Source organism: Gasterosteus aculeatus, chromosome 16 (assembly GCF_964276395.1).
Source record: "Gasterosteus aculeatus chromosome 16, fGasAcu3.hap1.1, whole genome shotgun sequence".
NCBI classification, from domain to species: Eukaryota; Metazoa; Chordata; class Actinopteri; order Perciformes; family Gasterosteidae; genus Gasterosteus; species Gasterosteus aculeatus.
The window spans coordinates 5159961-5215762 of NC_135704.1; the positions used below are offsets into that span (position 1 = coordinate 5159961).

Sequence of the window (55802 nt, forward strand, 5' to 3'; positions counted from 1 at the left end):
GGTCTCCAATCACAACGCTAGTAGAACTACCTACAGCATCGCGGAAGCTCAGCGAGTTGTTGAAGTTTGCAGCATTTGTGCTAAATGCTAATGGCCTGGATTAAAACACTTGCTGTTCTCATCATTTGCTTCGGTCATGTCTGATGGTGGCTAGTCGGACTTCTAATATCACTCGTTTTCGTCTTCTTTAGGAAGCGTTGTGTTCTTTAATTCTCTGATTGGTTGGTTTTGTGGCACAAATGTAACGCTGCTGCAAGTCGAGCGAGCGCAGCGTGAAGAGGTGGAGAGAGCGCAGCAACCGCTGCCTGCGCGCAGAAAACCAGTTTGTGGAGAGGGCACCTGAGTAAACTGCGCGCACGGAATGTTTTTCTTTGCTACAACATAGTTCTCTGTGCTCAAAACTTACAATTACACGCTCAGGATTGTGGCACAAATATAACGCCATAGGGCCAGACCATTATGGCCGACGGGGGGGATGACACTGACGGTCCGACCGGCGAACGGAACGGTCGGCGCTGGGGTGGAGGTTGTAAGTGGCTGCTAACAGCGACGTTGCTACAATATAGAACTCGCGGGCCGCACTAACATTACACTTTCATATGAAGGCGGGGGCCATAAAATATCGTCCCGAGGTCCGCAATTGGCCCGCGGGCCGCGAGTTTGAGACCCCTGCTCTAAAGCATGTTGGTCCGACAGGAACCAGGTTTCAGTATCTCAAGTGTAACAATGACCTTAATTGATTTTCTGAACCAGGGGTAGAGAAAACAAAAATAAGGGAGTTCAAGCCAGAGCTCTGTTTGTGCCATGCGCCGCGCATACATTGAATTTGGTTGTGTGTGATGCTGCTAAGAGATCTGTTGATGCTATCAGTTACTTTGGTGTCCCACAAAAGCTATACACATTATTTTTAGGCTCCACCCAAAGATGGGCCATACTGAAGAAGCATGTGAGCATCACTTTAAAGATGTGGGCAGAAACAAGGTGGGAGAGCAGGTCAAAAGTGTTGAGCCCATGAGGTACCACGGAGCTGCCGTGAGAGAGGCTTTAATTGAGGTGAGAAACCACACCAAAGATCCCACTGTAAAGGCTGAGGCCCAGTCTTTGTCTGAGGAGGTGGGGTCATACCGTTTCAGCATTTGCACAGTTGTTTGGTATGACATGCTATCTTCGATATAGCATGCCAGCAAACTCATGCAGTCTCCTGATATGCATGTGGACCTGGCTGTGAGTCTTTTGAAGAAGACTGAGCAAGGTCTCCAGAGCTACAGGGCAAGTGGCTTTGTGACTGCACAGATGGCGGCACAAGACATTTGTCAAGAAATTAATGTGGAAGCTGTTTTAAAACAAAAAAGGATGAGGTCTACAAAGTGCCACTTCTCATATGAATCACATGATGAGCCTATCAGCGATGCACTTAAGAAGTTGGACGTTGGATTCTTCAATGTTGTCGTTGATGCAGCCACATCAGCCATCAAGGAGAGATTTTCCACATTAGAAAATGTCGGAAATAAATTCAGGGTGTTGACACATTTCCCAAGTCTTGCAGATGAAGAGCTGGCAGAGCGATGCAAGGCACTAGGCACCACACTGCACTTTAAGGGGCACTCTGATTTGGACAGTAGAAAGCTTGTGCAGGAAATTAAGAAATTCCCTGACCTGCCATCAAAGACCATGAGCCTCCTTGAGCCAATCACTTTTGTGCATGACAAGGATCTATCAGAGATCTACCCCAACTTTTGGACTGCTCTCAGGATTGCACTTACTCTGCCAGTCACAGTGGCTCAAGCAGAGAGGAGCTTTTCCAAACTGAAGTTGATCAAGTCATACCTTAGCTCAACCATGTCCCAGAAACGGCTCACTGGCCTTGGTGTCATCAGCATCAATCATTCAATAGGGGAGCAGATTTCATACAAAGACATTATTGATGATTTTGCATCAAGGAAGGCCAGAAATGTCAGGTTTCAGATTTAGTTTGTGTTTTCTGTTCTTAGTGCAATAGTGAAACAGTTTGATTGTATTTAGTGTGTTTCCACATTTGTGTAATGAAGAATATGTGCTATTTACAATATTTATTCTATATTTTATTTGTATATTGTTCTTTTGTATTGTATATTTTGTGCAAATGTGTGTTTCCTGTTGTAAGAGTAACTGGATTCTGTTAATTGTGTTTTTCTAATGTAATTCTCTCACTTATGTTAAAATAAAAAAAATATAACTGCAGAATTTTGTGAACTTTTTTTTGGGGGGGGGGGGGGGGGGTGGTCTCATTCAATGCAGAACCGCCCCTGTCAACATCGAAATAGATCATAGTCTCCAGCGGGAAGGAAGATAAGCACTATTGTTCTTCAATCTCCATGGAGAAAGAAACAACAGCAGAGGTGATGAAGCAGGAGGGGTGGACCCAAAGTAAAGAGACAAATCAGTTGTAAGACAAGAAGCTTTGGCCAGTCAGCTGAAGCTGTTCTGCAGCTTCTCCTCTCCGGTGATGGAATCGGTGGGAACTGAACTTTGCTTTCCACAACTCATCAACACCTCCTGCAGAAAGACAATTCGTCCTCACTTAGAAGCAATGTTGATTTACATGTTGTTGTCCTCCATCTCTCTGTTCACTGTAGCTCTCAACCTGCTGGTCATCATCTCCATCTCCCACTTCAAGTAGAGACAGATTTCATTTATTTGTGAAAGTGGTAGATGGAAACCAGTGTTATAAATTTGTAGATTTTGCTAATTCATTATTCTTGTATTGTTTAATTATATCTGATAGATCCCATAATTCCATAATTATTGATGCAAATATCAATATTTGTTTCCCTCCAGGCAGCTCCACACCCCCACCAACCTCCTCCTCCTCTCTCTGGCCGTCTCAGATTTCTTCATGGGCCTTAACATGATCTTTCAAATAAGGATGATAGACGGCTGCTGGTTGCTCGGTGATCTCATGTGTTCTCTTTCGTTGATTCTAGCATCCATTATTTTTTTGGCCTCAGTAGGAACCATGGTGCTCATATCAGTGGATCGATATGTGGCTATTTGTTATCCTCTGCATTACTTCACCAAAATCAAAACAAAAAGAGTTCAACTCTGTGTTTGTCTGTGTTGGATGTTTGCTGCTTTAATTTACAGTCTGTTGCTGAAGAATAACCTGCAACATCCAGGCAGGTATAACTCCTGCATAGGAGAGTGTGTTATTGACATAAACTATATTGCTAGTCTTCTTGATCTAATTGTTACATTCATTGTTCCCATTACTGTTATTGTCATTCTATATATTAGAATATTTGTGGTGGCTGTGTATCAGGCTCGTGCCATGCGGTCTCACATTGCAGTTGTGACAATGAAAGCAACCGTTAAAAAGCCTGAAATGAAAGCAGCCAGGAATCTTGGTGTTGTTGTAGTTGTGTTTCTGATATGTGTTTGCCCATATTATTGTTTTGTTCTAACATCCCAAAATAACGTGTACACAACCTCATCTGTAACCATTTTAATATGGCTGTTAAATTGTAACTCCTGTCTCAACCCTCTGATCTATGCCACTCTCTACCCCTGGTTCAGAAAATCAATTAAGGTCATTGTTACACTTGAGATACTGAAGCCTGGTTCCTGTCGGACCAACATGCTTTAGAGACATGCTGCATGGGTCTAAATTTAGACCTTTAGGCTGAACAACAATATGAAGAATTTTATCCATGGTGCAAAATAATCAGGATTTCCCTTTTCACCTCAACTTATTGGGCCAAAGCAAATTTGTTTCCCCCGGGCAGACCTACAATAACCTGGTACAGCTGTATTGTACATCACTATCCCTCTGATACTTTTCCTTGTTACCCTGCCGCTTCTATCTTTTATTATGAACTGATTCAATGTAGAAAGTGCAAGCACATGTACAGTTTAAAAACAAGGCAAGCATCTTCAAAATGTGAAAGAAAAACATGAAAATTGAATAGATTGTGCTTTCCAATTATCTGACTAAATGTCAATAAAAACATTTAAAACAGAATATATATATTGAATCCATAAACAACAATATCATCTTTTATTACTTAAACTATTTTAATTGAAAAGAAGGTAATCAGGATTAGCTGATTTCATTTAAGTAAGGTACAGTAGAAGTGAGTCAATATATCGGCCCGAAAAGGGCATTCATTTCATCGTGGGTGTTTCAATATATCTTAAATGTGAACCATGAATTAATTACATTACAGTATGAAAATCTTAGTGTGAGAAAACTTTAGTGCTGATTGCTATTGGCTTATATTCAGTAGAAAAATATGCAACACGGTATTGATGCTTTCAAGTTGATATTGATAGATTGTAGACAAAACATCTGTACTTCATAAATATATAAATAAAATATACATGATATTATAATCTTCTTAAAAAAATACATTTGTGTGCAGTGCCTCACTTTATATCCATGCTCGTTGTAAACTCTTATTTTAACTCAATTCTCATCTCTATTAACATCACATGAAGCAAATTAATGTGATTTTGATCAAACTGGGTTCTTGCTTTACATTTCTGCTTTTAATCATTGAAAAGCTGTACCAGTTAAACCAGAAGTAGAATTTTATAGTTTGATTCTGGGTCTAGGTCCGAAGCTCATCTACAACTCATACAGCAGCAGTATTATTCACAGTAATATGTCAGCTCTCCTCAGAACTGTAAAGAAATCCCCAGCAACAATAGTTTGCAATCTGGCATTACAAACTGTACGGGGAGCACCAGTGAGACTGTACAGGAACAGTGGTGGTTCTTGACCATTTGAAAAGGGGGGCCCGGCTGCGCCCACACATGATTTCATGGGTACCACGTGTATTAAGCTAATCATATTTATTTTATTGGCACTGCTGGCAGGGTCTGGAGGAATCCTGCGATGTGCAATGAGCAGAAAGCAGGCAGGTGGCAGGCCGATCCGTGGTTGGTTGGGCTCATACAGTCCTATGGCAGCCAGAGAGACACCTTTTTTTTTACAAAGCATTTGATGTATTGATTTTTTCCACCTTTGCTTGAAGTGAGTCGATTCAGCAGTTTTTATCATAATCATTGATCTAATTTACAGTAGTTTTTTAAATCATATTATCAGGGTGCTAGTCTTTTTTCTTAGAATGCAGAAGATCTTAAAGCAATCCGCCTTTCGGCTGTCTTAGAAAGGTCCTTTCTGTGTTCGTCATCTGCCAAAAGAATAAATAGATCATTTTTAACAAGTCCTCTTGAGAAGATACCTGTAGGTTCCTCTTTCTAAACAGGGAAAAGAGAGTTCCAGTACAGTATGTTTTTAGTAATCAGGTTTATTGGAATCTAAAAAAGGCCACATCCACTCAAAAAGGCAATTAGAGTCTCCATACGGATATTCCGGCAAGCCGAAGACTAAAACCTGGCCCCTCTTACTTTGAGGTGATACGTTAGCCACCAAACCAACATGCTGCCACGTTATACACAACTGATTCTTCAATGTATTTGATATATGTTTGCATATCAGGAGTCACACAACCGACTTTCTAGAGTGGCGGGAGCAGTTTTATTTGACCAAGTTCCTTTAGTGTTGCACTGAAAAAGTATAATATGTAAACACATCTTAATGATTGGCATGTAACAGAATTTACATAAAAAGTTGCTGAATCAACACTTTTACATCTGTTATTTAATTTCTCACCAGTAAGAAAGGTCTAATATCCACCACTGTGCAGTGTCTCTCTACAGAATGTTGGTCTCACATGAGCCAGGCTGCAGTATTCTTGGTAAAACACAGTTGAAATAAAACAGAACGGTTTTATTCTTTATAAATTAGGCCGAATTAGACAGATGCATGAAACAAGGGCCCCGTTCCTCGTACTTGGCTAACTGAGTTAGCCGGATAACTTACTCACCATAAGATGACGTAGATCAGGTTTTTCAGTTCCCTGATGCAAGTTTGGTTTAACCGGGGGTTTCGACCACCGGCAGGGTGACGTGCTCCGCGGCTGCAGGGAGAGCTAACAATCGGCTGGCCCGGGAAGAACACAGGACGGCGTTCCACCTGTAGTAGTTCAGGTTGAAAGACTGGCCGGATCGTTGTTGTTTTAGGTGAGATTTTAGCTTAGTTGGGTTCACTGCTTCTCAGCAAATTATTGCACGTGATTTCAGATAGTGTGCGAAATGTCATTTTATCGCAAATTAGTAAGAACTGATATCGTCGTCAAAACACAGCAGAGGTGTTGTCCGACCGGACAAACACCTGCTTTCCCTCCCGGTATAGCGGGAGAGCGCTAGCTCTTGAACATTGGCAGGCCCCTGTGGTCCAGAGCAAAGTCCTGTTCTACACCATTGTGCATCACCTCTGGAGGCAGGCATCGGCTGTGACAGGAAAAATGCCACAGGGGCTCCCTGTGGATAAAGTGAGTAGGCAGCGTTTTGATCCGACTATTGCCCTGAGACTCTGCATACAGAGTGATAGTGAGGTTGTGCAGCCGGGTGAAAAAACCAAGGGAACAACAGCTGAGGCTGTTGTCAGTCCAACTAATAGGTGGAGGGGGAGGCAACAGTTTACCTCTTTAGAAGGAGAGATGCTGTGGGCAAGTCATTCACATGCGCTGGGGCAACGGAGAGCCCCACAGGGCCACACTAACAGTGGTAATGTTCTGAGAAGGGCCAAGGCAGCTCCACCCTCTAGCCCTGGTGGAACCTTAGCCAACTGTCTAAGTGCAGCAGTATCTTTCGCCCTGCAGTAAAACATCCGGTAAGTACTCATGGAGAGGGTCTGAATGTAAGCCCTCTGGGCAGTAAATAAAGGGGCTGGCTGTGGTGACGCACCCTGGAACATGAGAATAGGTTGATAGACGTGAATCACTCTCCCTTGGAGACAGAACGCAAGACGTCTGCTGTGCTCTACATACGCAATGGCAACACTGCGGTATTTAGACTTAAGGTCGATGTCTGTACATAGCCCAAAACCTCTCTTTCGAGAAGGTAGGCTCAAGTATTACCCCCACGGGTTGTGACAGGGGGTCCAGCCTCAATAGTTCACTCAGCCAACTCCTGGCTCAGGGCTAGGTATTTCGCCGGTATGGTGTTCTTGGCCATCGCAACCTGGCTTGAGGCTGGCATCGGAATTACTACCCTTGGGATAAAAAGGCTGGCCCAGAGATCTCATTTCTTGGCCACCCTGCTTCTGGAGGCTTTTGGCAGCGGGTTAGGCCCCAGGTTCGGCGGTTGCCAGCGAGAACATATGGTAGAGTTGCATGGGCAGTGAGCCGGCCGCTAGGCGGCCTCTGGCAGTTACTGGGGTTAGCTATGGGCTGAGGAGGGCCTTGGGAGAGTGGGGCAAAGTGGAACCCCCTAGGTATGGGTTAGTGCCGGCTTTCCACTGTGTTAGCCCAAGTGAGGACAAAGGGTCAGCCATGACTACTGCTAGTTTTTCAGTGACACCTGCTAAATGTGTTAGCTGTAAAGTCCCTTCAGAAATGTAGCCAGTGCTAGTGACAGGGGTTTTTCAAGAAATCTTGGAGTGACATTTTGTTGGGGGTGGACGCTACGGCCGACAGGGGGAAGGGGACCGGAGTCTGATTTTTTTTCTTTTTTTTGGGCGTGAGGAATTGGATGTGTGGCGGGAGTGTGTGAATAGAGACCGTAATGAGTAACCGTCACGCTCAATGCGTGACACTTGAGAGCCCTGTAGTGTTGATCCAGTCAACTAGCACCACACTCAGTCAGGAGGACGACCTACTAGCTGTGCTAGCCATAAGGCAACAAAATAAACTTTAAACGTGCTAGTGTTGATCGAGTGAACTAAGCACAACACCAGATGTCAGTCTGTCTCACCAGTCTGTGCGAGAGCAATCTGCTAACTGTGGTAGTTTTAAATATTTACAGAACAAGTGTACTGAATGCGGCTAGTCAACTAGAGTTGATCTAGTCAACTGCTCCCACATCAGTTAGTCTGGGCGCGGCCACCTTGCTAACTATGCTAGCCGTCCGTAAAAACGGACGGCGGTTAGAAACAATTAAATCGATCTCACTGATTGCCGTCTTCGCGCTTCAGGTGGTCCTCGATAGACTCAGTGTCGGAGTCTTTGGAGGGCGTGAGGTCCGCATTTCCAACCGATGGTCACAAGGCAACACGCAATAAGCTGAAATATATCTCAGCATTAGAGAAATAGCTTGTTTAAGCTTAGCTACAAGGGTAGCTACCTGCGAGAGATAGCGAGAAGATGAAATAGGACTGATCTCAGGATGACCCCGGTACTGATACATGACAGGGGATCATTTGAGGTCACAGGTGACTTGGTATGTTGGTATAAAGACTCAACCTGCGCATGCGCGAGACAGAAGCTAATCCAGTGTAAAGTACGGTCAGTAAGAATGAAATGGAACATGTTAACACAATTTACTTTTATGGTGGACACACACTATTCCCGCTCATCAGCATACGACCATTGTCAAATTGTCACATGACTGTGGTAGTCTCTTAGTGTCCGGTTGTAGACAGGCAAAAGATTAGGAAAAATATTCCACCGATTCAAGGCCAGGTTCTTCACATGTTTTAATACTTAAATAGTACATGAGCTTCTGTTTCCATCCTTAATTTGACTAATGAGTAAATGGAACACAGGGATGGTCAAGGGGGAAGTGAGAGTTTGTAAGATGGGAGGGGATACATAAAGTGTGCCTAAATATGTATTTCGCGGTATGTACAGAAACTGCCAGTGAAAGCGTGCCTCTAATTTGCGGTGAAAAATTCTCTGCCTCTTAAAAGCAGGTGTAAACCAGAATGCAGGTTCCCTCGCACATGCCACATGGTGTAATGGCAGCAGTACTCCGAGTCAGAAGTTTGAAAAAGATCAGTTCAGAAAAAGAAATTCCGAAGAACTTTAATGGGAACATTCCATATTTTAAAAAGTACTGCTGTTGCCTCTCTCATAACAAAATACAAGCCAAGCTCGATAATGCATGAATTGAGAGGCCGTATCAAGTCTACAAGAATGTTTTGAAAAGATTTGTAGTGCAAAGCAGGCTTATGCAGCCACTATTACTGATAAAACGTGTTTTATTGGTATAAGATGGCTCATACATATCTGCACTAATTTTGTTATGTTTTGCACAGGGTGAAAATGTATGCAGTGTAAAAGCCTTTATTGCCTTATGTTTGTTTTATTTTTCACCGGTTGCACACCATTATCTCTAAAGATAATGGGTTAAAAAACAGGTTAATTTATCCAAAATAAACTATTTTCTTTGTTACTTTTTGCAGAGAGAAAGCTTTTGCATTGATATAACAATATGCTTGTAAATGTCAATTGTAATAAATACCTAATAAGTGATTACCGTTTTTATATTGCATTACTGTTATTTCAATAAAAGTTCAACATTTACAACATTGTTGAGGCTGTAAGGAGTGGACATTTTTCTTCAAAAGTGGGTTGTGACAGAAAAGGTTTGAGAACCAATGAGTTACATAATACTAACAAAATCTGCCTCCTTAAATATTAGTTTCTCTCCTTCTCTTTTTCATTTACACACACACATTCATGTGTAGAGAGAATGCAATGACCTCACTGCAAAGGCTGTTACTTATTTCCCCAATTAATAGTGTGTGTGTGTTCACATAACTCATTCAATATATAATGAAAATGAACCCACGATGAAATGAAGGCCAGAGTGTTTGTTAGAGGAAGACCCTCTCACCCAAAATGAATCAGCACACACTCAAGTGTTATGTGGACTCTTGGGAGGTTTCACAGCACACACAGTCTGTCAATTGAGAAATCAATAAAGATATGATTGCTTCTTAAGATTTTTGGTTAGAAAATCAGGGTTAATTCCAATAACCCTAAATTGAACTGGTTTAAGTAATGAAAGATTGTATGAGATGCACATACTGGTAAAATACATTATAACATTGTTTTGCGCTAAAGCCGTGTCTCAAGTGTCCTGTATTTGACCCTGATGTGCAAAGAGCAGCATGATACAAAATGGTAGTTTGCAGCTGTGCCCTGAGAAGGGAGGGCGGTCGACCCGATCTCATAGAAGCTTCAAAACAAAGGACTTCTGTTCATGGCCTTAGTTCATATCTTATTCTGTACGAAAGTTCCGGATCCACGTTTTTACTTTATGTCAATTAATTATGATTTGCACCGGCCACTGAGGAGGATCTTGTGTGTGTGTGTGCTACCCTCAGCTTCACCTGGGTTCTTATCTCAACCTGCTTTGCAGCTTCTCGTAACTGGCACGGAGAATGTCCTTCACATGTGTATAAAAACTCAGCGTTTTTACTGCTCTGCGACGCCATTACACCGAGTGCTGAGATACGTGCTGGTGTGTTGGACCTCCTGCTTGCAAGCAATAGTTAGAGCCAGATATCTGCGGAGAATTGCTCATGTAATCTTTTTCTCTTCTAAATAAATGTCAACTTTTTGACTTTAATTAATCAACGTGTTGCGATCCTTCTCATCAACCAACTCGGGGGGATTGGAGATCCCGACAATTGATACTTTTGTTTATAGATACAACATATTTATCATGTATTAAATGTGTTTATTCACATAATCCACAGTTGCAGACGTTTGCCCCGTTCTTGCACACTGAATAGGTGCATAATGAAGGATCGAAGTGGTGGGGTAACAAGAGGAAATACCAGAGGGGATAGTGTTGTACAATACAGCCGTTCCAAGTTATTGTAGGTCTGCCCGTGACCTGAGAAAGAAAATTGACCTTTTGCTCTAGCCCAATAAATTAAGGTGAAAAGGGAAATCTTGATTAAGTAATAAAAGATGATAATGTTGTCTATGGATTAGATACATTTATCATCTATTAAATGCATTTATTCACATTAAGTCACATAACTCAAAAGCACAATCTACATTTTGAAGATGCTTGCCTCGTTTGTAAGGCTGTACATGTGCTTGCACTTTCTACATTGAATCAGTTCATAATAAAGGATAGACGAGGCAGGGTAACAAGGGGAAATACCAGAGGGATAGTGTTGTACAATACAGCTGTTCCAAGTCATTGAAGGTCTGCCCGGGGACCTGAGAAAGAAAATATATCTTTTGCTAACTGTGGCACACAAAAGTAAGGTAATAAGGAAGGTTTTAATTAATTTGCACAATGAATAAAAGTGTAGATTTGCTTTTCAGGCTAAAGGTCTAAATTTAGACCCATGCAGCGTGTCTCTAAAGCATGTTGGTCCGATAGGAACCAGGCTTCAGTATCTGAAGTGTAACAATAACCTTAATTGATTTTCTGAACCAGGGGTAGAGAATGGCATAGATCAGAGGGTTGAGACAGGAGTTAAACTGAAACAACCATATTACAATGGTTACAGATGAAGTTGTGTACAAGTTATTTTGGGTTGTCAGAGTGAAACAATAATATGGGAAAATGCATACCAGAAACACAACAACAACAACACCAAGATTCCTGGCTGCTTTCATTTCAGACTTTTTAGCAGTTACTTTCATTGTCACAACTGCAATGTGAGACCGCATGGCACGAGCCTGATACACAACCACCCCAAATATTCTAATATATAGAATGACAATAACAGTAATGGGAAAAATGAATGTAACAATTAGATCAAAAAGATTAGCGATGTAGTTCATGTCAATGACACACTCTCCTATGCAGGAGTTATACCTGCCTGGATGTTGCAGGTTATTCTTCAGCAGCACACTGTTAAATAAAGCAGCAAACATCCAACACAGACAAACACAGACTTGAACTATTTTTGGTTTGACTTTGGTGAAGTAATGCAGAGGATAACAAATAGCTACATATCGTTCCACTGATATGAGCACCATGGTTCCAATTGAGGACGTCATAATAATAGATGATAGAATCAACCAAAGAGAACACATGAGATCACCAAACAACCAGCAGCCGTTGATTATCATTATTTGAAAGATCATGAAGAGACCGACGAAGAAATCTGAGACGGCTAGAGCGAGGAGGAGGAGGTTGGTGGGGGTCTGGAGCTGCCTGGAGGGAAACAAATATTGATAATCAATATTCATGGCATCAATCTGTCAGATAAAAATACACAACAACAAGAAAAAAACAATTAGCAAAATTCAGAAGTTTTTGAATAAGCAATACTTAATTTAACAGTTACAGAAATAAATGAAGTATGTCACTACTTAAAGTGGGAGATGGAGATGATGACCATCAGGTTGAGAGCTACAGTGAGCAGAGAGATGGAGGACAACAAAATGTAAATCAACATTGCTTCTAAGTGAGGACGAATTTGCTTTCTGCAGGAGGTGTTGATGAGTTGTGGAAAGCAAAGTTCAGTTCCCACCGATTCCATCACCGGAGAGGAGAAGCTGCAGAACAGCTTCAGCTGACTGGCCAAAGCTTCTTGTCTTACAACTGATTTGCCTCTTTACTTTGGGTCCACCCCTCCTGCTTCATCACCTCTGCTGTCGTTTTTGTCTCCATGGAGGTTGAAGACCAATAGTTTCTGTGCTCATCTTTCTTCCCGCTGGAGATGACTATGATAAGTCAAATAATTGAGAAAGTTGTCCTACGACAACTTAATCACTTCCTGGCTTCAACTGGCTGCCACGACAATTTCCAGTCAGGATTTCGACCTCTTCATAGCACCGAGACGGCCCTTAAAGTTGTAAATGACATCCGTCTTAACACAGACTCTGGCAAAACTTCAATATTAATGCTATTAGACCTCAGTGCTGCATTTGATACTGTCGACCACTCAATACTTTTGGACAGGTTGGAAAACTAGGTGGGGCTCTCAGGCACAGTCTTAAGCTGGTTCAGGTCATATCTAAAAGACAGGAACTATTTTGTTTCCATTGGTGACTTCGTATCAGAAACAACCGACGTAACGTGTGGAGTCCCCCGAGGTTCGATCTTAGGGCCGACTTTATTCAACATCTACATGCTCCCACTAGGACAAATCATGCAAAGAAATAAAATTGACCACCATTGCTACGCTGATGACACTGTCAGGATCTCCGATCCCCCCGAGTTGGTTGATGAGAAGAATCGCAGCACGTTGATCAATTAAAGTCAAAAGTTAACATTTATTTAGAAGAGAAAAAGATTACATGAGCAATTCTCCGCAGATATCTGGCTCTAACTATTGCTTGCAAGCAGGAGGTCCAACACACCAGCACGTATCTCAGCGCTCGGTGTAATGACTTCTCCGAGCAGTAAAAACGCTGAGTTTTCATACACACGTGAAGGACATTCTCCGTGCCAGCTACGAGAAGCTACAAAGCAGGTTGAGATAAGAACCCAGGTGAAGCTGAGGGTAGCACACACACACACACACACACACACACACACACACACACACACACACAAGATCCTCCTCAGTGGCCGGTGCAAAACATAATTAATTGACATATGGTGAAAACGTGGATCCGGAACTTTCGTACCGAATAAGATATGAACTAAGGCCATGAACAGAAGTCCTTTGTTTTGAAGCATCTATGAGTTGACCGCCCTCCCTTCTCAGGACACAGCTGCAAAGCAACATTTTGTATCATGCTGCTCTTTGCACATCAGGGTCAAATACAGGACACTTGAGACACGGCTTTAGCATAAAACAATGTTATAATATATTTTACCACTACATGCATCTCACAACACCCAAATCTATGTAGCGCTATCACCAAACGACTATCGCCCCATAGATCTTCTGTGCCAGTGCATTGAGCAAATCAAAGACTGGATGTGTCAAAATTTCCTACAACTAAATGAAGACAAAACTGAGATCATTGTATTTGGTGCTAAAAAAGAAAGGTTTAAAGTAACCCAACACCTTCACTCGCTGTCCCTGAAAACATCAAATAAAGCCAGAAATCTGGGGGTTATTATGGATTCAGATTTACATTTGGAGAGTCACATCAAATCAGTAACAAAATCGGCCTACTACCACCTCAAAAATGTCGCACGACTTAGAGGGCTCATGTCAGCTCAAGACTTAGAAACACTTGTACATGCCTTTATAACTAGTAGGCTAGACTATTGTAATGGTCTCCTTGCAGGTCTTCCAAAAAAAACTGTCAGGCAGCTCCAGCTTGTTCAGAACGCTGCTGCTAGAGTTCTAACAAAGACCAAAAAATGTGAGCACATTACACCAATTCTTAAATCTTTACATTGGCTCCCAGTATGTCAGAGAATTAATTTCAAAATCCTACTGCTCTCATATAAATCACTACATGGTTTAGGGCCAAAGTATATCACTGATATGCTTCCACTACATAAGCCTTCAAGATCATTAAGATCTTCTGACACCAATCTGTTAGTGATTCCCAGAGTAAATACAAATCATGGGAAAGCATCATTTAGTTACTACGCAACAAACAGCTGGAATAAACTTCCTGAAGATTTAAGACTTGCCCCAACTCTGACCACGTTTAAAACAAGACTGAAAACTTTTATGTTCAGCTTCGCCTTCTGCTAAATTTGACCTACATTGCACTTTTAACCTCTGCCTTTAATTAAACAATTTAAATACGATTTTAATTTATAATTTTATTTGCTGTTTTTAATGTTATTTTAATTCCTGCATTTTATTTCACTTTATTGTATGAAATGTTATGATGTGAAGCACTTTGAGTCTGCGTTGTGTATGAAAAGCGCTATACAAATAAAATTGCCTTGCCCTTGCCAATGATGTGTTTCGATGTTGACCTATGGCCCTCCACCAAACGTCCTCTTCTCACATTCAAACGTCGTACATGTCAAGCCTGTAGCTCCGTTCTCTCCAATGTATCCACAGCAGCACCACACCGCCCTCTACTGTTCTGATCGTGTTATAATTTAATCTAACTTTTCCTAGCATTTCCAACCTACAACACTCTCCCCTGCTTCAAGAGATGTCTCCGGACATCCGAAACCTAACTATCAGTTTAGGTTTAGAGTCTATTCTAAGCCCAACAGTCAAAGTTTTTTAAGTCATGGTGTACGTCGTTAGAAAGTTAACATTTCCATACTGTTGTAGGGTAGTAACAGGATTCAGTAACAGCCGGGTAAAATGGCATGGGATAGGGGACACAGGCAAACATAAGATTTGCTTCTAACTTTCAGGGCTGAAATGAAGGTTGTCAGAGTTGGTTATATGTGAGCATTTCTAAAGGTTTCATTGCTCGAGTTGACCTTCTCAACAGTGGCTTTTCCTCATCTAATAGCCATGTGTCAGGTTCACTATTGTCTGCTTGCTCTTCTGAATCTGCATTGTCCATAGTGTCCTCCCTTGCTGGTTGATGTGGTAGCTCCTCAGCTGGTGGTGTAGCAGCCGGTACCGGCAGCTGCACAGAATCTGGCTCCGCAACTGGCTCACATTCAGTTAGCTGCCGTATTTGAGTGGTCTCTGTCGTCCCATTGGCTGGAACTCTGGGGCTACAGCACTGAGTTCACTCTGAGGTCTGACTCTCCTTCTTTCATACACTGGTATGGTCCTGAGACAATATGTGTATTGTTCCTCATCATCGGAACGTTCAGACTCCCGCTCCACTGTTGTGTCACTGTTCTTTATCGGATTGTGTCTGTTTTTGTTTTTTGAGTGCAGGCTGTCTCTGCTCATCATTTTCCAAGGGCAAATCATTTACCGGGAGCAGCAGATTACGGTGCAGGACACGTAAGTTTTCATTTTCAGGCTGAACTCTGTACACAGGTCCATCTCCAATCTTTTCGATCACGCGATGAATTTTCTTTTCCCAATAAGCAAGAAGTTTACCCGGCCCACCCCCCTCTAGCAGGTTTCTGACAAGCACCCCGTCTCCAGGCTGCAATACCCTGCCGATCATAGGATTTTGACCTTTGGCCCTAAAGCCTAGTCGTTGCGTTTTCGGAGCGACTCAGACGCAAGCCCCCCTTGCGTGTCCCTTGCGTCGCTTTTCACACCTCCTTACGTGTGTCGAGCCATTTTTCTAGGCTTGCGTCGAAAGCAACGCAAGCAATGCAAGCATCCCGCAGCGCACAAGGCTGCGATAGGTCCGCTAACTACATCCTTTACGGAGTCTCACATTTCCGCTTTCATAGCCCGATAACGCGATTATTAAAACGAAGACTGTTTACGAGAGAACGGATCAGATTGAAGAACTTTTGTCGGATAAAAATGCGATGCACGGAGTAATATGATAAGTCTATGATAAATAAATAAACAAATAAACGTGACTCTCTAGGTCGTCTTCTACAAAAACACGTTACTCTGCCTGTTGTTCTGGCGGTGAATTGCTCTGCAACACACGCAGAACCATGAATTGAAACAAGTGCGTCGACGCAACGACGCAGAAGCATGCGCCGGCCTTAACCGCTAAATGTTCTGTTCTCACATTCGACTGTTCTGAAGTCCTACATGTCACCTTCCATGGCAGGAAAGTCTTGCTTTTATCTTTAGGTTTTACACCTTTATTGTCTGATGAAGGATTTTTGCTGGATTTTTTTGCTAAATCATTAGCTGGAAACTTCGGTTGTATTGTGAAGTTTACAAGCCTTTTGCAGAGCAAATATCTGTTTTGAGTTTGGTAATATTATGCTGGAGGCTAGGGCTGCATCTAACGATTATTTTGATAATGGATTAATTGGTTGATTATTTCTTCGATGAATCGGATAAAAGAAACTGCATTAAAAAGCTTTTATTTCCAACCCTTTATTCTAAAATAGAACTGCAAAAATACTTCAGAAAGTACAGGTTGCTCCTTGAACATAATCATTAATAAAAAAGAAAAATACAAATCAGAAAATTTAACAGGATTTGTTTAGGACTAGTTCTCTATACTACACTCACAAACACACCCCCATGTTCACTTGAAGCATATTCATTAAATTATTACCATCATTGTAGTGCAAGTTAAGTAAATGCATACAGCTAAAAAACAACCTAGTGCTGTGAGATGAATTTAAAATGGCATTTGTAAATAAATGCATTAGGGGCTTGTGTGTCTCCCTTTAAAAAGTACAACACACACAAATATATTTGTCAACACTAACCGATATGGGACAAAGCACAAAATATATAAGACAACAGATTGAAAAAGGAATAGTTCAAAAGAGGGGAGTAAATAAAAACGTGTCTTGCTAACTGCGTTACTGCTGCTATTAGCGAGCTAGCGCTAGCTTGATCAGCTGGATGACGAGTAAACCAGGAATCAGGAATCAGGAAACATTTATTTACCAAAATACGTTGATCAATTAAAGTTAAAAAGTTAACATTTATTTAGAAGATAAAAAGATTACATGAGCAATTCTCTGGCTCTAACTATTGCTTGCAAGCAGGAGGTCCAACACACCAGCATGTATTCCAGCGCTGTGTAATGGCGTTCCTGAGCAGTAAAAAAGCTGAGTTTTTATACACTTGAAGACAGTTCTTAGCGCCAGTTTCGAGAAGCCACAAATCAAGTTGAGATAAGAACCTAGGTGAAGCTGAGGGCAACACACAATGCTCCTCTGATCGAAGGTCTGTGAGAGCAAGATGACCCCCCTTCCCCAAACACAGCTGCAAACCCTAAATCTTTCCATCTCTACATCTCACGGTCAACCACTGCGACCTGGCTTTTAGCACAAGACAATTGTTTACAGAATGTTTTTACCACTACATGCATCTCACATTTTAATAATCAAATTTTATCGATTTCACTCGTTGCAGCCCTACTCAGATTTTTCACAAATAGTATGTAGATTACATGGTGTGAATTGTACTCAAGTTTGAGTAAAATGTCACTACTGTTGTTTTATGTGGAGCTCTATTCCATGTTGTCATGTCATGAAATTCTAGTTTAGTAAAAAACATTTGTTTAGTTTGTTGTACGCTGTCCTAAGTGCATTCTTAATTTACAAATTAAGGCTGTGCTCCAGGAGTGCAGTCAGGGGAAATAAAGGACCCACATTAAAAATATATTTATCTTAGTGTCCTGTCTCATCATTTTAATCAGGCTACACGTGCATTTTGTGCAATATATTTGGGCCGTTTCCATGATACTGACAGCACTGTTAGCCAACCAGGATCAGCAGAGCGTCTTCATATCAGGAATCAGGAAACATTTATTACCAAAATATGTCAAACATACATGGAATTTGTCTTGGCGGTTGGTGCGCGACAGTAGACAGTGTGACAATAGACAACAAGACAGCAGTGCACAAGTAATAAAATAAAGTAAAATGAAATGTTAATGCAATGGGTTAGTAGAATAAGGCTATGGGTTAGTATAAAACAAGGGAATAAAGAAAACAAATTTAAAAAAAAATTAAAATATAAAAAAGTTACGTTTAAAGTAACAAAGTGACGAGTGACGAAGTGATAAATTACAGTTAAAGTGACATGTGCAGTGTGAAGGGGAGTGACCGGTGGAATGTTATAGTCAGTCAGTGGGGGACCGGGCTCTGTTGATGAGCCCGACTGCCGACGGGAAGAAACTGTTCGTGTGGCGGGAGGTCGTAGTCCTGATGGACCTCAGCCTCCTGCCAGATGGAAGGGGCACAAACAGGTTTTGTCTGCCCTTGTCCTTGGCTGTGGCTGCAGCGTACCAGATGGTGATGGAGGAGCAGAGGATGGACTCGATGATGGCCGTGTAGAAGTGGATCATCGTCTTTGGCAGGTTGAATTTCTTCAACTGCCTCAGGAAGAACAACATCTGCTGAGCCTTCTTTGTGATGGAGCTGATGTTCAGCTCCCACTTGAGGTCCTGGGTGATGATGGACCCCAGGAAACGGAAGGAATCCACAATAGTGACGGGGGAGTCACACAGGGGGATGGGGGAAGGTGGGGCTCTGTTCCGCCGGAAATCCACAACCATCTCCACTGTCTTTAGAGCGTTGAGCTCCAGGTTGTTCTGGCTGCACCACGACACCAGATGGTCAGACTCCCACCTGTAGGCGGACTCGTCCCCACCAGAGATCAGTCCAATGAGGGTGGTGTCATCCGCAAACTTCAGGAGCTTAACGGACTGGTGACTGGAGGTGCAGCTGTTGGTGTACAGGGAGAAGAGCAGAGGTGAAAGAACGCAGCCTTGGGGGGAACTGGTGCTGATGGTCCGAGAGGCTGAGACATGTTTCCCCAGCTTCACGTGCTGTTTCCTGTCAGACAGGAAGTCTGTGATCCACTTGCAGGTGGAGTCGGGCACGTGCAGCTGGGAGAGTTTGTCCTGCAGCAGAGACGGGATGATGGTGTTGAAGGCAGAGCTGAAGTCCACAAACAGGATCCTGGCGTAGGTTCCTGGGGAGTCCAGATGCTGGAGGATGTAGTGGAGGGCCATGTTGACAGCATCGTCCACAGACCTGTTGGCTCTGTAGGCGAACTGCAGGGGGTCCAGCAGGGGGTCGGTGAGGGACTTCAGGTGGGTCAGGACTAGCCGTTCAAAAGACTTCATGACTACAGAGGTCAGGGCGACAGGCCTGTAGTCCTTGAGTCCTGTGATCCTGGGCTTCTTGGGAACAGGGATGATGGTGGAGGCCTTGAAGCAGGCTGGTACGTGGCATGTCTCCAGGGAGGTGTTGAAGATGTCAGTGAACACCGGAGACAGCTGGTCAGCACAATGCTTCCGGGTGTGAGGGGAGACGGAGTCCGGACCGGCTGCCTTACGGGGATTTTGTCTTTTAAAGAGACGGTTAACGTCTCTCTCCAGAATAGAGAGGGTCGTTGCTGGTGGGGGAGGGTAAGGTGATATAGATGAAGAGGCGTGAGCACCTGATGGGCTGGGGGAGGGAGGGGTATGGGGGACTGCAGCAGGTTGGTGGAGCTGTGGGGGATGGGATCAGGACATTGTCTTTCGAATCTGCAGTACAACTCATTCAGCTCGTCTGCCAGGCGGAGGTCATTCATGGAGTGGGTTTTTTTTGGCTTGTAGTTAGTGAGGTGTTTGAGGCCTCTCCAAACCGAAGCAGAGTCACTTGCTGAGAACTGTTGTTGGAGTTTCTCAGAGTACAGTCGTTTCGCATCATATAGAAAGGTCGGGGATGGCGAATGATACCGTAACCTTTGAACCCTCCACCAAAGAAGAAAAGCGTCTCGAGGACCCAAGAGAGTGCTCGTACTGGCTAACTGGACGTTGCCAACTCATATTAGTGTTATTTGAACGCTAGCAAAGACTTTTCTTGGCAAACTGCTAAGGGACATTTTACAACTGTCTTTTGTCAAAAACCATTTCTGTTGTTGATATTTGGTTCTGGTAAGCTGAAGGTTTGGGGCGAGATTCTTAGATTTCTGTGTCTTTCTGACCATTGTTGGTGGCCTGTGTCTTTCTTTCCATGTTTTGCAGGCAGCCCAGCAGACAACTTAATTGAGGATCCATCTGGATTGGATGCACCATCAGAGCCGGCCCCTTTAAAACACATCATCCAGGGGGCAATCGGGAGAGGAAAAGAAGCATGTGGCTGGTTTGGTTGCCGCCACGTTCAAGAACAATAAATTCTTTACTATTGGCTGCCACGTTCCTTATTTTCCATCGCAGTTGTTATGTTGCCGGACCCTAGCAGGGAACATAACAAATGTAGAAAGTCTTCTTAATAAGGAACTTCACAAATACGGCCCCTTGTCTCTGTCCAGAGCCTCCAGTGGGGCTGCAACAACGAATCAATGAAATCGATAAAATTTCATTATTAAAAGCGTTGGCAACGAATTTCATTATTGATTCGTTGTGTCTCGCGATTATTACTTCACACAATAAGTTACGGAGATGCGCGCCGAGTAAAAATAAACGCGCTGAGCCGACTTAGAGGAAAGAGCATCAATCAGCGCCGGAAGTTGTGAGTCACATGACGCAGGCAGAGACATCTGCTCGACTAGTCGTCCAAGGTGTATGAGCATTGAGGGGGGGAGGAACATGGCACAGGGGCACCACGTTGTCCCATTTTGACGCGAGGAACATAACGAGCCTCCTGTCCATCCTCTGCTCCTCCATCACCGTCTGGTACGCTGCAGCCACAGCCAAGGACAAGGGCAGGCTGCAGCGTGTCATCCGCTCTGCAGAGAGGGTGATCGGCTGCAATCTGCCGTCCCTGCAGGATTTGTTCGCTTCCAGGTCTCTGAAGCGTGCTAAAAAGATCGTGGCTGACCCCTCTCACCCCGGACAAAAACTGTTTGTGCCCCTTCCATCTGGCAGGAGGCTGAGGTCCATCAGGACTAAGACCTCCCGCCACACGAACAGTTTCTTCCCGTCGGCAGTCGGGCTCATCAACAGAGCCGGTCCCCCACTGACTGACTATAACATTCCACTGGTCACTCCCCTTCACACTGCACATTCCACTCTAACTGTAATTCATCACTTTGTCGTCACTCGTCACTTTGTTACTTGTTTGTTACTTGTTCGTTAGTGCACTAGTGCTTAATATTTTTCTTCTTAACTTTTTTAATATTTAAAATTTTTAACTTTATTCCCTTGTTTTATACTAACCCATAGCCTTATTCTACTAACCCATTGCATTAGAATTTCATTTTATTTTATTTTATTACTTGTGTACTGCTGTCTTGTCTGTCTACTGTCGCGCACTAACCGCCAAGACAAATTCCTTGTATGTTTGACATATTTTGGTAATAAATGTTTCCTGATTCCTGATATGAAGACGCTCTGCTGATCCTGGTTGGCTAACAGTGCTGTCAGTATCATGGAAACGGCCCAAATATATTGCACAAAATGCATGTGTAGCCTGATTAAAATGATGAGACAGGACACTAAGATAAATATATTTTTAATGTGGGTCCTTTATTTCCCCTGACTGCACTCCTGGAGCACAGCCTTAATTTGTAAATTAAGAATGCACTTAGGACAGCGTACAACAAACTAAACAAATGTTTTTTACTAAACTAGAATTTCATGACATGACAACATGGAATAGAGCTCCACATAAAACAACAGTAGTGACATTTTACTCAAACTTGAGTACAATTCACACCATGTAATCTACATACTATTTTTTAAATCAAAAGTTGCTACTGAGTAGGGCTGCAACGAGTGAAATCGATAAAATTTGATTATTAAAATGTGAGATGCATGTAGTGGTAAAAACATTCTGTAAACAATTGTCTTGTGCTAAAAGCCAGGTCGCAGTGGTTGACCGTGAGATGTAGAGATGGAAAGATTTAGGGTTTGCAGCTGTGTTTGGGGAAGGGGGGTCATCTTGCTCTCACAGACCTTCGATCAGAGGAGCATTGTGTGTTGCCCTCAGCTTCACCTAGGTTCTTATCTCAACTTGATTTGTGGCTTCTCGAAACTGGCGCTAAGAACTGTCTTCAAGTGTATAAAAACTCAGCTTTTTTACTGCTCAGGAACGCCATTACACAGCGCTGGAATACATGCTGGTGTGTTGGACCTCCTGCTTGCAAGCAATAGTTAGAGCCAGAGAATTGCTCATGTAATCTTTTTATCTTCTAAATAAATGTTAACTTTTTAACTTTAATTGATCAACGTGTGGAGATCCTTCTCATCAACCAACTCGGGGGGATCGGAGATCCCGACAGCAACTAATTTCATTATCGATTCATTGTGTTGCACGATTATTACGTCACCCAATGAGTTGCGGAGATGCGCACGGAGCAAAAGTAAAAGCGCCGATCCGACGTAGAGGAAAGAGGAGCCAGCAGCGCCGGCAGTTGTTGTGAGTCACATGACGCGTTACTAAAGACCGGAATGAGTGACTGTCACGCTCGATGCGCAACACGTGAGAGCCCTGAAAGTGTGTCAATGGCAAAATATGCAAAGTCGACGTAACCTGGCACGGAAGCACCACGTTGTCCTGTTTTGACGTGAGGAACGTAACGAGCCGCTGTTTACTCGTCATCCAGCTGATCAAGCTAGTGTTAGCTCGCTAATAGCAACAGTAAAGCAGTTAGCAGGACTAAGACACGTTATTATTTACTTACCTCTTTTGTACCATTCATTTTTCAATCTGTTGTCTTTCATTTCGTGCTTTGTCCCATATCAGTTATTGTTGACAAGAGTATAAAACTCAGCGATTTTACTGTTCGGGGACGCCATTACACAGAACGCTGGAATACGTGCTGGTGTTTTTGACCTCCTGCTTGCAACCGATAGTTAGAGACAGATAGCTGCGAAGAATTGCTCATGCAATCTTTTTCTCTTCTAAATAGATGTTAACTTTTTGACTTTAATTGATCAAAGTGCTGGAACCTTCTCATCAACCAACTCGGGGGGATCGGAGATCCCGACACTACACTTTCACTTAGCTATGTAACTATGAAGCAACGGGATATGCATGTAAGCGAGTTAAACTACAATTTCTCCAAAGATGGACGAAGGTATCTAAGATGCGATTCTTGGTGGTCCATGTGTTGTGTCATGCAGACAACATAAACAACCATGTTCAAAGTACTACTTTATTAACAAGGTTGCAATACAAGAGTTACGCTACGTGATCTAGGTTTTCTCTGTCATGATCCTTATTTCTGGTGAACCGTCTATTGCTGCCACAGGGATTTATGGGACGGAATTACCGTGTTTCTACGCTAAAGGAGCTAAGTAGGAAATCATTGAAGCTCCTTTCCTTAGCATTAGAGAATTCAAACTGCAAATTTGACAATTCGAATCCCACCCCTCTTCTTCCTAACCTGATCCTGAACACATGATTATTAAATCTTCGACCTAAAGTTGGTTTGTGTCTGGACCCAAATGCACTCACACAACTCCTCCAGTGATCTTTTGACCTTTGATTTAAAGCTCCGGAAACAGCAGAGTAACAGTAATACAAAGGGCTGTGTTGTTTCAAAAATGAAACTCCGGACAAACTGAACACATGTTGTGTTGACTGTTAAAATCTAAAGTATTCAATAAAAGAAAAGGTGTTGTGCTAAGAAAAACATATCAGCTGAGGAGCCGCTGGTTTCTGCAATTAACAGCCCGTAGGGCAGCCCACTTAAATCCCCATAGTCTATTGCTTCTACACACTAACTCCAAGAACCTAGTAAAAGGTGTGAAAGTTAGTGTCCACGCACCTGGGCCTGGTCTCCTGGTGAGTTCAATGTAACTCAAATGTCTCAGTCAATATCAGTTGTGGTGCTATCAAGTATTACATGTATGCATTTGATTACATTACGTTGGTTTTACAATATTCTCATTACTTTATTAATTACATAGTTCCAGAATCATGTATACATTCTGGTGTACACTAAATGCCTTTTATTAATTGTTCATTTATGAACCGGATTGTCAGTTTATTTCTAATAATCTACAGCTGGCGGGTTAAAAAGGCAGGCAGGAGCCGCAACAGGAGATACGTCTGAAAACAAGCGCTGGAGAGTCTGGCATGAAAGCAGAACAATCTGGCGAAATGTGTGTGTGTGGGGCAGGGGACTAAATAGGGATTCAATTAGTTATCAGAGGCAGGTGTGAACAGGTGAATGGCGTTTAGACTGACAGGGTGGGAGTTAGGGCTGGGCGGTATGGACAAAAATGTATCAAGTAATCGAGTCAGCTGTTGTTCCAATTGTGGAAATGACCTTCTTCCGTACCCGTGAGTCAGGACTCCTGAGTCTGTCTCCCGAGTCTATTTTCCCGAGAACGCAAGAAGGGAAGGGAAGGGATGTCTATGCAGCGACTAGGTTACAGAAGCGCTCCTTAGCGCCATCTACCGTCGCGGAGTTTGGAAAGGAACAAACGCGTGTTGGTTTGATGATTTTTTTGCGTGAGAATTTGGATGTGTGGCCTGAGTGCGTGTGAAAACAAAACCGTGAGAGTTGGCAACTCTGCCTAATGTCAGGGTGTCCTAACCCGGAGAGTTTTTAGCTGACTTTCCAGTAAAACTATTGATAAAAATGATTGTGTAACGTATTTAGGGAATTTTAACGTTAACAAACCGTTAGCCCCTTACCTTTCGAACCACATACGGTTTTAATTATGAAAGTTAAAATGTTTTTTCTGCGGAGATTAAATATTGGTTAAAGGGTCGCCAAAATCACCATCAATGCGGTCAACGTATCCGGAAAACCAATACTGACCTTTCATAATTAGATATCTCGCTTCAAAACCTCCAAATAGTGCAAAAAAAGCTCTTTCATCATCGCCCTTATTGTCGACAACATTGCCTGTTGTCAAAGTAAGTTTTGCTACTTTCTCACTATAGACATGTTTTTGTTTATATATAATCATGAGCTTTGACACGTTGATTTGACTTTAATTGGGTGGTACTTAACAAGAAGCGTCCGTATAAAAAGGACCATGAGGCCTGCGTACGCACAAAGAACAAGAATCAAGAAAGCCAAATAACACAATTCTAAACCGAATACTCAAATGTCTATGCAATATAATCCATAGATGGTGAACGGTATTATGGGTGCCGCAGGAAACAAGATGAGCAGCAGCATCAGCCAAGGTTGTGCTGACACCACAAGAAGCCAACGACATATTCGTTGAGAGACGCAATCCTTCAAAGATGCTACTGGCCTAGCATTAAGGCCAACACCAGAAATGGGTGGGTGTCACTCCCTATTTCTGGGGAGCTCGTGGTATTTTTTAAACATTTAATATCAGTATTTTTCAATTGTCTACATTTTTTAGATGTATGATGCCTGCCAAAAGAAGACGACCTCCGTAAAGGAGAAAATGATGTACAAACCCGAACAGGTAAATACTTACTATGTAACATGTGGTTTGGAACCATCGTTGCGGTCTGGTTTGCTGTTTAAGGTGACAAGAACCATTTGAACTACGGTAGTTGGGATGGACTCAAAGTGGCTTGACGTCTACCCGCTAAAAACAAAGGGAGCAGAAGAAATATCCGCCTGTATAATGGATTTCTTCTATAAGTATGGTAAGTGTTGGGGGAAAATTGTTGAGCCTGCGTGGGGTGAGGCTCTCAGGAATGTGACCTTTGATGTGAGCCGGTGACTTAAGGCAGTCCAGAGTGAGATAAGACACAGATGAAATCATACGTGCCCTGACTGACCTTTTAGATGTTGATTGTCTGGGTCCATAAAGGGAGGGTCACAGGGTCACCCCTACATCATCTGGTATTTTTCCAACACTCCTCTTGAGGGGTGGGCTGTCCTGTCCTGAGGTAGGACAACCCCCCCTAAGTGTATAAAACCTCCTGTTCTTCTCTTTAACTTGGTCAGATCTTCCTGCTCCTTTTGAGGGAAGGAACATCTGTCCCTTTTCAGCTGAATTGTAGTCATTTGACTGTCTGTGCTTACGACTTGTGCTGATGATTTCTGTATTCTTTATATTTTTCCTATATTCTAGTTAGTAATAAATAATAATTCTGTAGTACTATATTTAGCAGTTAATTTTTTTTGTTGCACACCCTCAAAATAAGAAACATAAAAATGTAATCTGATTAAATGTTGTGCGGCACTGCACTGTTGTAACTGCAACCCCGAGGGACAAGTAGTAAGGGATGAGTCCTACCTTTGGAGCTGGTGACCTCACCTCTGGTTTCCAAGTGACTTTTCTTTCCTAGAGAAAACAAGTAAAGCTTTAATAACGTGTACAGATTTAACCTGTATTTTCAGAAGAGTAGTAATCGGGTGAACGAGAAGTAGCGGTAACCAAAAGGAACAACGGCGCTGCATGTTGTTCACGAATTGATATGAATAAATAAAAACACCTGGGTCAGAAGTAAGGGAACCATCAAGCATTCCACGAATTCTCGGTCATTACCTTACTCGAGGACTTGCACTGATCGATCGCGATTGACTTATTGGGCACCCCTGATTTACAGTATATAGAATAAACAAGGTATCTAAACTGGAGCCTGTATTTCACTGTACATACTTCTATTCCAATCCTATTTTACTAAATATAATTATATATACATGTACACACACACATACATATATATATGTAATATATGTATTGGATGTCGATGTAGGTCCGCCAAGCCATGAACATCAATAGCAAAGCAACGTCCGCCATTGTTGATGTGTTTGTGTTTTGCGCCGCCGTGCTAACGTTGTTGGGAAAGATGAGACGTAACTGTGACGTAGGACTTGGCTCTGCGCTGGCTCTTTAGCCTGGCTCCGAACCAGCACCTGGTTCTTGTTGGTGGAAAAGGGGTAATAGAGTTTGCGATGCATTGAATGAATGAACCTTTTTACGATACAATTGGCGGAAAAGCTTGAATGGTTCAGAAAGCTTCACTTTGCCATCACTAGCCATCAGACAGCATCCACAACGCCAAGTTGAGAGGGACACTCACCAAGCAAATACGCCACTGGAGCCACGGGAGCACAGAGCAGCACACATCTAGTCGCCCGGAAATGATGCACCTGACAGAACAGAGGCGCAAGAGGAAGAGCTGGTGGAGGCATGCCACTTTTAAACTGGCCCACCTAATTGCAGTCACCTTTCTTTGCAATCCTGTCTGCTGTCTCTTGTTTCCCTCAACACATGCGTGGGCTGGAACCCAGCACAGGTGTACACTAATACAGATTCTTTGGAGTTTAAGCATTAACAGGGATATTTCCAGCCCTAGATCCTCTCGCTCTGATCGTTTCCAGCAGCCTTAAACAGCATTAAATCCAGAGTCTGAGCAGATAACCACCCTCTCAGGCCTGACCTCTGCAGGCCCAGCATTATCAACAGTGAGGCTGTGTAAAGCTGTTGCTTAAATACTGAAGGAAATGTGCGTAGTAGGGTGGACAGCTGAGAGTGATTGATAACGAGATAACGAGATGGGTGTGACTAACAGGTGAACTGATTAAGTTGATTAGGTAACTGAGCGACAGAGTTGGCGGGAAGAAGGGAAGCTGATCTGTGACACTAACTACTTCTACTGCTGCACAACCACTGTCTCCTGTATCGTCCTTGAAGGCTGAAGAGGTCACAACAGACCCAACCCATGAGCCTCCCAGCAGAAAATGACTCAGGTTAACGAAATCGGAGGGATGATCAACGGCTGCGTCCACTCGGAGGCCTTTGGGGACCTCCACCCGGACAACGTCATAGAAAACATCAGCGAAGCCAACGATGGGTCGCGGCAAGGTGAACAGGGAGACTTGGCAAGCGACGAGGTCACAGATGTGGATCGCGGTTGGGCATGGGTTGTGTTGGGAGCCACCTTCCTAGTCAGGGCTCTGACCATGGCGTTGCCACTCTGCGTGGGAGTCTTCTACACCGACCTGCAGAATGTGTTGAATGCGTCAAACCGCGAGGTCTCCTGGGTTCCCGCCATCATGAGGTCGTTGCGTCACGCGGCAGGTAAGGAAGATTACTGCGCTCTAAAAAGTCTGTTTTTTACTTTGTTTGGGTTACTGTGCAAACCTAATTTACCTTGATGTCTTTAACATACGATATTATTCAGAGTGTGAATAACTTTGGGGTAACTTTAGTTCCCACCTGTTTTTTGGGGGAACTAGGGGAACCTGAGCTATAATCAGTCTTGCTGGGTCCGTGTTGCTTTAAAGTTCTTGTGAGTTAATTATATTGATTTGATACATTTTCCTTTTAATACACCGCATGATGTAGGTGTTGAGTCACGTTAAATGGTAGAGTATCATGCAAATATGAGATGTGTGTGTGTGTGTGCACAAAACAAACAACCCAACTGTCATGCGGTAGAAGCCCAGAAATGCATGGGCCGCCACTGAAATGAACACATCTGTTTTATATGAGCAGCTTGAATGTTACGATGTGTAGCATACTTTTCATCACAAGAAGTTATGATGTTGTGTCTCAACAAATATGCTTTTAAACTAGAACCTCACTTGCTAAGCGCAAACATTTTTTGTAATGCTTTCATTCTGCAGATTGTAGGGTCTAGCTCAATCGCTGTACGTGCTTTTCTGCTTGAATCCCTAACAACGTACAGATTACACAGTGCTAAACACAGTTATGTGCTACAAGACGACCGCCTCCGTGTGAACCCTTGTTCCTCGCCAGTATGCATTAAAACTAAGTGCATTATGTTCCACAGGTCCCATTTGTAGCCTGCTGGTGAAGAAATTTGGTTGCCGGGCGACAGTGATGTTGGGCGGTGTCCTGAGTTGGCTGGGATTGGCTGCCAGTTTTTTAATCCACTCCATCAAGTGGCTCTACGTAACCGCGATTATTACAGGTCAGCCAACATTCGGCTGACTTATTGTCAGGGCTGGTTCACCACCAGGTACCCTGGATGCTGCTGGCGCAGCAGTTGGACCTCTTGGTGGAGACCAAAACGGAAAGAAATGGTTGTTCATCGGTTACGTTGCTCATTCAATTAATGCAGCTTTTTTCATTAATGTAAAATGGTGAAGACTAATGTTACAGAAAGGTCTTCACGCACTCATACAAATGAGTCAGCATTGGAAACATCTGGTTGCCTCCACTAGTGGAGCTAAAGCCTACATAGAGCACTCTGTTTATCTATGTGCACATTTTCTATACCAACTGTGACGTTTTAATATCTAAACGCAATGCTACCACTCTGAATGTCTCCTTTCACGGTCACAGGAATAGGTTTCTGCTTCAGCTCCCAGCCCTCCGTGAACATCGTTCAGCACTACTTTAAGGCCCGACTCGTTTTTGCCAACGCCTTGTCCTCCACGGGCATGGCAGTGGGAATCTGCACTCTGCCCCTCCTGGCTAACTACCTCCACACCGAGCTGGGCTGGAGAGGAAGCTTCCTTGTCCTGGGCGGCCTCCTGCTGAACAACTGCGTGTGTGGCGCAGTGATGAGGCCCCCGCGGGACCCCGTGGGCCGGGGCATGCCTCTGATAAACCTCCCGGCGTCTCTGCCCGAGGAGGAGTGCTCCACGACTGAGAGACTGACAAGGCTGCAGGTGTGGCGCGATGTAAAGGCTTTTGTGAGCGAACACATGGCCATCGATCAGCTGTTCCAGAACTCTCGTTACTGCGCGTATGCCTGCGGCGTCACCTGGATGACTCTCGGCTACGGGGTGCCCATGATCTACCTGGTCCCCTACGCCACAGCTGGCGGCATGGAGCAGAGCAAAGCCGCCTTGGTGGTCACCTGCCTGGGCGGGGTGAACGCTGTGACGCGGCCACTGTTCGCCTTCATCTTTCACATGCCCTGGTTTAAAGGGCGCTACATTTATGTATTCTCCTGGGCACTGCTGATCAACGGGCTCAGCAACGGCATCTGCTGCGCTGGCCCCGACTTCCCCGTCCTGATGGCGTACGCGGTGATCCAAGGTGTCTCCATGAGCGCGGTGGGCTCCCTGATATTCACCATCCTCATGGACGTGGTGGAGATGCGCTGCTTCTCCTCAGCGCTGGGGCTGTTCAACTTGATGCAGAGCGTCACGCTGCTCCTTGGGCCTCCACTGGCAGGTAATGTAGGCGGAAAAAATGATTGCGGCGGGCGCGCGGGACGCACTCACAGTAGAGACCTGCAAAGTAGTGTTGAAACAACAAAAGAAATTGACATGGATCTAATAAGCTCGCCATTGTTGTTGTAGGATTCCTGATCGACTGGACAGGTCAGTTCTTGCACGTCTTCGTTGCCTTCGGTTTTCTGATTAGCTCCGCCGCCGTGTTACTCTTGGTGGTCTTCTACTGGCTGGACACGAGGCCATCGGTGGATTTGGCTCCCGCCAGCAGAGTCTTCTCGGCGAGAGACAAAGACGATGCTTCGTCCCGCGGGGTGGAGATGATCACGAGCATCCAAAATCCCCTTGCACACATCGCGCTCCGGCCCAGAAGGCGGTAACGTTTGAGTGTTTATGTGCCAGGCGTTGTAAGATTTACTTTTGTTCTACCATTCTGAGCAAGCTGAAAAAACAAACGTAGAACTGGTTAATTTACAACATGAAAGATTGAGGATGGAAGCAGCGCCGTAGTTTTGCAATAACTTTTATCTTCACACCCAAGCAGGTTTTATGCCATAGCCTTGTTTTCATGTCGGACATGTGTCAATAAATCTACCTTTTTTTTCCCAGTATGAACGCTCAAGTGGGTGCAATGACATTAGCCATTTACACCTTTTTTTTTTTTTTTACTTTTAAAGTTGTTTTTATTAAAGTGTGAATTTAATCAATATTGAAGAAAATGAATGCATCAATACTTGCAGTACACTAGAAGTAGTGATGCTAATGTGAAGTTTCCATCACAGATGTTTTTTAAAGTAATTTATCTTAACTTTTAGTCTGCAGTTCTTCTGAAGTACTATTGCCACCAGTCAGATGACATTGTCTTAACCTCCAGCGGTTTTATTTAAATTTCATGTTTTACTCTCTCTACGCACTAGCTTTAAACAAATAATTTGACCGTGAAAGATGTGTTTCTTCTTATGCTTTACAGCTCGGGGCTCTAACAATGTCAACAAGCTGATGGAAATTGTATTGTCATTGTAATTTTAATTTGACGTAAAGCGATAATGTAATAAAATGAGCTGCAAATATCCAACGTTTCTCGAGCTTTTCCTTATACATAGTGTGGGGTGGTTTCTTATATCACTGGATATTATTATTATTATTATTATTGGCATGTATGCAGAGGCTGCATTCTACCAGATCATTATTACAGAAAATATATTTTTAGACTTGATGAAATATGTAAATGTTATTTTCTAGCTGCGAGGAGGAATGTTCTTTTGAAATGTAGCTGAGTAATGAAATAATAGGCCGTCCTAGGCCTGTATAAGGCCTTAATTAGCAGTTGTCAAATATTTGACTATCAAATGTCAATTTTTTTTTTTTTTTTTTTTTTTTTTTTTACCAGGCTGTTTTGTTAAATAGCCTGTCAGACTAATGAAATGTTAAAAGTTCAGCCACAAATAAGGGGACTTGCCCGTGTGTCATTTATGGATTACATTAGGGTTTTCACTCCAGAAATACAAGTCGAAAGCGTATGAAAGGAATCTGCCCAAAGAAAGCTGTTATTTTAAGTGGTTAATGTATAGCATCTTTCAAATTAGACTAGAGGCTTTTACTTTTGGGGTAGCACTTTAATTACCGTATTTTCCGCACTATAAGGCACACTTAAAAGCCTTTAATTTTCTCAAACGACAGTACGCCTTATAATCCGGAGCGCCTTGTATATGGATCAATTGGTTAATCTGTTGATCCATACTGGTTTTACAAGGCGCTCTGCCAAACATGCCAAAGCTCGAGGTTGTTGATGAAATGCTGAGGTGCGTTGTCAACAATCGCTCACATTGTTCCAATCACAACTAAATGTATTGCTCAATATTCCCTCACAGCAACATTTGAACCACGTGTGACGTTGTGATTAAACTCGTGTTTCTACCTCTCAGGTTCAATAGCGGCTGTCTGCGTTCGCACGGTGGTGCCCGCCAGGAGAGAAACTCCTCTGCACCTCCAGCTTGCGCCGTTGTCCTGCAGATTCCAGCTGACATTAGCTTTCTGCTGCCTCCACCCTCTGCCAGCAGCTTTTACCACGCAACCGCTGCCACGATCCACCTGCTGATCGGGGTAGCTGGAGATGTATTTCCACCTACAAATTGTGGGGAACAAGTGTTTCTGGACAATTTGCATCAACAACTCACATTGACTACAATTCAACATGCTCCACCACCTGCAACCTACACTCCACCTAAAGCGCCTCTGCCACAGACCTGCAGTTGCTGCCTTCAACTGCATGTTGCTGGCAGCTGCTACCAAACCTCCTCCACATATAGGCTAAACCACTAACCTGCTGTTACCACCTCTACTAGTAGATATTGGCAGGCAGCTGGAACCGAACCTTCTCCGTGATCCTCTGCCAGTGACCTGCAGATGTTGCCTCCAACTGAAGGTTGCTGGCAACCAGCTGCAACCAAACCTCCACCTACCTCTTCTGCCAGTGACCTGTTGATGCCGCTTCCCCCTAAACATCCTGTAATAGAGCTGCCTATAAAGCATCCACTCAGACTCTCCGTCAGATCCTGCAAGTGCCGCTTCCACCTGCATATTCTGGCAAAAAGCTGCTATTCAGTCGTCCACTTTCAGCCTCTACAGCAACCTGCATTTGCCTCCTCCACTTGCAGATTGTGCTAAATAGCTGGAGACCAACCTCCATCTAAATAGCCTCTACCACAAACCTATTTCTGCCTCTACCAGTAGATATTGGCAGACAGCTGGAACTGAGCCTCCACCCTCTGCCTCTTCCTGCACCTGCAGTTGCTGCCTCCAACTGCAGGTTGCCGGCAGGCAGCTGCAACCAAATCTTCACCTACAGCCTCTGCCAGTGACCTGTTGATGCCGCCTCCAACTGCAGGTTTGTTGGCAGCCAGCTGCAACCAAACCTCCACCGACGTCCTACGACCCCAGTTGCACCACCTGCAGCCTCTGCCAGCCTCCACCTTAATAGCCTCTGCCACAAACCTGCAGTTACACCCTCCACTTGCAGATTGTGGTTGAGGGGCTACAACCAAACCTCCACCGACGTGTGTTGAGCAACATCCTCGACAATGTCCTTAATGTTCAATTCCCAGGCTCTGGTGCTTTCGATGGACAGGATAGCCAGCCCATTCACCCTCTCCTGTCCCATGCTGCTCCTCAGGTACGTCTTAATGAGGTTTAATTTCGAAAAGGATCGCTCTGCTGTTGCCGCTGTCACAGGTAATGTCAGATACAATAGCAAGGCAGTGCACACCTCACCAAAGGTGGATGTCACAGATTGATGATCCACAATCAGCATCTTTGCCATTTCGGAGACTGAAGACCCTTGAGCAATCTCTGCTCTAAAACAGGCCCTGAATGACACGAGTTGTGCAGAAAACGATATTGCTACGTCCCTGCTGTAGTGGTCAGACAGACGTTTAGCCTTCTCATAAAGCTCATCGTCGTCTGCGAGCTGAAGGGTCATGGGGAGTAGTGCCTAAAACATGTTAGAGATTGCTCTCATACTGAATCTGTGGGAGAGCTGGTGGATAATTATGTCCAAATGTTAACTCTGGAAAAGCTTTCACCGTTGGACAGGCGCTCATCTTCGCAAAACTCGTCAAAATGATGTTTGACTCTTCTCCCTCTAACCTTTTCAAAGGTGTTCTGAGCTCCCCATTTGTCTGCGAGCGTCTGTGCTATTGTCTTTGCCTGGTCAAAAGCGCCCCTGTACTCAGACAAGATCAGTATGGTGTTCTCCAGTAATTTCACTGCCTTCTGTATGTCTGTTGTGGTGGAAGATTTTGCACAGACAATCGTTAAGTAAGAAACAAAGGCTCTGAGTCAAGTATGTCTTTTCTCCGTTTATTTTCTTGCAAGGGAAAGACGGTCACAACAGCTACGTGGTCAGTAGACTGTCAAGAACCTCCTTCTGCCCCCAACACATCGAGGCAGTTCTTATACCTAAGTTTAGATATCGGTGGCATCAACAGAAACCTTTGACCATCTTGTTGAGTCTCTACAGCCAAGGTACTGGGAACATCTTGTCCATGTAAGACACGTCAGTTCTTTGACCGTGTCCTTGCTCTCCCAACATGCTAAAACAAAGGTGGTCATAGACATAACGAACACTTTGTTCATCTCTACAGCTATGACTGCTAGAAACATCTAATACAAGTGAGAGACATCAGTTCTTATGTCAGGGCCTTTGTGATCTAAGCACTTGCAACTAATAAACTGGTTATACAAATGAAGCATTTAAAAGGGTTACATATCATTTTCCCATTACACTGTGTTTGTGTCTTGCAGTATTTTGGAAACAACATTCACACTCTCCAATACTTTGGTCTGCAGAACCACTAGAAAAATGAAACTGAACTTCTCCATATTTTTCTTTAATCCCGATGCTTCACCACACTCATCCTTCTTGTCAGTGGTCAGAGCTATTTTTGTTAATGTTTTCACTATGTCCACATAACCTGTACCGTAAAGCAGTAAGGGACTCATACCAAGAAGACCAACGGGTGGAACATAGTCGCTTCAGTGTTGCGTCCGAGTGATCTGAGCGGTCTGTGGAGACGATGCCAGTGAGCATGGCCCACCTTTTGATACTGTGGCCAAAGAACATATACAAGCTTTCTATGGTGCCATAAAACTGTTCCACCTCTGGAATATGTTTAACGGCATCATTGAGAACTAAATTGAGATTGTGTGCAGCACAGTGTACATATGTCGCAAGTGGCTCCTTTTCCCTTATCCTGGCTTGTACTCCCGAATAAACGCCACTCATATTGGCTGCTCCGTCATAGCCCTGCCCACGACATTTAGCAATATCAAGGCCATTCTTCGTGATGCTGCCAGTGATTTTTTTTTTCAGCTCGCTTGCAGACGTGTCAGCTGTCTCCTCAAACCCCCAAAAAACCTTGATTACTTTTATATCTTTAGCAATGTCCATATGATCCCTAACTATTGTGACGTATCTGTATACTTGGCTAAGCTGATCTCGCTTGGACAGATCTTGAGTCGTATCCATTATCACAGAAAAAATTGGTGCTTGATTTATTTCAGCCGTAATGTCCTGTTGAACTCGCTGTGATAGAACTGCAGTGCAGGTGAAGGACGTGGCGGCACAGAGCAGGTGGAGGAAAACCTGCAGGACACGAGAGAAGAACTGGTCATGAAACCAACAAATAAACAAAGAGACAAAAAGAAAGAAAAGACTGTTGAATGAAAAGTGGGGGTCCAGTTTAGAATGGCTGGTTTATGATGCAGCCAAGAAAATAATGTATTGCACCGATTGTAGGACGTTAAGGGGTCTCTTTTGTTGGGACAAGCAATTTCACAGTGGAAACAATAAAGGACCATGAAGTTTCAAAAGCATTGCAAGTAAACAGACAAAGACAACAAAGTGTTGCGTTTAGATCCCTGGTCCTCATGAAGTTGTTACACCTGTGCCAATTTGTTATATTGCCTTGAAAATAAATGCTTTGCTATTTGTTAAAATCCAAATCCTTTCATGTAATGATTTTTCACATGTCATTTATATTAGCTCACACAAACACTTCAACCATTTGTTCTTGGCCCGGCTCCTCCGTCAAATTTTACAACCCATTGTGGTCAAAAGGTTTGCCGACCCCTGCTATAGACCTGTCACAGGACTGATATCTAATGGACAACCAAGTACTGCAAGCTAGACTATTATGCAGTTGTAGACACAACACACGGGGTCCCTGGGCCTGAGAAGGGAAGAAAAAAAGTTTAATATAGCTATTAAATATAACTAAAATTAAATACATTTTAGTCGAGTTTTCGTCGACGAAAACTAGACTAAAACTAAGAAGGATTAAAATGACTAAATGTGACTAAAACTAATACGCATTTTCGTCGAAAGACTAGGACTAAGACTAAATCAAAAATAGCTGCCGAGATTAACACTGGTGCAGTTTGGTCGCTACCAGGGCAGAACCTTCCACTGGCTCCTGGAGAACAACGTGGGCTACAGCGTCAATCTGGTCGGCTCCCACCAGAAGGAGCAAGAGAGGACGGAGGCTCAGTCCCCGCTGATGGCCAACAAGGTCCTTCACAACACATGGAGACAGTTACAATTACAGAAATGATGGCATTTAACCTCACTGTGTAATCTCACTTTGTAACCTCACAGGACGCCTGTCAAAGACAGCTGCCTTGTTTCAGGTGTGAAAAGGACACTGTTGATAGTTATGCTGCATCAGCACCGTGGCTGTAGAGTTTAACGTTTTGTTTGTTTCGCAGGAGTGGGAGCATCTCGTGGTGAGACTGGACATCTGGCACCTGATGCGACGCTTCGCATCAGGCGTCAACACCGAGAGCCACGAGCTGTACTCCACATTCATGAGGCAGCTGTCTCACTGCATCTTTGAGGTGGACGCCGGAGATGCACACCGTCTCGCAGAGGCTAAGCGGTCCCAGGTGGAGGGGAAGCACGGGATGGTTGGACTGACCGACGCAGCGGTGATCCAGAGGATCTCCAGGGGGGAGTGGAGGCTCCACATCACCACAGGACACGCGGGCCAGAGGAATCTGCCCTCCTCATCCAGGAGCTCCTCGACAACTTCGGTGGACCGGCAGGACGCAACAACCTGGGCATCCCGTTGCTCAACGCTCTCTGCATCCAAGAAATATGGAATACGCAGAGGACCCACCTCCGCTGCATCCAGGACCCGCCAGGTGTGCAGCTGTACACCAAGATGGGCCGGCTGACCAAGGGAGGAGTCAGCCTGCCCGTATATCGCTGCGCTAGGGGCACCACCTCTCTGGAGGCCTTCCACCTCCACCGGTTCATCCCAGGTACCGGCGTGTGTCTCGCGGCTTGAGACAAAATGTAGTCTCTATTTAAACTTGACGAAAACCCGTGTCTGATCCGAAACCCCCCTTCCCCAGGGACCCGGGCCAGCGCCAAGCACTTCCACTTCCACTGGATGGACTGGTGAGGTGGAACGAGGACCGCGCAGCGGCAGCTGCACCACCACCGGCTGCAGACGAGGGACAGCTGAGACCTCTGCACTCCTACAGTGGCCACCTCAAGCACGTCCTTAACCAGAAGAGCCAAAGAGTGCTTGGTCTTCAGGTGGTTAAGGACTTCACCGAGCCGGCTGAGTACACAGGTATGCGATGTGAAAACACCTCATCTCATAACTGACAGCAAAACGAGCCTCTACTGAATCCTTCTCTGTGTGACAGGGGAGCTCATCGGAGTGGAGTACCTGTACCAGCAGAGCGGCAAAGTGCTTGAGGACGTCAGCCTGGACCCTGACACTCCGGACGAGGCTCCTGCCATCGAGGCGCTGGAAGAGGATGAGGGCATCGAGGAAGACGTAGCTGGAGGAATACTCCATCCTCCAGCGTGGCAGCAGCCCGGTCAGGTGATCCAGCTGACGCACCGTCTGAGCCATCCCGCTCAGGTCAAGTTGCCCCTCCTGAGGCCCCAGAGTTTCAGGACCCTGATCCCCAGCAGCCCTCCTCAGACTCTGAAGTAAGTTCACATACTGATGATTGTGAGATAGAATCTCTTACAGCACTATTTGCTTACGGGCTTCGTTCCTCCTCGTTTCTTCTCAGGAGGACATCCAGGGGCGCAGGGGTTAGAGAAGGTGTGCTGGGAAGCACACGGTTGTTGGTTCGATTCCAGGCTGCCCCATGTTCCATGTCGAAGTGTCCCTGAGCAAGACACCTAACCCCTAATTGCTCCCCGGGCGAAAATGTGAAAAAAAGCCATGGGTTTAAAGTGTAATGTAAGTCGCTTTGGATAAAAGCGTCTGCTAAATGACCTGTAATGTAATAATGTAATCCAGGGTCCTGATGCCCAGCCCGGGTACCGGCACGTCCTGAAGCTGGCCCAGGCGCTGGTGGAAGGGAGGAACCTTCTGGGGCTGTCTGAGAGGGTAGACCGACTCATCCTGCTTTGGACTCGCTTGGCGGAGCAGGACAAGCGGTGAGTCGACTACCCTCCCAGATACCGGGAGAGGCCACCTTTCCAGCACCTCCTGTGCTGGAAAGGAGAGTCTCCAACGGTGAGACTCCTTTAGAGCAGGAATCTTTCCTCTGGTACATATCTGCTGTGTACTGACCCACACTCTGCTCCTCGTGACTCTTTCAGCTGCCTCCTCGGGGTCAACTCGGGGTCTTCAACCTGGCTCAGCGCCAGTCGCCTAGTGGAGGCCATTTGCACCCTGCTCTGCAAGCTCCACCCGGCGGCCACGCGGGTCGGCGGGGTCCACAGGCTTCGACTCAGCCTTATCCTCGCTGACTACGTGGCCATCAGAGAGGTAGTGCTGAGCACCCCGAGGCTGATGGCTCAGACGGACATCTAGCTCTTTGAGCTGAACCCTGACCCTGAGCCAGTGGTGAGTTTAACGTGAAGCTGCTTTGACGGGTTCTGGTCTGCACTCTGATTTATCGCTGTACGAGGAGCCTGACCGCATTCTGCGTTTGTCTCCCAGGTTCTCTCACAAGCAGAGGGGGTTGGTCTCGGCTGTTCTGCAGCAGGGAGCTGCCGTCATCCCTGCAGGTGTCGGAGCCGATCTCCTCCCTCCCGTCAAAGGGCTGTCCTTTGTTCAGGTGGGACAAGGACAGCCCTTCCATTATAATGTGCCGGATGAGAAGCCAGGGCCCTCATCTGGCGGCTTTCCTCCTGCTCCTCCTCCTCCGCCAGATGGGGAGCAGCCAGGGCCCTCGTTTAGTGGCCTTCCTCCACTGCTCCCGGGTGTCTTCCCTGGTCCTGCAGGTCCACCTCCTCAACTTAACAGAGTGTGCAGGACCACTGTCTGGAGGAGAGGAAGGCGGCCGAGGCGGCGGCTGCTGCTGCAGGTCAGGTGTTGCCTAAAAATCCCCGTCAGCAGTACACCTGCTCCAAGTTTGGCCAGCCCAAAAAAATTAGAAAGCCACACTCGGCTCTACGGTTTGGCTGTGAGGAAAGACCTCTCCTTGTCCCACTGCTGATGACCATCCTTCAAGTCCTGCTCAGTCTTTTTGAGAGCAGCCGTGGTTTTCTCGTTGATATATATCTGCTCTTCCAGTTTTGCCTGACAGGTCCTCGATATCTCCCCCTCATTCTCTTGGTGTTTTTTTTGCTGATGGTGGCTCTGAGTCTTGAGCAAGTCCTGTGATGCTTTCAAGTCCTGTTCAGACTTGTCAAGAGCAGCCTTGAGCTTAATGTTAATGTCCATCTGTTGGTTGATTTTAGTCTCACAGAAGTCCCGAAATAACTGCATCTCCCCCTCGTTGCTGAGGTGTTTTTGAGAGGAAATCTGGAGCAGGTCTTGTGTTGCTTTCAGGTCCGCTTTGATGGTGTTTGTCTCCGCTCTCAGTTTTCTCTTCTCGATGTTATTGAGGGCAGTCAATTTTAAGCTCAGCGGCCTTTCTTTGCCACGTTGCTTGAACCTAACAGCTTGTTCCATCTTCCTCAACTCAATGTCTTGTGTCTTTGTTAGAGACCTCTCATTTTCAAGTTGTCTCTCCAATTCCAACCTTGTGCTGGTTTCAGCGCACGGTTTTAAATTCTCAGCCTTATTAAGTAGAGATTTGACCTTGTTGGAATTTGAGGCAATTTCTTCCAGCTTTATCTCCTTTTGCTCGACGTTGGCCATACTGTTCTTTGCTTGTCTACGTTGTTTCCTGCTCAGTGGGCTTGCCATTGTAACTGGTGAAGTTCTCTCTAAACCGAACCGATATCCAAACAAAAGTTATATAATCCAAACCGATGTCCGAGCTGTAGTGACCGCTAGAACTGAACCACTGAACTGAACTGATCTGATATCTGACTTTTGTGATCCTGCATTCTATTTTGATGACATCTTTGGAATCACCATGGCAACATCTGTGATGTCGTCATGCATTCTGGTGATGTGATGGTTACCATTTATGTGTCATCCAATTGAAAATAATTCTATGGTTGCTATTGGATACAAATATACAGTGGGAGCTGGCCCAACTTTTTTTATTTTTTTTTACAAAAAGTCAATATTTGTGTTCTTGAAACATTTAACAAATTAAGATATCTGCGCAAAACATATGCTTTTCATGCACGTCCTCTTCGCATGTCTGCATGTCTCAGCTGGGCTCGAGCCAGGCCCAAAAGAGTCGGGTCCAAGAAGGGCCATCTATACAGGGCCAGCCGTTCCTATACATTACATTACAGGTCATTTAGCAGACGCTTTTATCCAAAGCGACGTACATTACACTTTTAACCCATGGCTTTTTCACATTTTTGCCCAGAGAGCAATTAGGGGTTAGGTGTCTTGCTCAGGGACACTTCGACATGGAACATGGGGCAGCCTGGAATCGAACCACCAACCTTGTGCTTCCCAGCACACCTTCTCTAACCCCTGCGCCCCGAGTGTCCAGAACATGCGGCCTCAGATCAGACGATACGATTACAAAATCGATTATTGATCTTTGGCCTAGGGTGCTCTGGTACCACGTACACTTATGAACATCCTTATGTTCGAACATGGTGTTATGGACAATCTGTGACTGGCACAGAAGTCCAGTAACAAACACCCGCTCGGGTTCAGATCAGGGAGGACGTTCCTCCCAATCACGCCTCTCCAGTTATCTCCACCGTCGCCCACGTGCGCATTGTCTCCCAGTAGGACTATGGAGTCCCCTACTGGAGTCCCATGCAGGACTCCATTCAGGGTCTCCAAAAAGGCAGAATATTCTGAGCTGCTGTTTGGTGCATAAGCACAGACAACAGTCAGAGTTTTCCTCCCCACCACCCGAAGGTGTAGGGAGGCGACCCTTTTGTCCACCGGGGTAAACTCCAATGTAGCAGCACTCAGCCGGGGACTTATGAGTATCCCCACACCCGCCTGGCGCCTCACACCATGGGCCACTCTGGAGTAGAATAGAGTCCATCCTCTATCCAGGAGTGTGGTTCCAGAGCCGAGGCTGTGCGTAGAGGTAAGCCCCACCAGATCCAACTGATAACGCTCCACCTCCCGCACAAGCTCCGGCTCCTTCCCCCCAGAGAGGTTACGTTCCATGTCCCCAGAGCCAGCATCTTCCGCCCAGGTCTGTTCCGTGTAGACCCCCCACTGTCACTGCCACCCTTGTAGCAGCGCACCCGACCCCATCGGTTTCCTCCACAGGTGGTGAGCCCATGGGGAGTAGAGTCTTGGGCTGCCGCGTCACTCCTTCGGGCTGTGCCCGGCCGGGCTCCGCGGTAAACCCGGCCACCAGATGCTCGCTGTCGGGCCCTCCATCTGGGCCTGGCTCCAAATGGGGGCCCCGGGCTTTCTCCAGGCCGGGTAACTCCTTCCCTCTTCCGTTTTTTCATGGGGTCTTTTCGAACCGAAAGTCTGGCCCCTCGCCTGAGACCACTTTGCCAAGGGTAACCCTACCAGGAGCACAAAGCTCTCTACAACACAGCCCTCAGGGTCATAGGGACACACAAACCTCTTCACCACGATAAGGTGACGGTTCCCAGAGGGTAAACTGGGAACGTCTGGAGGAGGCCACGGTCCAAAAGATTTTCAACTCACACCGCCGGCGGAGCTTCTCTCACATTCCTGTGGAGGTAGGGGACATTGAACCAGAGTGGTGTATGTTCAAAACCTCCATTGCTGAAGCCGCGGCAGTGAGTTGTGGCCTCAAGGTCTTAGGTGCATCAAGGGGCGGTAACCCTCGAACCCCATGGTGGACACCGGTGGTCAGGGAAGCCGTCCGACTGAAGAAGGAGGCCTTCCGGGTTATGATATCCGGTGGGACTCCAGAGGGAGTTGCAGTGTACCGACAGGCTCGAAGGGCAACAGCCTCTGCCGTGATGGAGGCAAAGCAGCGAGTATGGGAGGAGTTCGAGGAGGGATCATCGTCAATTGGCCTGGTGGAGGTCACTGAGGTAGTCAAACAACTCCGCAGTGGCAAAGCCCCAGGGATTGATGAGATCCGTCCAGAGATGCTAAAAGCAATGGGTGTTGGGGGGTTGTCTTGGATGACACGCCTCTTCAACATTGCGTGGAAGTCTGGGACAGTGCCAAAAGAGTGGCAGACCGGGGTGGTGGTACCCCTCTTCAAAAAGGGGGACCAGAGTGTGTGTGCCAATTACAGGGCTATCACACTACTCAGACTCCCGGTTAAAGTCTACTCTAAGGTGCTGGAAAGGAGGGTTCGGCCGATAGTCGAACCAAGGATTGAAGAGGAACAATGCGGTTTTCGTCCTGGTCGTGGAACAACGGACCAGCTCTTCACTCTTTCCAGGATCATAGAGGGGGCTTGGGAGTATGCTCATCCAGTCTACATGTGTTTTGTGGACTTGGAGAAGGCGTATGACCGGGTCCCCCGAGAGATACTGAGGTGCTGCGGGAGTACGGGGTGAGGGGGTCCTTGCTTGGGGCCATCCAATCCTTGTACACCCAAAGCGAGAGCTGTGTTCGGGTGCTCGGCAGTAAGTCGAAGGCGTTTCCGGTGGGGGTTGGCCTTCGCCAGGGCTGCGCCTTGTCACCAATCTTGTTTGTGGTTTTCATGGACAGGATATTGAGGCGTAGTCGGGGGGAGGAGGGTCTACAGTTTGGGGGGCTGTGGATCTCAGCGCTGCTTTTTGCAGACGATGTGGTCCTGATGGCATCTTCCGTCTGTGACCTCCAACTCTCACTGGAGCGTTTCGCAGTCGAGTGTGAAGCGGTCGGGATGAGGATCAGCACCTCTTAAATCTGAGGCCATGGTTCTCAGCAGGAAACCGATGGATTGCCTGCTCCAGGTAGGGAATGTGTCCTTACCCCAAGTAAAGGAGTTCAAGTACCTCGGGGTCTTGTTCACGAGTGAGGGGAAGATGGAGTGTGACTTTGGCCGGAGAATCGGAGCAGCGGGAGCGGTATTGCACTCGCTTTACCGCACCGTAGTGACTAAAAGAGAGCTGAGCCGGAAGGCAAAGCTCTCGATCTACCGGTCAATCTTCGTTCCTACCCTCACCTATGGTCATGAAGGATGGGTCATGACCGAAAGAACTAGGTCACGGGTACAAGCGGCCGAAATGGGTTTCCTCAGGAGAGTGGCTGGCGTCTCCCTTAGGGATAGGGTGAGAAGCTCAGCCATTCGCGAGGAGCTCGGAGTAGAGCCGCTGCTCCTTTGCGTCGAAAGGAGCCAGTTGAGGTCGTTTGGGCATCTGGTGAGGTTGCCCCCTGGGCGCCTCCCTAGGGAGGTGTTCCAGTCACGGCCAGCTGGGAAGAGGCCCCGGGGAAGACCCAGGACTAGGTGAGAGATTATATCTCTGCACTGGCCTGGGAACGCCTTGGGATCCCCCAGTCAGAGCTGGTAGATGTGGCCCGGGAAAGGGAAGTTTGGGGTCCCCTGCTGGAGCTGTTGCCCCCGCGACCCGACCCTGGATAAGCGGTTGAAAATGGATGGATGGATGGAGTAATTTTAACTAAAATAAGCAAGTTGAAATAATTAGACCTAGTTAACACAAAGCATGATAATAAGTTCTACATCGTTTATACTTGTGTTGCTAAGTTGAAAGTACTACTTTGGACAAGTGAACACAATGCATGATAATAAGTTAAGCAACTTTTGTTGCTAAGTTGAATAAACATGTACTATACTGTCATGTGAACTTAGAAAGCAGTCCAGAGCTGAGTTAAACACATTATGAAGTGTACCAAATTGTAAATCCAATTTGATTCTACTCAAAAGTGCAAGGCAGCTTTTGAACTTATGTTTGTAAGTTGAAACCCCTTGAATTTTTTTACAGTGATGTAGATGTATTTTCATTCATCCATGTACACAGCAATACACATTAACATCGGTTCACTGTTTGATGCAATATAGTTGATAATGTATGATATAGCTAAAAATATAGTTTAATCAAAGTGGTTTATCGTCATACACTCATGCTCTTGGCTCTGATATTTATTTATTTTTTGCTTGAGTGAGCGTAGACAGTCCAATGAGAGGCAGAGTAAACGTGTTTATATCTCCACCAGTTGGTGGCAGAATATGTGTATTTAAACCATATATTTAATTATATTAAACTGTTTATTTTATTTAATGCTGTTTATTGTATGTGATTTTTATGGTTCATTTGCAACCATTGTTGTATACATCTTGTTATATTTATTTCATGGAAGAAGGAACATGTGTTTATTAAGCAATTAATGCAAGCAATTAATGCAAGTAACTGTCAAGTAATGACAGTTTATAAATAGAGACGTTTGTTTTTATTAATTCTGGTTGATTTGTCACACTTCCATCCAAAATCGAACGGTTAGGCCCAAGGGCCCTGACGATAAGAAATAATGTTGGTCAAATGCTGCGGTATAAGGAAAATTTCTTGTATGGCTTTATGGTATTCAGACATTTTGACTATAGAATATTTTACATTTTTCTATTGCAATAACAATAACAATTACATAACAATTAAGAAATGAATTCATTCTCTTTTCGTCATTGCCTCCATGTTTGCTTTCATGTGACCCTTAGAGTGATCTCTGGAGCTGTGGACGGATCCCACCATCAGGTCACTAAAGTCACAGGTCACATTTATCCTGAGGACACTGGAGGAGTCACATGGTAACTCTGGAGGTGGACAATCTGTCCACAGGACAACTAGTAACCGTGTACTCCATAAATCTGGCCTTGATAGAAGAGTGGCAAGAAAAAAGCCGTTGGAAGTTTTCCACAAGCCATGTGAAAGACACAGCAAACACGTGGAAGAAGGTGCTCTGGTCAGATCCGACCAAAAGTGAACCTTTTGGCCTCAATGCCAAACGCTGTGGTGGACACCCAACACTGAGCACAACATGCCAACAGGGAAACATGGTGGTCATGGCATCATTTCACATTCTATATTTGACCTATTTACAAGTAGAAGAAAGAGATAAATATAACAAGTGCTGACAATGTCTTCTTGTAACACCAATCGGGCATTTGAGTCCATCTTGAAAAATTGTGGCAATTTATTGACGGCACTGGTCCAGCAGTACAATAACATCTGTAAAGCACATTCCATCTATGCAGCTTCCTGATACCGAGCACTTTGTTGTTGCCAAAGTGTGACACTTGTGTTGGTGAGTCCACCTCTTCACTCTGCAGCTACTGATGCATCCGGCTTCGTTGTCCCGGTATCTACTACTACTACTCTTCCTTAAAATAAGAATTGAATGTTTAACAATTATTTTCTGTTGGAAAAAAAATGGTCTCTGTGCAATCGAGACACGGACCGAGACGGACTTTTGCTCGCGGATGTTTGATTTTGGTTAAATTCTTAAGGTCATTTAATCATTGTGTTTTCGGCTCGGCTTTACGGTATAGCCTACTGTGCTGCTCTCGGCGGCAAGACTGTGGAGCATTCAATCCCAAAATGATGGCATATAGTCACGAGACATGCATCAAGGCTTTTCCAATGTCTGCGTCTGGTTAACAAAGCACACACCAGTTACACACCAAGGCTTCTCTGCAGGGAGGTCACAGTAGGTCACGTTCTACAGTAGTGTTGACGGAATTGCCAGAATCATTTCATAGTTAACTGGTTTCAGTCTGTTGGGTGACATACTTCAGGTCTCTATTTGATCAAATATTATTTACGTGATTTCATTTGTGACATCACTTGACTTAGTAAAGAATATACACTCTTTGATTTTGATCAAACTAAAAGGTCTTGACTTATTTTGCTGAAGGACCTCATTCCGGCATGAGGCCTTCACAGACACTTCCTGTTTACCAATTAAAAGTGTCGTAGCTTTCTTTGGAGTTCTGCAGTAGATTTGCTATATCAAAGAACAGTAAATGAAGCGACGCTTCGCATCAGGTGTCAACATGGAGAGCCACGAGCTGTATCCCACCTTCATGAGGCAGTTGTTTCACCGAGTCTTCGAGGTTGAGCCGTCCCAGCTGGAGGGGAAGCTAGGGATGGCTGGACTGACCGACGCCGCGGATCTCCAGGGAGGGGTGGAGGCCGGTGGACCGGTGGGACGCAACAACCTGGGCATCCCGTTGCTCAACGCTCTCCGCATTCAGGACACATGGAGTACGCAGAGGACCCACCTCAGCTGCATCCAAGACCTACCAGGTGTGCAGCTGTACACCCAGACGGGCCGGCTGACCAAGGCAGGAGTCAGCCTGCCCGTTTATCGCTGCACATGGGGTTACACCTCCAGGGTTGTTGAGTAACGAAATACATGTACCGGTGTTACAATTTAGATGGTATTCAGAACACTGTTACAATGTTGAATTTCCCAGAAGCCCCAACATGAAATCAAATGAAACTTCTATTGGCGTGATCAGTAGCTGCTAAGAGGAGCAGGTGACAAAGCCGGCACAACAGAGCCAGGGCAGGAACGCTTTTTTAACCTGGAAATTCAATAAGCATGTCATGTTAAAGAAAGACAAGGGAGAACGGAATATAACTGAAGTGCAATTTTTGTCTGAAACATATTGATAATAAGTGATATTTATTTAGACCTTATAGTTTCAGAGATATACTCTTTATCACGGGTATGCAATTGTTGGGCAGGGGCCTAAAAATGGCCGGTTAGAGAGTGGTTAAAACTGCACGCTTGATTCCTCGTGTGACGACTGTGGAATAACAGCTTGACTTTACATGATTTGTGAAAGCAATTTAATGCACAAACATGGGAAACCAAATGTACCCAAAGTGGTGTGTTATTTATACGACAACTAGCTGAGCTTTCCAGATTTGACTTTGTGGACTGGTTAGTCACAGAACGGCCTTTTGTCTGAACAAAAGGAGGCAATTCTTGGTTTCACTGACCAGATTAAACATTTCTTCTTTGACGAAAGAGATGGAGGTAGAAAACTTCATTCTTGTAGTTACGTAATGCTGACAAAATCTGCCTCCTAAACTAGTCTCTTGTCCATGTCATCAGCCGGCATGGAATTTCATTCCACTGCTATGCTGATGACTCTCAACAGAACAAACCCAACCCCCTCTGCTGCCCTTCCATCATCCACTCTGACCACCTGCTTAAAGGAGATAAAGGCGTGGATGAAGCAAAACTTTCTGCAGCTAAACAGCTCCAAGACTGAAGCCATCTTAGTCGGCACTCCACACCAGGTTCGGTCATCTGACATTACCAGCATCACCTTCTCCGGGCAAAATATTCCACTTACAACATCAGTCACCAACCTAGGTGTTAAAATGGACTCCCATCTGATCTTTGAGGCTCATATCAAACATCTCTGCAAGACCTCCTTCTTCCACCTCAGGAGCATCGCCAAACTCCGTCCCACACTCACTCCTGCTTGTCCACGCTTCTGTCTCCTCCAGGCTGGACTATTGCAATGCGCTCCTCACTGGGATCCCTAAAACAAGCCTCCAGAAATCACCCCCATCCTCAAATCACTCCACTGGCTTCCTGTCTCACTCAGGGTTGAGTACAAGGTCTCCCTCCTTACCCACCAGTGCATCCATGGTGAAGCCCCCCCCCTACCTCATGGAACTCCTCACCCCACAGACCTCAACACGTACCTTCCGATCTGCCTCAGCACATCTTTTAAAACCTCCCAGGACAAAGCTCCGTACAATGGGAGATCGGGCTTTCTGCTCAGCTGCTCCCAGTCTGTGGAATGCTCTCCCTGACCACCTGAGGACACCACAGACTGTGGATGCTTTTAAATGTGGCCTAAAAACCCACCTTTTTAGGAGAGCTTTTTTAGTGAACTCGTTTTGTTTTTGTTTTCAAACTCTCCGTGTGTTTTTATTGTTAGCACCTAACAGTTTTATCATGTAGCACTTTGGGATTTTCTTAAATATAAAGTGCATTACAAATTAAATGTATTATTATTGTTGTTTACACACACACGTTCAACCTCTACATGACGGACTCAAGCCCGTGAGACTGGATTTGTTCTAAGCGCTTTACACGATAAACATCAACATTAAGTCATCGCTCTCTTGTGAATAGCTCTCATTAAGGATTCACACCTCCTGTATCGATGTCAGATGATTGCAAACGGTTTATTGTCAGAGGGATTATTCCAGTCAGGTGTTATCATCCATGAACACATGATCTTAACTAAACACATGATGCAAACTCTGTGAGGAGACAAAAAAAAACCCAGGTAAGTTAATTTCCTGTTTGTACTCTGGTTTACAACACAAATAGAAAGACAAAGCGTTTGACCAACTGCACAGAAAACGTTTCCAAAATTTTAAATATATGAAAGTGGAAGCACCTGTGACCATAATTCTTCTCTACAAACCGTGCAGAGCGTTGATCGTACTCGGCAGAAGTTCGGTCGGCGCTCCCGTCCTGATTTTGTCGATGTCGTCTTCCTTTACTGTGAACTCACACTCATATTTCACAGTCATGGCCTCTGGCCCGATGTTGAGCACGATGAACAGCCATTTCTGTGGATTCTCTTGGAGCATGGTGATGTTCATACAGTCCTTCCTCCCCTTCTGCCAGAGCAGTCTACTTCTACGTCTGTCTGTTCTGGGAGCGGACAAAGACGATTTAGAGAATGTGATAATAGCACTCCAGGCCAAGAAATAGTCACATAAAACGTCAATCTGCGATTGACAACGTGCTGGATTATTGCGTAAAGCAAAGGGAGGCAATTGGCCTCAGCTGATGTTAATCAGGATTCTGCTGTTAAGTAGGAGAGAGCCGGCGACAGCGAGGGAGCGGGGCGAGGAGGCTGGAGCCGGTGTTGTGTGTGTGTAAATATAAATAAAACCATTTACAATGGACCCGACTGCCTCGTGCCCATCATTTCAAGACCCCCCCAGAGGACCGACGTGTTACAGTGGCACCCAACGTGGCTGGGGGGAGGAAATGACGGCTGACGGACACCGGCAGGGAATGCCGGCCCAGCCGCTGGTGGCTCTCGGCCAGATGATCGGAGAGCTGGCGGCCGTCCAGAAGGAGCAGGCAGAGGCTAACCGGCAATTCCTGGGGGCGCTCCAAGCCCAGGTGGAGAGACAGGCCCGGGCGCTGGAACAGCTGGCGGCGCAGCCCGCGGCCGCGCCGCTCCCCGCTGAGGGAGGTGGGACAGGTGATCCGAGTTGGCGGCGTTCCGGTACCCTCCCCCGGTCCGGGAGCGACGTACCGCGTTCCGGTAAGAATCCAGGGGGGTACACGCCAGGCGATGGTGGATTCGGGCCGTACGCAGTCTATGATTCATCAGAGCTTGGTTCGTCCTGGGGCATTGGTGGAGGCAGACCGGGTGAGAATAAGGTGTGTGCATGGGGATGTTCACGAGTATCCTGTGGTATCGGTGGAAATTAGATATGCGGGGAAAAAGCATAGAATGAAGGTTGCGGTTAGCTCCCACCTGACGCACCCCGTCATTTTAGGTACAGATTGGCCGGGGTTTGGTAAGTTAATGGGCGGGGCTACGGGGGTGCGTTAACGACCGACAGGGTTATGCGAGATGTGTGCTGTGCTCAGCGGTGACGCGGGGTCGTCCGACGCTGCAGACGGGGAGGGGGAGCCCGCGGAGCCTCCTGTAGAGACTCCGCCGGCTCCAGAGTTTCGCTCCATGGAAGATTTTCCACTCGAACAGTCTCGTGACGATACCCTACGCTCAGCCTACGACCAAGTGATACGTATTGATGGTCACCTGGTGCGCCCTGACGCAGCGCAGTCATTTCCGCACTTTTCATTGATTAGGGACAGACTGTATAGAGTGAGACGGGGCAGGAAAACACACAGTTGCTGGTGCCGAAAAGCCGCCGGGAAATTATCTTCCAGGCGGCTCACTATAACCCGATGGCTGGTCACATGGGATACGAGAAAACGCTAGACCGGATAATGACCCGATTTTATTGACCAGGCAGTGTCAGTTAGTGAACGCTCCGGCCATTCCGAGGGCGCCGTTGCGTCCTCTGCCGTTGGTGGAGGTCCCGTTCGAGCGGATCGGCATGGACCTCATCGGGCCGTTTCACCGGAGCGCACGCGGATATCGCTTTGTGTTAGTTCTCGTGGATTACGCAACGCGGTATCCGGAGGCAGTGCCGTTGCGCAATATCTCTGCAAAGAGCGTGGCGCAGGCTCTGTTTCAGGTCATCTCCCGAGTTGGAATCCCTAAGGAGATTCTGACTGACCAGGGCACCTCGTTCATGTCGCGCACACTGAGAGAACTTTACGGGTTACTGGGCACTAAGTCCATTCGTACGAGCGTGTACCACCCGCAGACAGATGGGCTGGTGGAACGCATGAATAAGACTCTGAAGTCCATGATCCGTAAATTTATTAGCGACGATGAACGTAATTGGGACCACTGGCTTGACCCTCTGTTGTTTGCAGTGCGGGAGGTCCCCCAGGCCTCCACGGGATTTTCTCCCTTTGAACTTTTGTTTGGAAGGACGCCGCGGGGGGTGTTGGACTTGATTAAAGAAAACTGGGAGGAAGGTCCGAGCCCCTGCAACAATGAGATCCAGTACGTCCTGGACCTGCAAGCAAAACTCCACACACTGGGCCAGATGTCACGAGAGAATTTGCTGCGGGCCCAGGAGCGACAACAACGGCTGTACGACAGAGGGGCCAGGCTGCGACGATTCACACCGGGAGAAAAGGTACTTGTATTGCTTCCTACTTCCAACTCTAAACTCCTAGCCAAGTGGCAAGGGCCCTTCGAGGTCACACAGCAGGTGGGGGACGTCGACTACGAGGTGGTGCGGTCTGACAGGGGCGGGGGTACACGGATATACCACCTGAACCTCCTAAAAGCCTGGAGGGGGGTGGAGTCCGTCTCTCTGGTCTCTGCGGTATCGGAAGGGGAGGAGCTGGGGCCGGAGGTTCCAAAAGCAGGTAATCATACCTCGCTCCCTCGAGACGCTCATCTCTCCAAGAGCCAGAGGGCGGACGTTGCCAGGTTGCAGGAGCGGTTTGCTAATGTTTTCTCTCCCTTGCCAGGCCGGATCGACCTCATAGTTCACAGTATCGAGACGCCCCTGGGCGTGACAGTGAGGTCTCGACCCTACAGGTTGCCCGAACACAAGAAAGAAGTGGTTCGGAGGGAATTGGCGAGTATGTTGGAGTTGGGGGTAATAGAAGAGTCCAACAGTGCCTGGTGCAGCCCCATCGTCCTTGTGGCTAAGAAGGATGGATCTGTACGGTTCTGCGTGGACTATCGCAGGGTGAATGACGTGTCACGGTTCGATGCCTACCCAATGCCCCGGGTCGACGAACTCCTGGACCGGCTAGGCACTGCACGTTTCTTCACGACACTGTCCGTGGGTGGTACTCTTTTTATCTACAGAACAGGATCTGTAAAAAAAAAAAAAATCCCACCACTTCCTGTACTGCAGGAAATATCATTTAGTGAAAAAATGTCTGAATATCAAAATTGACCTTTTTTTATTTATTTAGGCCATCACTTCTCATGAGCCTGCAGCACACAACCGGCCCGTCTCCACTCACATCAGGCCAGATTGTAAATGTTGGTTTATGACTTTCTTTGCAGACACCTGAACGACAGTGGCGTGGGGAAAATGTCCGAGGAAGCCAAGTGAGACCCAACCTCTAATCTGTGTTTTACGGGGGTGGGGAAAGAAAATCATATGTTGCTATTTCATGTAGTCGGGTGAACTAATACCACGCCCAGCATCATTTCACCAGGAATTACACTCGCTTGTTATGTAACCGACACTTTGAGCACCGTCTCTCTCTCTCTCTCTCTCTCTCTCTCTCGCTCTCTCACTCATTTGATATTGGAAAGATGCAAATTCATTCACACGCTCAATCAAAAGCCAGTTTTTTTACATCCACGTCAAACACGACTTGTGCACTCTATGTGAGACAAATGCTTTTCACGTTTCCTTATTGTTTATATATATAATAATAAATGTAAATGTTCATTATACAGCAACACAACAACCCAGTACCTGTGGCTATAACCAGCACACCTGACATGTGCATGTATTCAGACCGCCCGTCATGGTCGCTGTCCGTGGTCCACATAAACAACAACTTCAGTGGACTCACTTGCTGCTTAATCAAATCAACGCATGCAAGACACAATAAGGACTATACTTACATCGCTTGTTCCCCGACGTTTACGTCACACACAACAAGCGAACGCAGTGAACGTTCACTACAGCCTGCACGTCGCCTGCTGTCCACTCATACAGCTCGCGCCATTGTAAGTCTGACAAATTAGTTTGTAGCTGTCATCACAACTGATGTTATGGCTTCTGGATTTCAATCATTGCTGACATCATAAAAGCCTGGAAAGGCAATGTGTGACACACACACACACACATTGCCTTTCTCATTTACATATCTGATTATGACAGTGAGTTGGCACTTGTTGGATATGTCTGAAGTGCCATCCACTTGTAGAGCAATGAAAGGGGCGTATTTGGTAATGTGAGCGATGCTTTAATGATGTAATTTTGTATGGTGTTCGACACGCCGCTGAAGACTGTTGACGAGCCCAAGTGCTCTACTGGAGTGTTGTCAAACTCCACAAAATTGCCCCCGTTTGCACTGCCAGCGGCCTCATTGTGCCCCAGGAATGCTTGTTCTTGGCACACGAGGTAACAATGAGTCTCATTAAAATAGCCTGTTTTTTCTGCATCTGCTCATTGTGCTCAGACTTTTTGCCAAGTCCAGCGCCTCATTAATCCTGACGCGTCCAAACAGCTTCAGTTTCACACCGTGACCACTTGTCTTTCAATTGCCCGAGACAGGTTGGCAAGGTGGGTGAATCCTGTGGTAACCCAGGTATTGTTCAAAGAGCAGGAATCCTTGTCAAAAAGGAGACTGCAAAATAGCCGCTGAAGATTGCGGACGTCATTTTCCTCGTTGAAAGTCCGAAAACCTTTCTTCCTCTCCGTACGGAGCTCTAGTTTTGGTGTTGGCCTGCCGTCAGATTTCATTCGCAGTTGCTGCTGTAAAGGCAGCTTAGTAAAATTTAGTAAAAAAAAAAAAATGTTTTACTCAGTAGTCCCAATCTCCACCGTCCATCATTGCGCTTAATTCTTTCGCTAGCTTACCAACATAAATCTTCCAAGACGACAGAGGGATTACGTAAAACGTTAAGTGTTTTTATTCAATGACTTAATGATTAAATTAGTTATATTTTTCTTTTTTATCTACTGAAATCCAGTTTTCACTTGGTTCATCTCACTCATTTTCATAGCCGCAAAATGGTTCTCTCTCGGTCAAACAGAACGTTTGTGTTACATTCTACATCGTCCAATCCTGCTCACTTTACTCATTGCTGAGCCAGAAGAAACTCAGCATCCTCTTTTGGACCAGACAAAGCATTTGATACCAAATGGTTTAGCTTTTATAAATATAGTATGAAACTTACGATATGACATATTCAACTATTAACCAGAATATAGTAAATAGGCCTATATCAAATCAATAATTCATCAACTATATTTAGTATAAGCATCAACAATTTCCTATCGCTTTCGTCTCTGTAGTGGTTATTGGCATAATACACCATTGAAATGTTTAGCGTATCAAAGATGTACCTTTTATTCAAAGAAAAACTTGTATGGAATGATTCTAAAAAGGGTTATCAACACCATCATGAAAATGTTGCAATGTAATTTCATTGAGTATTTTACTGAATGGAACCTGAACACATCTCAACGTATTTAAATTAAACCTCCATGCCAGGGCTGCATCACTTTGAACTGAAATTATAAACATTATTAGCCCTCCTTTGCAGAGGTCTATACTACATAATCAATTCATGGTTCACATGATGGTCATTGAATATATATTGAAAATACTCCCAGGGTAAAATAAAGGCGGGCCAATGACTTACATACATTGTATGTGTATGTAATGTGTACATTACATACACTTGTAATGAACATCATGTCATGGCTCTCTTGAGTTTCCAGTTATTTCGACAACTGATTTTTATCTTGAATGATTGGACCAGATACTTCTTTGTCACAAAAAGACATTCGTGAAGTTTGGTTCTTTTATGACCATTATGGGTTAACAGAAAAAGTGATCAAATCTGCTGGGTCAAAAATACACATACAGCAGTGCTAATATTGGGTTACATGCCCCTTGGACATTTTCACTTCAATTACGCGCTTTTGGTAGCCATCCACAAGCTTCTGGCAAGTTTCTCGTTGAATCTTCGACCACTCCTTCCGACAGAATTGGTACAGTTCAGTTAAATTTGATGGCTTTCTGACATGGACTTGTTTCTTCAGCAACGTCCACATGTTCTCAATAGGATTTAAGTCATGACTTTGTGAAGGCCATTCTATTACCACTTTTGATGTGTGTTTGGAGTCATTGTCCTGTTGGAACACCCCACTGCACCCAAGACCCAACCTTGGGTTGGGCTGATGATTTTAGGTTATCTTGAAGAATTTGAAGATAATCCTCTTTTTTTCAAATCATATCATGCTGGTCTTACGTGAGCCAGCCTGCAGTATTCTTGGTAAAACACAGTTGAAAGCCTAACCCACGGGCAGCTGATTAGAGGCGGGGTCGGGTAGTATCAGACGTGGGTGTCGTTACTGTAAACCAATCGCATTGGCGCAGGCAAATGTAAAAAACTGTTCTCCTCTCTTTTGCTGTCAGTTGTCATTTCAGCATGCTCCAAAGGTGACCCGCCACCACCCCTGACACCTCCAATCTACAGCAGAACCTGGCATTGCAGGAGATTGGAGCAATTTACGCTCTACCCCCTAGAAGTTCAAACTACCATTAGTATCATTAATATGTAGGTCAACGTCCCCCTCTGAAGCGCTTCTCTGCTTCGCGCTTCCGTACTCCTCCGGTACTGGTTGTAAAACTTACTCCCGCAGTTCGCGCTGAAATCGCTACTCGGTCCTGAAGGAGTCTACCGTTGACTCATGCCACCTCTCAGAGTAAACATTACATTACATCGCGCAACTAATGTCTTGTAGACGCCAGAGCTGCGTTCTCAACCGTGGAGCTGCTACTTTACCCTCCCGGAGCGTCGCTTCCCGACGCCGCGCTAGCATCACATGGAGGCCGGTAGCCGGTAGCTTGTGTCGCGGAGCTTCACCTGCGCCGTTTTGTATCTGCATGCCCGCCCGGTGGACGATCAGGGACTGCGGATGCCTGTGAAACGCCGAGCCGCTTCAATCTGCGTGGCTGTGGAGTGTTGCTTGCCATGCTGAGTGTTGAGGGCTATGCTGCTGCTTGCTGTGGACAGAATATCTGCACGTTTCCCAGCGTAGTGTGCTTGTCGCTCCCCCACAGCGCGAACGGTAACCTCTTAACCACACGCCGAGTGTTTGGTACCAGGCTCTTAATAAAACATTCATTTGTGCTTTTGCTTATTGTGGTTTTGGTTCTGTACATTCTGATGAATGCGTGTATTGTCCCTTTGGATAAAAGCTTCCGCTGAATGATAAGGTGGTAATGTAAACATAATGGGCTGCTTGCACTTCTCTCGTCCTTCCCTGTGCTGGTGCGGGTGGCAGGGAGGGATCGACTCGCTCTCTGCCAGCTGTGAGCCTCACCCACTAACACCTGGACAAAGGGAAGCTTGGTGCTTACACCACTTGCTGCCTCGTACGTGGGCGCTACCATGCCTGCTGCTAGGCGGCTGCTCGGCGGTTCGGTTTGTTGAGCTAGTTCCTCCACCATCGACCAACGTCCAATCGGACCTTCGGAGTTGACGGCAACACTGTGGTGTAGGACCCGCTAACTCTACGCTACGCTTCACCTTTGGAGCGTGCTGAAATGACAACTGACAGCAA

General features: G+C 45.6%; 3 protein-coding genes across 3 annotated transcripts; 2 read left to right on the forward strand and 1 right to left on the reverse strand.

Annotated features, from left to right (window-relative positions):
- The first annotated feature begins 2485 nt into the window (after window positions 1-2485).
- On the forward strand, window positions 2486-3622 carry LOC120834453 (trace amine-associated receptor 13c-like). Its single transcript, XM_040202448.2, has 2 exons — window positions 2486-2655; window positions 2818-3622. Exons 1-2 carry the CDS (start codon window positions 2486-2488, stop codon window positions 3620-3622), a joined length of 975 nt encoding a protein of 324 aa, XP_040058382.2.
- Window positions 3623-10425: 6803 nt separating this feature from the next.
- Window positions 10426-12951, reverse strand: LOC144388860 (trace amine-associated receptor 13c-like). Its single transcript, XM_078091416.1, has one exon. It carries the CDS (start codon window positions 11985-11987, stop codon window positions 11148-11150), a length of 840 nt encoding a protein of 279 aa, XP_077947542.1. The 5' UTR covers window positions 11988-12951; the 3' UTR covers window positions 10426-11147.
- A 14675-nt stretch (window positions 12952-27626) lies between these two features.
- Window positions 27627-31227, forward strand: LOC120833474 (monocarboxylate transporter 6). Its single transcript, XM_040200582.2, has 4 exons — window positions 27627-28088; window positions 28804-28944; window positions 29319-30158; window positions 30287-31227. Exons 1-4 carry the CDS (start codon window positions 27749-27751, stop codon window positions 30535-30537), a joined length of 1572 nt encoding a protein of 523 aa, XP_040056516.2. The 5' UTR covers window positions 27627-27748; the 3' UTR covers window positions 30538-31227.
- Window positions 31228-55802: the final 24575 nt, after the last annotated feature.

Coding starts and splice junctions, on each gene's coding strand:
- LOC144388860 (XM_078091416.1), bottom strand. CDS start 11,987: ATGAATATTGATTATCAATATTTGTTTCCCTCCAGGCAGCTCCAGACC.
- LOC120833474 (XM_040200582.2), top strand. CDS start 27,749: ATGACTCAGGTTAACGAAATCGGAGGGATGATCAACGGCTGCGTCCAC. Junction 28,089..28,803: donor GTCGTTGCGTCACGCGGCAG/GTAAGGAAGATT, acceptor TATGTTCCACAG/GTCCCATTTGTAGCCTGCTG. Junction 28,945..29,318: donor CGTAACCGCGATTATTACAG/GTCAGCCAACAT, acceptor TCACGGTCACAG/GAATAGGTTTCTGCTTCAGC.
- LOC120834453 (XM_040202448.2), top strand. CDS start 2,486: ATGGAATCGGTGGGAACTGAACTTTGCTTTCCACAACTCATCAACACC. Junction 2,656..2,817: donor ATCTCCATCTCCCACTTCAA/GTAGAGACAGAT, acceptor GTTTCCCTCCAG/GCAGCTCCACACCCCCACCA.